At 49.3% G+C, this 70,800-nt stretch overlaps 3 protein-coding genes and 1 pseudogene across 3 annotated transcripts; 1 reads left to right on the top strand and 3 right to left on the bottom strand.

Moving 5' to 3' along the window:
- The first annotated feature begins 22,280 nt into the window (after positions 1–22,280).
- LOC147972147 (uncharacterized) lies at positions 22,281–35,409 on the top strand. Its single transcript, XM_087522958.1, has 3 exons — positions 22,281–22,385; positions 34,486–34,768; positions 34,850–35,409. The coding sequence occupies exons 1-3, from the start codon at positions 22,281–22,283 to the stop codon at positions 35,407–35,409; spliced, it is 948 nt and encodes a 315-aa protein (XP_087379084.1).
- LOC147972148 (uncharacterized) lies at positions 23,334–25,280 on the bottom strand. The gene is made up of 5 exons (XM_087522956.1): positions 25,143–25,280; positions 24,816–25,028; positions 24,636–24,728; positions 24,400–24,504; positions 23,334–23,708 (listed from the first exon to the last, which is right to left on the bottom strand). The coding sequence occupies exons 1-5, from the start codon at positions 25,230–25,232 to the stop codon at positions 23,334–23,336; spliced, it is 876 nt and encodes a 291-aa protein (XP_087379082.1). The 5' UTR covers positions 25,233–25,280.
- LOC147972149 (uncharacterized) lies at positions 28,597–29,830 on the bottom strand. The gene is made up of 3 exons (XM_087522957.1): positions 29,628–29,830; positions 29,457–29,544; positions 28,597–29,370 (listed from the first exon to the last, which is right to left on the bottom strand). Exons 1-3 carry the CDS (start codon positions 29,828–29,830, stop codon positions 28,597–28,599), a joined length of 1,065 nt encoding a protein of 354 aa, XP_087379083.1.
- On the bottom strand, positions 30,559–32,176 carry LOC147972150 (uncharacterized; annotated as a pseudogene).
- Positions 35,410–70,800: the final 35,391 nt, after the last annotated feature.

Raw genomic sequence — 70,800 nt, forward strand, 5'->3', positions numbered from 1 at the left:
GGGAGGATTGCTCTCCACTCGGTAGTATTTTTCAAACTTAGGCGAGTACTGGAATGCACCTAAGCCCCCGAGTGGAAGTATTGCTGTCCACTCGGTAGGATTTTTTCAAACATAGGCGAGTACTGGACTGCAGCTAAGCCCCCGAGTGAGGGAACTTAGACGAGTACTTGACTGCAGCTAAGCCCCCGAGTGGGAGGATTGCTCTCCACTCGGTAGGATTTTTCAAACTTAGGCGAGTACTGGAATGCACCTAACCCCCGAGTGGAAGGATTGCTGTCCACTCGGTAGGATTTTTTCAAACTTAGGCGAGTGCTGGACTGCAGCGAAGCCCCCGAGTGGGAGGATTGCTCTCCACTCGGTAGGATTTCTGAAACTTACGCGAGTATTGGACTACAGCCAAGCCCCCGAGTGGGAGGATTGCTCTCCACTCGGTAGGATTTTTCAAACTTAGGCGAGTACTGGACTGCAGCTAAGCCCCCGAGTGGGAGGATTGCTCTCCAATCGGTAGGATTTTTCAAACTTAGGCGAGTACTGGACTACAGCTAAGCCCCCGAGTGAGGGAACTTAAGCGAGTACTGGACTGCAGCTAAGCCCTCGAGTGGGAGGATTGCTCTCCACTCGGTGGGATTTTTCAAACTTAGGCGAGTACTGGACTGCAGCTAAGCCCCCGAGTGGGAGGATTGCTCTCCACTCGGTAGGATTTTTTCAATCTTAGGCGAGTACTGGACTGAAGCCAAGCCCCCGAGTGGGAGGATTGCTCTCCACTCGGTAGGATTTCTCAAACTTAGGCGAGTACTGGACTGCAGCCAAGCCCCCGAGTGGGAGGATTGCTCTCCGCTCGGTAGGATTTCACAAACTTAGGCGAGTACTGGACTGCAGCCAAGCCCCCGAGTGGGAGGATTGCTCTCCACTCGGTAGGACTTTTAAAACTTAGGCGAGTACTGGACTACAGCTAAGCCCCCGAGTGTGGGAACTTAGGCGAGTACTGGACTGCAGCTAAGCCCCCGAGTGGGAGGATTGCTCTCCACTCGGTGGGATTGTTCAAACTTAGGCGAGTACTGGACTGCAGCTAAGCCCCCGAGTGGGAGGATTTCTCCCCACTCGGTAGGATTTTTTCAAACTTAGGCGAGTCCTGGACTGCAGCAAAGCCCCCGAGTGGGAGGATTGCTCTCCACTCGGTAGGATTTTTTCAAACTTAGGCGAGTGCTGGACTGCAGCTAAGCCCCGGAGTGGGAGGATTGCTCTCCACTCGGTAGGATTTCTCAAACTTAGGCGAGTACTGGACTGCAGCCAAGCCCCCGAGTGGGAGGATTGCTCTCCACTCGGTAGGATTTTTCAAACTTAGGCGAGTGCTTGACTGCAGCTAAGCCCCCGAGTGGGAGGATTGCTCTCCACTCGGTAGGATTTTTCAAACATAGGCGAGTACTGGACTGCAGCTAAGCCCCCGAGAGAGGGAACTTAGGCGAGTACTTGACTGCAGCTAAGCCCCCGAGTGGGAGGATTGCTCTCCACTCGGTAGGATTTTTCAAACATAGGCGAGTACTAGAATGCACCTAAGCCCCCGAGTGGCAGGATTGCTGTCCACTCGGTAGGATTTTTTCAAAGTTAGGCGAGTGCTGGACTGCAGCTAAGCCCCGAGTGGGGGGATTGCTCTCCACTCGGTAGTATTTTTCAAACTTAGGCGAGTACTGGAATGCACCTAAGCCCCCGAGTGGAAGGATTGCTGTCCACTCGGTAGGATTTTTTCAAACTTAGGCGAGTGCTGGACTGTAGCTAAGCCCCAGAGTGAGACGATTGCTCTCCACTCGGTAGGATTTCACAAACTTAGGCGAGTACTGGACTGCAGCCAAGCCCCCGAGTGGGAGAATTGCTCTCCACTCGGTAGGATTTTTCAAACTTACGCGAGTACTGGACTGCAGCTAAGCCCCCGAGTGGGAGGATTGCTCTCCACTCAGTAGGACTTTTAAAACTTAGGCGAGTACTGGACTACAGCTAAGCCCCCGAGTGTGGGAACTTAGGCGAGTACTGGACTGCAGCTGAGCCCCCGAGTGGGAGGATTGCTCTCCACTCAGTGGGATTTTTCAAACTTAGGCGAGTACTGGACTGCAGCTAAGCCCCCGAGTGGGAGGATTGCTCTCCACTCGGTAGGATTTTTTCAAACTTAGGCGAGTACTGGACTGCAGCAAAGCCCCCGAGTGGGAGGATTGCTCTCCACTCGGTACAATTTCTCAAACTTAGGTGAGTACTGGACTGCAGCCAAGCCCTCGATTGGGAGGATTGCTCTCCACTCGGTAGGATTTTTCAAACTTACGCGAGTACTGGACTACAGCTAAGCCCCCGAGTGGGAGAATTGCTCTCCACTCGGAAGGATTTTTCAAACTTAGGCGAGTACTGGACTGCAGCTAAGGCCCGAAGTGAGGGAACTTAGGCGAGTATTGGACTGCAGCTAAGCCCCCGAGTGGGAGGATTGCTCTCCACTCGGTAGGATTCTTTTAAACTTAGGCTAGTACTGGACTGCAGCTAAGCCCTTGAGTGAGGGAACTTAGGCGAGTACTGGACTGCAGCTAAGCCCCGAGTGGGAGGATTGCTCTCCACTCGGTAGGATTTTTTCAAACTTAGGCGAGTACTGGACTGCAGCTAAGCCCCTGAGTGAGGAAACTTAGGCGAGTACTGGACTGTAGCTAAGCCCCCGAGTGCGAGTGAGGGATTCCTGGATTAGGGGGTCTCCGGACAGCCGGACTCTATCCTTTGGCCGAACTGTTGGACTATGAAGATACAAGATTGAAGACTTCGTCTCGTGTCCGGATGGGACTCTACATGGCGTGGAAGGCAAGCTTAGGCAATACGGATATGTATATCTCCTCCTTTATAACCGACCTTGTGTAACCCTAGCCCCCTCTGGTGTCTATATAAACCGGAGGGTTTTAGTCCGTAGGACAACATACAATAATACCATAGGCTAGATTCTAGGGTTTAGCCTCTCTGATCTCGTGCTAGATCTACTCTTGTACTACCCATATAATCAATATTAATCAAGCAGGACGTAGGGTTTTACCTCCATCAAGAGGGCCCGAAGCTGGGTAAAACATCGTGTCCCCTGCCTCCTGTTACCATCCGCCTTAGACGCACAATTCGGGACCCCCTACCCGAGATCCGCCGGTTTGACACCGACATTGGTGCTTTGATTGAGAGTTCCTCTGTGCCGTCGCCAGAAGGAAGGATGTCTCGTCTCGTTTTCAAAGACGGTACTACTGTCGGGGAGCTTTGGCTGTCGGCCAAACTCTCCGGCTAGGGGGTTCATCATGACCGCCTGTTCGGCCACCGCGCTGACGATGACTTCTCAGGTCATCGAAAACAGCGTCCATGTCAAATCGGCACTCGCCGAACAGATGGATCCAATGGAGCTCGCCTCCTTAAACAAGCTCTTGGATCGCATCGCCGCCTTGGGAGTCGCTACAGACTATGATCGGATTGGGCTTAAACCCGACCAAAGGGAGATTAACTCTCCACCGTCACCCATCATATTGAAGTGGTGGAGGAACAATGCGGCGACCTTTCCTCTATCTTGAGGACCAACTATGTCCGGATTCCCGAGCTCTCCGAGCCGGACACCCGTTCGCGGGAGGACAACATCCAATCCCTGAACTTAGCGTCAGGCAGCGGACCAGGATTATCGGGTAACACCCCGGAACCGGAACTTCCAAAATTGGAAACTCCTCGGCCCCTGGATCCCAGATTGGGTAAGGGTTCGGATTCAATTCCACCCACCCACCCAAACATAACGATCTTTCCCACATCAGACAAGAGCCCCAGGAAACAGTACATCACTATTGGGCCAGATTCCTCCTTGCGATGAACAAGGTTAAGGACTGTCGCGAGGAAGACGCAATCTCATTTTTCTGCAATAATTGTACGGACAAGGGAATCCTTAACGCCATAAATCACCATGAGATAACACGCTTCGCTAACTTGGCGTCCATAGTACGAAAGTACTGTGCGATGGAAAGTGCCTGGAAAACCGAAACAAACTTTTGGGATAATCCGGCCCTGAATACAAACCCAGTCCAAAATAAAAGGATGCATTATCACAATACAACCGGGTCAACTACCAAAAAGCAAAAACCCTCTACAGGGCATGGAACCAAACTGGAGGGATGGCTCAACGGACCCTGCAAAATTCATAGAACAACGGATATAATACCAACGCACAGCCTTAGAGCATGTTGGATACTCCGGCAGGTGGCCAAAAGTGGTGAGGATCTTCTTATCCCAAATACCACAGAGCACGATCCCATGGATAACAATACGGTGTTAACAGTGTTCGAGACCTTTGCGTCGAATAATAGGCGCAAGAAAACACTCCGCAGCTTGGCCGAAATCTGCCACGTAGCAGCAATAAATCCATGGAGTGACACGGCTATTACCTTCAATGCCGGTGATGAACCTAAATTCCGAACAGCCCGAGCACCAGCCGCACTGGTCTGCAGTCCAATCGTGGACGGCTTTCGACTCACCAAAGTACTCATGGACGGCGGCAACGGAATAAACCTCATCTATGAGGAAACTCTTCAAAAGATGGAAATAGACTGGAACTGCATTGAGCAAAGTATCACATCCTTTAGAGGAATTATCCCTAGTCGGGAAGCACGTTGTGCTGGGAAAATCACACTAGATATGGTATTCGGCACGCCAGACAATTACAGGTCCGAAGAAAATACATTCCAAGTGGCCCCGTTCAGCAGTGGCTATCACGCTCTTTTAGGACGGGAGGCGTTTACCATCTTCCAAGCCGTACTCCATTACGGGTACATGAAGCTTAAAATGCCCGGGACCAACGGAATCATCACTCTCGCCAGTGATCCGGACACAACACTCCGGGTCGAAAACAAAACAGCCGCATTGGCCCTCGGGGCATTATCCGAAGCCCTCTCGGCCGAGGAATTAACCACGCTACTTTCCATAGTGGACAGGGACGACGTGATACTCGACAAGAGATCCAAGTCCACCTCTTTTAAGCCAGCGGATGAAATAGTCAAATTCCAAGTCCACCCAACGGACCCTACAAAAACAGCCTCCATCGGGGCACAGTTAACCCCCGCTGTGGACGCGGCACTACGAGAGTTCCTGCGCGAGAATTGGGACATATTCTCCTGGAATCACTCAGATATGCCAGGAATCCCATGCAGGCTGGCCGAGCATAGCCTAAATATCCTAAAGGGATTCAAGCCGGTCAAGCAAGCTCTTCGGTGTTTCTCCGAACCTAAGAGACAGGCCATGGGAGAAGAACTAGCCAAGTTATTGGAGGCCGGATTCATCGGAGAAATAAAACATCCGAACTGGCTAGCAAACCTGGTGATGGTACCAAAGAAGGACAAATCCTGGCGCCTTTGTGTCGATTTCAAAGACCTCAATAAAGCTTTCCCAAAGGATCCCTTCCCCCTCCCACGCATCAATCAAATCATTGATGCTACTGCAGGACACGAGTCATTGTGTTTCCTCGAAGCATACTCTGGTTACCACCAAATCAAGATGGCGGAGTCTGACCAAGCCACAACGGCATTCATCACACCATACGGTCCCTTCTATTTCAACACAATGCCTTTTGGGCTCAAAAACGCTGGCGCAACATATCAACGCATGATTCAGACATGTCTGGAGAATCAAATTAGCAAAACAGTAGAGGTATACGTAGACGATGTGGTCGTCAAAACCAAACACGTCGACTCTTTGATAGACGACTTGAGGCTCACATTCGACAACCTCCGAACATATGACATCAAGCTCAATCCAGAAAAATGCGTTTTCGGCGTACTAGCCAGAAAGCTCTTGGGATTCATTGTCTCCAGTAGAGGTATTGAAGCTAATCCGGCCAAAATCCGAGCTTTGTCACAGTTGGCTACCCGAACAGACCTGAAACAAATGCAGAAGTTAACTGGATGCATGGAGGCTTTAAGCCGCTTTATCTCCCGCTTATGAGAAAAGGCTTTACCCCTTTATCGCTTCCTTCGGCGCACCGAACACTTCGAGTGGACAGACGTGGCCACAGCCAGATTGGAAGAAATAAAGGCCATTTTGGCAACCAACCCAATCTTGGCCGTGCCAAACATCAGTGAACCAATGATGTTGTACATTGCGGCAACTCATCAAGTTGTAAGCGCGGTGCTCTTTGTCGAATGGGAAGCGGACGGACACAAATTCCCTCTTCAAAATCCGGTATACTATGTATCCACTGTCCTCACTCCATGCAAATCACGGTACCCGCATTACCAAAAGATAGCATATGCGGTATTCATGGCATCACGGAAACTGCGACACTACTTTCAAGAGTTTTTGATTACAGTAGCCTCAGAAGTGCCACTTAATGATATTATAAACAACTGCGACGCTACGGGCCGGATTGCCAAATGGGCCATTGAGCTCCTCCCATTCGACATAACATACAAACCTCGACGGATATTGGCCGACTTCGTCGCCGAATAGACGGAGGCCGAACTCCCTAAAGAGTACAGCGCATACTCCAATTGGATCATGCACTTAGATGGTTCTAAAATGCTGGCCGGTCTAGGGGCTGGCATCGTCCTGACGTCCCCAACCGGAGATATCGTTCGATATGTACTGCAAATATTGTATACAGACTCCAACAATGCAGCCAAATACGAAGCTCTATTGCATGGTCTTCGGACGGAAGTCTCCATGGGCATTCAACGCCTGGAGGTGCGTGGGGATTCAAACCTCGCAATATCCCAAATAAACGGAGACTTTGACGCCAAGGATCCGAAAATGGCGGCCTATCGAAACGCCGTCCTAAAAATGTCAGCTCGGTTCGAGGGGCTCGAATTTCACCATGTGGCTCGGGAAAACAATCAGGCAGCGGATATCCTCGCCCGCATCGGCGCAAAACGCGATGCGGTCCGCCCCCCCAACATATTTTTGGAAAGGCTGTTCAAGCCAACAATAGAATGGGAAGGGGACACCGGTAACAACAGTCCGGACCCGGCCAAAATACCCGATACCGAACTCTCTGACACAATCGGAGGCTCCGCCACCGAAATAACACCTTCAGACCACGAAATAATGGCCATTATTGCCCCGTGGACAGAACCATTCCTGGCCTACCTAACTAGGCAGGAACTTCTGGAGGACCAAAATGAGGCACGCTGCATAGTGCGGCGATTCAAGGCCTACAAGATCCATGAGGGAGAATTGTACAAAAAAGCACTACCGGAGTCCTTCAAAGGTGCATCTCCGAAGAGGAAGAGCGGAATCTTTTGGCAGAAATTCACGCCGGACTCGGCGGTCATCACGCCGCAGCCCGGGCTCTTGTAAGCAAGGCCTTCCGTATAGGATTCTATTGGCCAACGGCCCGGGCAGATGCACAGGACTTGGTCCAACGTTGCGGCGGTTGCAGCTCTTTGCAAATCAAAGCCACATGGCACCCACCGCCCTCCAAACAATCCCCATTACATGGCCCTTTGCGGTCTGGGGGCTTGACATGGTTGGACCCCTTAAAGGGGGAACCCACAAGAAAAAAATACTTATTGGTCATGGTGGATAAATTCAACAAATGGATAGAGGCCAAACCGGTTAAAACAGCTGAATCTGGACCGGTGATAGATTTCATATCCGGGGTTGTACACCGTTATGGCGTCCCCCACAACATCATCACTGATAATGGCATGAACTTCACGGCCGACGAGGTAAAACTCTAGTGCAGCAAAATGGGCATCAAGCTCGATTATGCCTTAGTCTATCACCCACAAACCAACGGTCAAGTCGAGCGAGCAAACGATCTTAGAATGAGCGGCATTAAACCCAGATTAGTGCATTCCTTAACAGAGTCTAACACGCACTTGGTAGAGGAGCTCGACTCCGTACTCTGGGGGCTGCGGACCACGCTGAATCGTAGTACCGGATATACACCCTTCTTTATGGTGTACGGCGCAGAGGCAGTCTTGCCCTATGGCATAATTCATGACTCACCTAGAGTGCGCATGTATGAAGAAAGAGAAGCCGAGCTCGATCGGCAGGACAGTCTGGACACCTTGGAGGAGGAGTGCGACGTAGCCAAAGCCTGTTCCGCATTTTATCAGCAACAGGCTCGCTGATACCAAAGCAGAGAAGTACGGGCCAAAACTTAGGGATTTTTAATTCCATGCCCCTGGTTTCTTAGTTGTGCTCACTTTTCACCATCCGTTAACTTTTTCCTCACTTTTCCCCATGTCTCGTGTTTTTTCCTTCACATTTTCCTCACTTTTCCCCCGGAAAAATGCCCAAAATGGACGGAAAAAACACGACTGGTGAAAAGTGAGCACAACTAAGAAACCAGGGGCACGAAATAAAAAATCCCAAACTTATAACATTGGCGAACTAGTTCTACGATTGCCGGATAAGAAAAAGAACAAGCTCGAGCCCAAATGGGAAGGTCCCTTCATTATTGACCAAGTTCTGACCGGTGGAGCGTACCGACTGCGGGATGCATCGACTAGTCGACTCGAGCCGAACCCATGGAACGCGGCCAGGCTACGAAGATTCTATGCCTAGCACCGGACTCTATGTTAGTCCCCTCCCTTTGTCCATTTTTCGCATATACATTAGCTATCTTGTTTTCCTTTCTTTCTTTCTTTCTTTTCTTATTCCTCTAGGCCTTCAAGGGTCACCTTGTAGCTCCCTTGCACATTACAGATGCGCTAGCCGCACTTTTCATACCTGGGGGCTTCTTTCACAGAAGCTTAAATTATTTATCCGGGCTTCATGCCCAACACATGTGTTATACTTCCGCATGTACCTTTTTTCACCATTATATGCATCGATATGACTTAAGTTTTGGCCAAGATGGGTTGCCTGGCTCTTGTATTTATGCCCTACGTTCCTGTTAATTCGGCTAGGGCATAAGGGGATCACCTCTATGATTGTTACTGCCGGGTCAGCCAGATGTGTACCTCAGACTGGGTGAAGCCGAAAGCTAGTGTTCTTAAGGGAATATTCGGTCGGTGAACAAAAGATGATTTTTATTTTTCATATCTGCCCCCAGATGTTTTTCCTGCGTTTCCTATCGCAGTCCGGACATGCACTTTAGCGCATGCTTACCCAGGGAAAGGAACCCTTAACGGAACTATTCTCCCTGGAAGATGTTTCTTACTACCCATGTAATATAACATAACTAGTTGGGCACTTGTCTGATAAAGTACTAATGACCCCTACGCCTGGTCTCCACGCATACCTCGGTTCTTATATAACTGAGCGGGTATTCGGATACACTCTGGACTATTGGGCCTGGAGGCTGAAGCGAAAAGTTCCACAACGACAAATGATCTACAATCCGGCTAGAAGTCATTATACATGTCACTATAATTACATAGTCATGCAGACTGACTAAATTCTTCTTCTATACCACCCAACAGGCGGTCTAGCTTACAATCCTGTTGGGAATACTTTGCGGCTAATTCTACTTGCCCATAAACTAAGCTAACGGGGATCTCTTTTCCGTCGGGACCCACAGGTCCGACCTCGGCCATGTGATTTGGGTCTGCTTTGGTATACCGCGTCTTCACCATGGCCCAGGCTTCTCTGGCACCCTGTCGACAGGCTGATATCTTCCATAATCGGAAGCGTCGCCGTGCTCCTTTGAGCTTCTCCGCAAGCTCTGCAACGCCCTCTGGTAGGGAGATGGACGGCCACAAGGCCTGGGCATTACCCTGCATCACCTTCCGAACTTGTTCGTGCAGATGTGACTGCTCGGACAGAAGATCACCCGCAGACCCGAGCATTTCCTCCGCGGGACGACCAGTCAGCATACCTACAGACATAACCCTGTTAGTCGGCTTCTTCGCCGAATACCTTTAAACGGATTCGTTCAAGCACTTACTGAAAATGCCACGCCGAAGCCTCTTATTCTCCTTCTCGGGGTCTGCAAGCTGGCCCCGAACGTCTTTTAGTTCCACACTCAGCTTTATATTGGCGTCTTGGAGATTGTTTTTCTCCCACCTAACCTCAGTCAGCACGCGTTTGCCAGCCACTACCTGCCGCATAACATGCTGGTCCCCCGTATTTTCTCCGGATTCATCTGCAAAATCTATTGTTAGATCTGCAGCCACGCCGCACACTATATGGTAACCATCATTCTTTAAAATGTTACCAGCGGGAGGCTTTTTCTGTTCCTGCAATGCGGCAACAGCGGCCCGTAGTTGGGTCTTGCATTCCTCCAGCTCTGTCCTGCGCCGGCGTCTCCGTCCTGACCGCCTTCCTTTTTGGCCTACCCGGCCTCGGTGCCTCCTGTTGGCGCGTTGCTGCAGGTTCGGCAGGGCGTCCCGAATGCCTTCCCTGTAAAGATGCCATGTGTGTATGGTTGGTGAAGTGCCTAAAAGGGGATCCTAGTTTTGGAGTTGGGATTTTTAGTTTTCCTTACTTGCGATGCAGGGAGCAGTCCGAGATAGTCGGCTGTAATGGCCACCATGGCATCGTCGCAGCTTAACTGATAGAACTGCCGGTCTATCAGCTCCACAAATATAACCGAATCTTCTTCAAGTCCGGAGTCGAGGGCCCGGTTAGGGTCCTCTGGTTGTGGGGAAGGGCTGCTTACCTCCTTTATGGCTTTTCGCAGTTCCTGCCACAAAGTGGCAAGGTGAAGACTTACGACAAAGAGTGCAGGAAAAATGGGAGCAGGGAGATATAACTTACCCAGCTTGGAGGATTGTACATGGAGAATCCGTCCCGTGGCTTGATGCGGGTGAACTCCTCTTCCTCACCCTTGAATAATTTGGACAGAATCTGCGCTAAAGCGACAGCATTGTCCGGACCCTTACGCCCGCAGCGGGTGGCGTCATCCACCCTGTTATAACACCACAAGGGGTGACCTCGGTATTGAAGTGGTTGCACTCCCTGCATCATGCAAATTGACATAACTTCGATCATTTGTCAATCCTGATTAAGCCATTGCTTTGATCCGGTTCATTAGATAGAGGACTTCTTTGTTGTCTTCCACCTGGGGGCTCCGTGGGCGCCAACTTCGGCGCTTCTTCAGTGGAGCATTGTCGAACTCAGGAAGACCCCGCCGAATAGGATCCGGAAGGGGAACGTCCTCCATATAAAACCATTCTGAAGGCCAGTCTTCGGACGACTTCTTTGGGGTACCGGACGGGTATCCGGTATCGGCGATGCACCATATTTCGGCTCCGCCCACTTGATAAAGTGATCTCCCCTGTATGCGAGGGACGAGGCAGAATAGCCTTTTCCATAGCTCGAAGTGAGCCTCACAGCCCAGGAACAACTTGCAGAGAGCAACATAGCCGGCGATCTGTAGAATGGAGGCAGGGGTGAGATTGTGTAATTGGTGGCTGCAGAACTCCAGGAGACCGTGGAGGAATGGATGAATTGGAAATCCGAGTCCCCTTAGTAGATAAGGAACAAGGAAGGTGTCGGTGTCAAAACCGGCGGATCTCGGGTAGGGGGTCCCGAACTTTGCGTCTAGGCCGGATGGTAACAGGAGACAGGGGACACTTTGTTTTACCAAGGTTCGGGCCCTCTCAATGGAGGTAAAACCCTACTCCTGCTTGATTAATATTGATGATATGGGTAGTACAAGAGTAGATCTACCATGAGATCAAGGAGGCTAAACCCTAGAAGCTAGCCTATGGTATGATTGTTGTGTATGGAGTTGATTCTGTCCTACGGACTACAACCCTCCGGTTTATATAGACACCAGATAGGGTTAGGGTTACACAGAGTCGGTTACAATGGTAGGAGATCTTGAATATCGCATCGCCAAGCTTGCCTTCCACGCCAAGGAAAGTCCCATCCGGACATGGGACGAAGTCTTCAATCTTGTATCTTCATAATCCAGGAGTCCGGCTGAAGGTATAGTCCGGCTATCCGAACACCCCCTAATCCAGGACTCCCTCAGTAGCCCCTGAACCAGGCTTCAATGACGACGAGTCCGGCGCGCAAAATTGTCTTCAGCATTGCAAGGCGGGTTCCTCCTCCAAGTCCTTCATAGAAGATTGTAATCACCAAGAGTAGTTTCCGGCTCTATAAAATAAGTTTCCACATATTGCCATAGAGAGAATAATATTAACACAAATCAAATTTGCTGACGTATTCTGCAGTGCACCATCACATTACAGCCATGTCCTTTACTCGAATCGTTTTTACTTTTCCACCTCAGCATGTTTCACGAGGCAGTTTCCTTGGCATGTCTTGTCAGAGCAGAGATCGTGTACCCCCCTTTTACGGGATTCTCATCAATACGGACGTGGGTAACCAAATCGTGCCCGTTAGCCTGCTTTCTCGATTAAAGGCGAGTCCCAAATGGTCACAGGGAGGGCTCCCGGTATTCATCCTCTTATAAAGAGACCAGGGCCTTGCTCCTTTTTCAATCTCAAACGAGTTCGCACGTCGCCTCGAGTTCAAACACCCTAGGTTCCAGATTCCAGGCGCTTTTGACCTTCGACAATGTCCGGTTCCGACCTTCAGGGCCGATGGATGCCCTCCTCCGTCACGGAGGAGGACGTGCTAAAGTTGAGAGAGGCTAAGTTCATGGAAGGAGACTTTAGCCTGGTTAAGGTGACGCAGGTCATGCTGATTCGCCAAATATTGCCCGACAAACGTCGCTCCCTTCGCCTGTGGGAGTTTAATCCGGAGGGACCGCGAGCTCTCCAGAATTTCATGGGCGCAACACCCGTGGAGATGTATAAACCATTCTTCGGATCACAAGAGATCTGTCCGGATTTAACCGAGGACGCAGGTCTAAGCTGCAATCGCCCGGATACTCAAGTAAGCAATCTTGTGTCCGGACCTTCTATCCGTATAATAAACTTGCCCCTAAAAGAGCTGTCCTTTTAAACAGGAGTGGATAGCAAAGGCAAAGCTGATCAGGTGTCCGGCTCCCCTTCCTGAAACCAGGCCGGATCCCGTGCTAGTCAGGATGCTGGAAATAATGCCTTTGGAGGGGGAGGACAAGGAAGCTATGGCCTCCTCGAAGGAGGCTGCTTCGAAGGGAGGAACTGACAATTCCTCTCCTAAGGGGAAGAAAAGAGCCGCCTCTGACGATCCGGAAACCATGGTCTCGAAGCGGGGGGAAAAATCCTCGTCAGAGGGTCCGATGCCGGGGAGTCCCTCGGTCGGACTACGCCCTCAAGGGGATCAGCCCTCCAGCGAGCCGTAAGTAGAGAGAGGTTTTCCTTTTGAGGGATGAGAGAAATCTTTGATTTATATCTGAGAAGATTAACCGAAATTTTACCTTGTAGCTCGGACCTCAGCCCTTCTCAGCAGAGCTCGTCTTCGGGGGATCTTCTTCCAGAGATGATGAAGAGCGGGACGCCTCCCCCTGCCGTGCCGCCTAGCGAGGCGGGCGACCCTGAGGTGTCGTCGCGAAGGGTTTCTCCGAATCCGACAGGGGCGGAAGGTGGCAGTGCGGCCACCCGAAGTTCTCCACGTCCGGCCTTCGAAAGAGGCCATAGGACAAGTCCGGCATCGTCTGGTGCTCGGCTGGGGGAGCTAAAGAATCTGCTGGGGCGAGCTTCTATCTCAGAGGAGCACCGTGCATTGATGGGCACGGTGATTGAAAGGATTTCATCCGCAGAAGATGGATTGCATGAGGCTGTCAAAAGCTTGCTGACGGGTTTTGAGGTATGTTAGATGATGTACACTTTTGTCAGTTGCGCATAAGTAAGATGCGCCCTGTGTAGATAGTAGCCCCTGAGACTCTGCGCGTTGTCAAGAAATGACGGCACGCGGAGGATCATAATCCCAGGTCTAAGATGTCGCCTTTGAATATAGGTGGCGAGGTGTTCGGAATCGAGCCGAACTGATGAATTTGCCGAACTAAAGCAGCAACTTGACGTGGCAGATGCCGACATTGCGCTTGTCAACAAGCGTCTTGATGAGGCTCAAGGTATGTAATTCTTCGGGCGGCGCCAGGTAAGAGGAGCTTCATGCCAGTGTCTTACAGTGTGTGTGCTTGACGCGGATGGTACGACCGCCGTGGAGAATCATAGGGCAGGTCTTGCCCGAGCTAAGGAGCAAGCCAGAAAAAGCGATGCGGCTGCCAGAAGGCCCTTGAAGAGCTGAGAGCCGAACAGGCTGCTCATTGCCGAAGCAAAGAGGAGATGGCCGAGATGGCCAAAAAGTTAAAAAGCGCTACCGACCGTTGCAGACTTCTTGAAAAAGAAGACCAGGCGAAACAGACGGACTTAGAGAAGGTCGTCGCCAATGCCAAGGACGCGCGCTCTGCGATGAGAGCTACGAAGGAGGAGCTGCGTCAGGCCGAACAGATTGTGGCTGGGGAGTTCGGAGCCGAAGAGTTATTTCAGCTTGGTGCAGCAATTCCTTCACGCGGTGCCGCGTATAAATGCAATTAAGAGGTCAGCATGCATAGAGGGCTCTAGGATGGCTCTAGCCCGTGTTAAGACATACTGGGCAGAGATGGAGACCACCGTTGTTGCGTCCCGAGATTTGGACCAAAGCCCAGTACTCTCCGAGCACTATTTTCAGGAAGTTCTTGAAGGCGCTCGTGTAATAGAGACATAGTGCCCGAAAGATGCTATGTTATGATAGCATATGTAATTATAAAGTAATATTTTGATAAACTGTAGTGGCCTTTTTTTATACTTGTGCCTCCAAGTATTGTAAACACCTTCTATGCAGCCGTTTTAAGATATATATATATATATATGTATGTATAGAATCTGAAAGATGGCAGTCGTTGGCTTCAGCCCCCACGCACATAGTGCGGGGGTGCTCGCAGAAGACGCATTTTCACACTTAACCCAACGTCTTGCTCCTACAAAGGAGGTGATAGCGCAGCGGGCCAGGCAAACGGACTATAATGCTTTAACACTTTCACTTAGCCATAGGAGTTTGAAAATGAGACTCTTTAGGTAGCTCCTTGGTGGCAACTGCGCTCGTCCGAATTCGGGGCGCGTATGTGCCTGACTGGGAAGCAGCCCTTCATTTAAAGCGGAGGAGTCCGATAGATTCCGATCAGTCATCGAGTGGCTGACCAGTCTCACGCTACATCATGACAGTCAGTTTTCGGCTTTCTCTACTGAGGTGCTCGCCCTGGCCGAACCGGGGGCACAATCGCAGTAGTTCTCCTGGTGCTACCTTAGTCGATAGAGCGGAACGTAAGGTAGCCGAACTCAGGAGCCAGGCAACCCAACATTTGACCAAAGACATGATTCGGAGCTGATGCATATAATGCCAAAACTCGCGGCGCCGAACACTCCCTAAGGCGTTCGGTCTTTTATGAGTGCGGGCCAAACAACACTCTTTGTTAAAAAAGCCCCTTGTGTCCAGGTATGTGCAAAAATTCTGACGTGGCCACATGCCAAGACGCCAGCCTCCTCCTTGGTTATACTGGAAAGAAAAAACCAGGGGATGTGTAGCAACAAGAGACAGTAAAAAAGGTTTATGCAGGGTCTTAATCTAGAAAGAATCCTTTAGGACGGGTCCCTACTGCACGTCTGCGCCTGTGTCTCCGTTGTGCCGTATCTTGGACGGGCGCCGCACGACGTTCATCTGTAGAAGAGAGGAACTGAGTTGAGAACGGGTCGTGCCAAAAAAAATAAGCAAAGTATAAAGTAAGATATGGAAGTTTGAGCTTTATTGTCTCTTATTGTATATGCGTGGAGTCCCATGTGCGGGGGTATATGGCTTCTAGGCCTGCATCAATGATGATTTTGCACCGAACTCGTCTATCCGCGTTCGTGGTCTTGAAATGACCTATTTTAAAGTTTTTTGGCCGGTGAGGCCATTTTGCTGTGGGGCTCTTAAAGCGGCCGCACTGTCCTCCGCTTGGGGAGGCGCACTTTAGTGCTTTCCCATCAAAGAGATGATGCCTCGTGGACCGAGCATCTTAAGCGTAAGAGATGCATAATGCGGTATTGCGTTAAATCGAGCGAAAGCTTCGCGTCCCAGTAGTGCTTGATAGCGACTTGAGAATGGGACGACGTGGAAGGTCAGCTTTTTGCGGCGGAGGTTATCGGCAGAGCTGAATGTGACTGTGAGCCGGAGAAGACCCGTACAATGGGTGTCCGGACTAGGTATTACCCCTTGAAAGGAGGTTTTGCTGCGACGGATTCTTGTTAGGTTTATCCCCATGTGCTGTATTGTATCCTGATATATCAGGTTTAGTCCGCTGCCGCCGTCCATAAGGACATTTGAAAACTTGAGTCCGCCAATTATTGGATCGAGTATCAAGGCAGTCCATCCTACATTCTAGATATTCCTAGAATAATCTAGCTAATCGAAGGTGATCGGTTTTGACAACCAGTAGCAGGATCCTTTGGGGATGGGCCGCGTGGTGCATACCTTTACAGGCACCGCATGTTTTGTTATGTGAAGTGAATTCACTATTTTTACTTCTTGCGGGAAGTTCTTTTGTTTCCTGGTGCTCTGCTGTTGGGGTTCGTCCTCGTCTGCGCTTGGTGTGTCGAGTCCCTTTTGTTCGGCATTGAGTCTGCCGGATTGTTTGAAGACCCAACAGTCTCTGTGGGTATGGTTCGCAGGCTTCGCAGGAGTACTGTGTATCTGACATATCCTGTCTAGGATTTTACTTAGGTTGGATGGGTTGTCCCTGTTATCCTGGGGGCGATTTTTCCTGATTTTGTCGTGAGCCTTTGAATCCGGCGTTGACTGCCATACTCTTCGGACTTTCGTGCTTAGTCCGGCGACGGTTCTTGTTGCGTCGCGGTCTTCTGTTTCCATCTCTGGTTTCGGATGTACTTGGGTTGCTGGGGCTGCACCTTGCCAACCAGCTGTCCTCCCCTGCACAAAAGCGGGTCATGAGGCTTGTAAGTGCGGCCATTATTCTTGGTTTTTCTTGGCCGAGGTGTCTGGCAAGCCATTCGTCTCGGACGTTATGCCTGAAAGCTGCTAAGGCTTCGGCGTCCGGACAGTCGACTATCTGATTCTTTTTAGTGAGCAATCTATTCCAGGACGGACATAGGTCCCTTGAAAGTTTGCTCGGAAGGCATCCTCGAGCTCTTCCCAGCTTCCAATTGTGTTTTCTGGAAGGCTTTTAAGCCAATGCCGGGCTGGCCCTTTAAGCTTAAGGGGTAGATATTTTATGGCGTGGAGATCATCTCCTCTAGCCATGTGTATGTGGAGGATATAGTCCTTGATCCAGACTCCAGGGTCTGTTGTTCCATCATATGCCTCTATGTTTATGGGTTTGAATCCTTCTGGGAATTCATAGTCCAGGACCTCATCGGTGAAACATAGGGGGTGTGCGGCACCCCTGTATTTGGATATGCCGGATTCTGATGATGGCTTCATAGCGTTGCTTACGAGAGCTTGCTTTCTTGGCCCATAAATGGACCTGACTGGGCCATGATGCGAATCCTTAAGTGGGTCGCATGCCGATTTAGGTGCGGCACCACTTGTCGCTTTATGGGGTCGTCTATCCGACCGTGTGGCTTTTTCATTTTTTGAATGTGAGGGCTGTAAGGCCTCTTCGTCGAATTCAAGCAGTAGCTTTCTTTTCGGATAGCTTCTAGTGCGGCGACTGTCGCCGTACTTACCTGTGGCATTGATTACCTTGCTCCATCTGATTCGGAGTGCATCTTCCGCTGTTTTTAGCTTCCGCTTCTGCTTTTTTAGGCTGTGTGCAGTTGCAATGAGCCTCTCATGGAGATTCTTCTGCTCCGCGAGTGTATTCGGCGTGAGGTCGTCCAGAATGCCATTTTCGCCGAAGGAGGGATGTTCGGTTTCTCTATCCGTGTTGCCCTGTTCGGATGGTTGCTCTAAGGCCTGCCCGTCGTCTACCGGCTCGTCCTGCTCTATGGCTGGGTTTTTGTCGAGGCGGGGCTTGGGCTGGCGTTTACGCTGACGCCTTTCGGGGGGTCGATCTCTCGTCCCCTCCCCTTTTTCCTCATTGTCACCTTCCTTAGGGGTGTCCACCATGTACACATCGTGAGATGAGGTGGCTGTCCAATGCCCTATGGGCGTTGGTTCGTCGGTATCTCCTCCATCGTCATCCATGCTGTCGATGTCTTCGGAGCCGAAGTTGGGCATGTCAGTTAAATCGTCGACAGTGGCTATAAAGTGGGTGGTGGGTGGGTTTTGGATTTCTTCATCATCTGCATCCCAACTTTGCTGACCGTAGTCCGGCAGAGCTCTCCTGACAACGAGAGAGACTTTAGAGAATTCAGGATGTCGCCGAAGGGCGAGTGCTGAAAGATGTCTGCGATGGTGAACTCCATCATTGGCGCCCAACCGGATTCGATTGGCAGGGGCGCGGGGGTTCGGAGTCCGGGGTGGAGTCCAGACACTTGGAGTCACGGGTTGTGCAGAGTGCGGGGCTAGCGTTCGGCTCGATCGCTTTTGGGATCGCAGCCCCTGAGGTGACGTCCAACCGCTCGTCCTCGATTGGCGCAGTGGGCTCCGAATCAATGGTCGGAACCGGTGCATGTGCGGCTTCCAAAGCGCTGTTCCGTGGCAGAGCTATATCATGCCCATCGAGACAGTGCGGCGCTTGACTGTGGCATGAATCCGTCAAAGATCAAGTCCCCGTGGATGTCAGCTATGTAGTTTAGGCTTCCAAGCCTGGCCTGATGGCCGGGGGCGTAGCTTTCGATCTGCTCAAGGTGGCCAAGCAAATTGGCCCGCAGTGCGAAGCCGCCGAAGACTAAGATCTGTCCGGGGAGAAGAGTCTCAACCTGGACTACATCGTTGTTGATGATCGAAGGAGCCATCGGGCCTAAAGGCGACGGCACAGAGGAACTCTCAATGAAAGCACCAATGTCGGTGTCAAAACCAGCGGATCTCTGGTAGGGGTCCCGAACTTTGCGTCTAGGCCGGATGGTAACAGGAGACAGGGGACACTTTGTTTTACCCAGGTTCGGGCCCTCTCGATGGAGGTAAAACCCTACTCCTGCTTGATCAATATTGATGATATGGGTAGTACAAGAGTAGATCTACCACGAGATCAGGGAGGCTAAACCCTAAGGCTAAACCCTAGAAGCTAGCCTATGGTATGATTGTTGTGTATGGAGTTGATTCTGTCCTACGGACTACAACCCTCTGGTTTATATAGACACCGGATAGGTTTAGGGTTACACAGAGTCGGTTACAATGGTAGGAGATCTTGAATATTGCATCGCCAAGCTTGCCTTCCATGCCAAGGAAAGTCCCATCCGGACACGGGACGAAGTCTTCAATCTTGTATCTTCATAATCCAGGAGTCCGGCTGAAGGTATAGTCCGGCTATCCGAACACCCCCTAATCCAGGACTCCCTCAGCAGGCCCGTTCCCCCATGGAGGGACAGGGAAAGCTCTCCACTTGCTCCCCGCCATTGTAGGTGGCAAGCCCGGCTCGAACGGGCACCATATACGACGGAGGGAGAAATCCCTTAGTCTGCAGTTCGACTAATCGACTATGCGGGGCTGAACACCTCTCCCAATCACCGGGCTTAGGGCTACGGGGGCGGGAGGAGGAGCTGCGAGGGTCGGCCATGCTAGAATGGATCTTTCCGAAACGCGCTCTGATGGATTCTCGCTAGGGGGAGGATGGTATGGATCGGATCTAAGAATCCCCATCCCTTCAATAGACAATTTATTTATCTGGCTAGGGGGGCGAATGTAAAAATGCCCTGGCGCCTCATATTCATTCGACGCGTGGGAGATAGCCCTTATTGGTCATAGAAGCTAAGAGGTTCAACATTTATGTAGCCGGACAATGCTTACGAACACTTGAAGATTGGAGAAGAACCCGCCTTGCAATGCCGAATACAACACTGCGCGCCAGACTCATCGTCATTGAAGCCTGGTTCGGGGGCTACTAAGGGAGTCCTGGATTAGGGGGTCTCCGGACAGCCGGACTTTATCCTTTGGCTGGACTGTTGGACTATGAAGATACAAGATTGAAGACTTCGTCTCATGTCCGGATGGGACTCTACTTGGCGTGGAAGGCAAGCTTAGGCAATACGGATATGTATATCTCCTCCTTTGTAACCGACCTGGTGTAACCCTAGCCCCCTCTGGTGTCTATATAAACTGGAGGGTTTTAGTCCGTAGGACAACATACAATCATACCATAGGCTAGCTTCTAGGGTTTAGCCTCTCTAATCTCGTGGTAGATCTACTCTTGTACTACCCATATCATCAATATTAATCAAGCACGACGTAGGGTTTTACCTCCATCAAGAGGGCCCGAACCTGGGTAAAACATCATGTCCCCTGCCTCCTGTTACCATCCGCCTTAGACACACAGTTCGGGACCCCCTACCCGAGATCCGCCGGTTTTCACACCGACAGTGGACAAATTGACACTAATGGTGGGGTCCCGAACTGTGCATCTAGGCCGGATGGTAACAGGAGGCAGGGGACACGATGTTTTACCCAGGTTTGGGCCCTCTTGATGGAGGTAAAACCCTACGTCCTGCTTGATCGATATTGATGATATCACTACTGGGAAAAGGGCTATAGATGAAATTGACACTAATGGCGCACCAGGCAAGTGGTGCGCCACTACTATATACTAATGGCGCACCATGTGCTGGTGCGCCATTAGTGTGGAAGACACTAATGGCGCACCAGACACACGGTGCGCCACTAGTAACAATAATTTTTTCATTTTTCCAAACATACTAATGGCGCATCCTGGCAAAGTGCGCCATTACTACTTCTAACTAGTAATGGCGCACCACAACCACGGTGTGCCACTACTAACAATTATATACATATATATATACATATATATAACAAAACTAGTTATGGCGCACCCTAACTGGTGCGCCATTGATATAACTCTCGATCTGTTCCAAAACACCCTCTCCATCTGTTCCTCCCTCCCTCGCTCCCACATCGGCACCGACCCCACCCCCACCCTCGCCCTCTCCCCCACCTAGCTTCTCTCCACACCCTAGGTCGTGGAGCCGTAGATCAAGCAGGTCAGGCCCGATCCTCCAGCGGCACTTCCCCGATCCACGCCGTCTCCAAGGGCCGCCTCCCCTGGTTCGCCGCCTTCCCTCGTCTTTCCTCCCTCGATCTGCTCCGCCACCCCGGTTCCTTCCGATTCTCGCCGCCGGCTTACTCTTCTCTCCTCTCTCTCTCTCGATCAGCAGCACCATAGGGGAGTCACGGACGGGGCAGAGGAACCTCCTCTCTTGATCTGGAGCTGCGTGCCAGCATTCTTGCAGCGGGGCGGAGGGCTAGGTGGGATTCCGGCGGGCTAACGGCGGCGGCAGAGTCGCAGAACACTCTTCTCTCCTCAAGGTATGAGCCTCTCTCAGATCCCCATGTATATGCTATAGGTGGAACTTTTTTTACTCATGGATTTTTCCAGCCGAGAGAGAGAGAGTTCGGATCGTGGTTGCTTTTTGATTCATGACTGCTTGTTGATCCAATATTTACTCAAATTAATGTTGTCCATTATATGTCTGCAATATATGCTAATGGTGGATAATGTTGTCCAGTACGAGCCTCCTCTGCAGCAGAGCTCTGGCTGTGTTGGTAGTCACACCGTGGCACTGGTGTGGCTGAGTTTCTGCTACGGCTACAACCCCTCTTGGTGAGCTCCTCCTCTCCTCTCTCTGTTCTCTCTATTATCTAGCCCTAGTTCATGTTTTAGATGCTTTGGTAGTCCTGCTAATTCTAGCTGTATGTTCCAGATGAGCATCAATTAATTTTGGTGCTCTCTATGCTAGCTATATCTTGATCTAGGGTTACCAGTTGCTGTGCTCTAAGTCATTTGTGACGGCTCTCTGTGGTGGTCATCTTGCTCACTGAACTTGCTGCATACATGGTCCTGTGGGTGCTGTTGGCTATCTAAGTGTGTGTGTGTGTGTGATTTAACTTGGGTGCTGTTGGCTATCTAAGTGTGTGTGTAATTTAACTTATGCTAGGGTTCTGGGCTATTAATTTAACTTGGCTGCTCTCTGTATTTGTGGCACTCTAATTGGCTTAGCTATTGGATTTTCTAACTAGTTTTAGTTGCTCAAATGCATAGGTACACCTGTGCATTTGTGGTGGCTTTAACTGGGTAAAATCCAATTGGTCTTGGTCATTTGGACAGTGCAAATGTTCTGGTCTTGCACTATTGGTTGTTCTGTTTTTGTTGCTGCTGCTGTTTTTCTGCCTATAAGGGCTGAATTCGTTCTACCATGCTGCTACACATTACTAATGTCTGAATAAATAAGCATGGGAAACATTCAGATGTTAACTTCTTTTCTTTCTACCATGCTGCTAGACTTTACTAATGGCATGTTCAAGCTTCTTGGCAGCATGTTAATAAATAATATGGCATCTGATTGAATAACTTTAAATGCATGCAAGATTGGATAAGCATGGGGGGAAGCAGCCACCGCCGCTCTGCCTCACCGGAGTACGAGTTGGATGCTTTCGAGTTCTTCAGTATCATACTTTCTTCTTCAGTATCAGCCACGGGGCAGGTATATGAAACGAGAGATCTCCCCTTCACCCATCTCATTATGATAACTCTGTTGTTTCACTACAAGAAAGTCATTAATCTGTGACAGTCAGTGTCCTTCACAGACATGGAAAAAACTGTCAAGGATGGCCGGGCGTGACGGTCCAAAAATCCGTCATGTATATCGCGTCATAATTTGCCCACCTGCACATCCTTGACGGATTTTTGTTTCCGTCATGAATTATGACGGTCTATCACCATCACCGATCTAACCCCCGGCCCGCCCAAGGCCCGGTCCTCTGTGACGGACTATTCCGTCACGGATTTACATGACATGTAGAAAGACAAGTCCCATGTTGCATCTCCCGCGATCTGACGTGGCGCCAGCATGGAGCTGACGTGGCGCCAGCGTGGAGCTGTCGTGGCACGGTGTAAGCCGATGGCATTCGGCCCAGTGTGGTCTGGCCCATTTATTTTAGTACAGCCAGGCCTATGGGTCCATTTTACTGCAGCTGGTTGGCCCATTCATTTTGGTCCATAATCATTTACACTCTCGTTGGCCCATTTCCACGTGTTCAATATGCACATCAGCCCATTAAAATTATGCGGCACTTGTGTTTTTTTAGCCAGAAAGTGTGTTTTGAGGCTCACTTTATTCGGCCCATTAGTGTTTACTGTACCCAACCTAGCCCTTCGTTGTTTCTACACAAAATGGGTTTCCAAGCTTAAGAGCTTACATCTCCAAATCCATCACAAATACATAAAAGAAGAACAACATCATAAAGCACAGTAACATTGAGCTTACATTTCCAAATCCACCAACAATAGAGCAGCAAAATGCAACCAGCAACAGTGTGCAGTTTGCACAACAAAATCATTACAAAATAAGAAGGTAGGTTCTAGCAGTATATCACATTCAGATAGCTTCCATGCATCAAGTAGAGACGACGGCTGATCTTGGACAAACAACTTACCCTTGAGCTGATCTTGCTTGCAACTGACTTAGCAAAAAGTCCAGTTTTGTGTCCATCTCAGCTTGCTTCTTCCTGTTCTCCTCGTCTCTCTTCCTGTGCTCCTCGTCTTGCCTAGTCCTTGCTTCTTCGGACTCCTTTAACTTCTTGGTCAAGGTGTCAACAAGTGCCCGAAGCTCGACATTGCCCCTCTTTGCCAACTCTGCTTGACAGTTGCTATCGCTAGATCTCGCATGGACATGCTGGATCCCCATATGCTGAAGAAACCTTGGCTTCTTAGTGTGCTTAGCAAGCACTTCAGCTACAGCCTCGGTCACGGAGTTCGATTCATGTCCATCTTCTGTAGGCTGAGAGGCCTTGTTTTCCATCTCGGTCTAGCAATGCAAGCAACAAACATGGTTATAAGACGGCTTAAGCCCAAGTAGAGAAGACAACATCAGCAAGCTTACATGCATCGTCTTTGTAAGGAAAGCTATCATGCATCCTTTACAACTAGACACTTGTGATAACTGTCAGATTAATCTTTTTTGTGTGTGGAGGTGATTCAAATTATTCATATATACTATCATATTCAACAAAGTGGACTATTTCCTGATTTAACTAGAAGTGAGTAATGTTTAAATAAAATTATTTCTGGAGGTCAGTCTATAATATATATATATATATACACACACACTAAAAATATAAGACACTGAGGATGGCCAAAACTACAATATATAAAGCCAAATAATAGACTAAAAAAATTCTGTAATTTTAGGTGGCTGATTGGTCACATGTCAAAGTGATTATGCGCATTTATTAATCACATTTCATCTAGCCATATACTAAATCAAAACTGATGTTTTTTAATTGCTTCAAAACTTATCAGTTGTATGAAAATAAAAAAGGGTACAATCATACAGGATAGGCTATTACAAGATAGTTAAGTGAACATGTTAACATTTTCAATTAAGTTACACTGAAATTTGATTATCAGTTTCAATCTGGTGGAGTAACTTAAACAATATTAGTTCTAGTAAGGAAAAAGGTAAAATGATGGTTGGTAGTCTTTTGAAGCTGACTTACAATTGCAGCTTGGACAACACCGGTGTAGCTTTTCTTTTTCTTGTTGTAGTGGCACTCCTTGAACAAATCCAATGCAGTGGGTTCTTTATCTTTGTATTTGTCTCCCTGGAAACAACCAATATGAAGGCAAGGGAGCATCATACACAGTTACTACATGGACGCAACAGTTTACATGAACCTATGGTCAAGAATATTTGTCATGACAATGAACATCTAGAGCCACATGTTTGACTTACCAGATTATCATAGTGCACAGGGTAGCTGCGCGAGCCAGTGGTTTGGTGAAACTTAACTTGAGCTCGATTATTTTTGTTCGTTTCACATATCCCCTACATCAAGAGACCAAATACATGTAAGGCACAATTTCTTGATTAGCATGTAGAAGGCGAGAGATTGGTCTCGAGGAAGAAACATACCATCTTTTTGGGATCCTTCCAGCTTTCCACTAGCTCATTCCACTGCTCATCAGTCATCGAGGGGACATGAGACGTTCTGGTCACCAAATGGAGTGGGTGAGGGTCAAAATACTCTTTCTTGAGCCTGTATCGTTGTTGGTGAGTCGCACGTTTCAGCATTTCAGTACAAGCCTTCCTAACTGGCACAGCATCAACGTCCATCTGAAACTTGTTCTAGCCTAGTGAAAAAACATGTGTAAGTATCATGATTGCACATAATTGACACAATAGGAAAAATTGACAGGTTGATAGCAATTTGAGGGAGAAAGGCTTGGACTTTGTACTTACACCAACTTTTCCTACAAAGTTCCTGAAGATCCCATCTCGGACATGTCCATCTGGGTCCTTGTAATCCTTCCAGCGCTTAAACACGAGCATATGGTGTCTAACTGTGATGTTGCATTCAGTTGCGAACTTTGCAGCAAGAAGAGGTGCGGTGGGGGTAGATTGTGTGTGTGTGTGTAAAATTACTAATAGGCCCTTCATCTGGTGCTAGTGGGTGAATGCATATGTGTAATTTTGGGGAACTTTGTTAGGCAATAGCGTCAATTCACGTTGTGTTGTTTTTTTCCTTGGCGCAGCCGCGCATCTGGAGCGGAAACAGTAACGTGTGTGCGCGCGCTTTTTGCCACTGAGCCAAATTTAGAACATTCTAGAGCATATAACACAAGTTTATTATTTGTTGTTGTAATTAATAAGACATATATTTAATTATGCACTATTATTAGGAAATAATTACTAGAATGAGCAAGACATATGCGCCAACTTTTTTACAAACCATAGGGGAAACGATGACATAGTTTAAAAAACCGAACTGGATCGGCGGCCTCACTGGTTCGATTATCGGTTTGGATTATCGGTTTGGTTTTTTAAATTATGAGCAAGGGAACTACCAACTCCAATAAACTTGGTTACAGACGCACCTCGACGTGAAAAAGCCTTTGTATCGTCGAAACGAACAACTTGCTGATTCGGTCATCTCCATCTGAGTTGATCACATGGAGGTGCAGGACGTCGATATGCATTGACTGATGGGTGGCATGAGCTCCAGGGTGGACGGACGGAGAACTCGTGAACGGAGCGCGTGCTCTTGGAAGCTTTCAGGGGAGTCGCGTTCCCTTGAGCCTCGCTAGTGCCGGGGAGTCGATTGGAGGAATCAGACGTCCATGTGACTCTGCAGGACCCGTGGACGTCCTATGAAATTGGAAGCTTGAGCATGGATGCCTGATCAATAAATTTCTGATACGACTTCAGGCCACATTCAGCCATGAGAACACCTCACGCATGCTCATCAGGGTTTCAACCAAACAACCCCTATGTACCGATTGCTACTATTTGGTTTAGGAAAGAGGGTTTCCCCCCGCTTTATATTATAAAGAACCAACACAACATCGAAGCATCCGAAACAAACGCACGCCACACAGACCCAAGCTAAGATACATGAATGTCGGGCACCGATACACAATCCCAACAACACCCGCAACCTCAACAACTTCAACAACAACACCACAATGCCGCCCGATTGCTACTATTTGGCGCAACCTTATCAGTGGATCCTATTTGTATCTTGTGCTATCGGACAGGGAAGGAAGCCTGTGACATATGCTATCGAGGAATGTGCTATTTGGCACATATTGTGCTGAATACAATTCAAATGGTAAGGGGAGTCCACGACAACCAAGTGTCTGGTTATAATAGGTCGGGCCATCTAGCTCCACCTATCTTCGGTTTTGTGAAGCTTCCGTGGATTTTGGTTGGTTCTTTGTTTTATTTCCTTTTTTCCTTTACATTTTCTCATTTTTTTTAAATTCATGAACATTTTCAAATTTGTGAACGTTTTTAATTCATGATGATTTTTAAAATTCGTGATATTTTTTAAATCCATGAACTTTTGAACGTTATGTTTTTTAATCATCAAACATTTTTCCAATTCATGTACTTTTTTTAAATTTGAGAACATTTTTAAATTTCTTAACATATTTTTTAATCGGTGAACGTTCTAACAATTTGCAAACTTTTTACTTCAACATTTTTTGTGTACAGGCAGATGCAATAGAGGAATATCTATTGGCTCGCGGCGCATAGGGAAGCAACGTGGCGGGTTAGTGTCTCCCAACAGAAAAACACATATGCGATGGAACAGACGCCCACGCTAACCTGTCTGGTGGAGCGCGTCGAAGCAGGGAGTGGTCGCGCGATGGATCAGACACAGCGTCTGGTGAGCTGCGCGAGATCTCCTCCTCCTCTCTCTTTTCCTTCCCTTTCATTCTTTCTTTCTTTTCTCTCCCAGGTCCTCACGATCTGGTGCTCTGCCCTCTCTCTGTTTCCGTCGATCCCTCTTTCCCCATGATCTAGTGCCTCTTTTCTTCTTTCCTTCTCATGTGTTAGAGGGGGCAGGTGGGATGAGACCTTGGTGCCAGGGGGGTTTGGACAGTGCCGGACCCTGGGGCCGTCGGCGTCGCACCGGCCGGCACGGCTTAGCAGCTCCCATCTACTCTGGCTGGAGGGAAGTGATCGCAGGGGCGGGAGAGAGCTACATGCGAGAGGGGTGAGCGAGTAGGGCCCTGAACTGCTCGTTGCGCTGCTAGAAACACACAGAGCGCCATTATTGCATGCCAGGTCACTGGTCACCACGCGCTCTCCCTCTCTGTGCATTAGTTCAAGCAACTGAGCGTGTCACAGTGTGCTTCTATGCTCAACTAGGGTATACAAAGAAGCTAGACGTTAATGGCTAAGGATAGCTGCACTGTTTGGATGAAAATCAGTTTCTGCGGAAACTTTGATACCTGATGCACTGGCTTTCCATAGGGTATTTTGTCCAGAGGTTTTGGGTAGATGGTCAAGGTAGTAAGGAGTGTCATTCTGCCAAGTTACACGACCATGACTGTTGGATAGCATGGGGTCGCTTCACAAAGGTCTAAAATGACTAGAATTACGTTTTGGAAGATGTCATCTAAACTAGATACAACAAACTTGATTTTAGGCCATATTATGAACATACATGAGCCATATGAATTTCAGGAATAATTTGTGTACCTGAATAGCCAATGACAGCACACAAATGCTATCCTCACAACAGCCGGTACAGAGATAATATATTGTCAGGCATACAAGAAGGGTTACAACCACAACGATATATTGTCAGGCATACAAGAAGGATTACAACCACAACGACTTCATTAACACACTGACAAACTATAACTCTGATACGGATCACAACAAGGATCAGCGGTCATTGGCCTATCAAGGAAAACAATATATAACTCCAAATACAACTCTGATACGGATCACAACAAGAATCAGTGGTCACTGGTCTATCAAGGCAAACAAAATATAGACCAGATACAACTCTGTTACGGATCACAAGAATCACCGGTCATTGCCGTATCAAGGCAAACAAAATAAAACTACAGATAGTACCATTGTAGATGACAGTATTACAGAGCCAAAAGCACTGTACAGACCAACTTAAGCTTGTAGCACAACCTTTTTTCAGCATCTCCTTCTCAGCCTTGTCAGCAACGCCTGTCGAATATTTCAAAATTAGAAGTGCATTCAAACTGTACATATGCAAGAAGAGACGATGTACTGAACTGAACAAACTTGTAGTGGATAAACACCTCAGTCTCCCATGTACTGTACTGAACAAGCATGTAGTGTGTAAACAGCAACAGGATATTGCAGTAGCAAAGGAAAACATTATGCAACATGAATGAAGATAGTACCTTCTACATTAAAACATCTACTCGTCATCGTTGTCGAAATCCATTGTGGCACCTCTTTCGTCTTCACTGCAATACTCCAAACCTGTGTCATCTTCTTCATCTTCATCGCCACCTTCATACACTTTTGTGGTTTTTTCTTTCATCAAACGGGCAACGACATCAGCTTCAAAAGTAATGCCCTGCTCATCATCTCTATGCAAAGGCTTCTCAGATGTAAGGTCAGAAACTGATGTTCTCCTACCCTCCTCTTCACAAAACTCCTCCTCTTGATATGCAGGACCACTAAAAGGTACACCCTCAGTTTCACTAATATTGAACAGATGCCTATGGTCGAATGTTTGCACAACTTGCCAATTTTTCCCATACTTCGTGTTTGGCAAATAAAAGACCTTACTAGCCTGAGTAGCCAGAATCAAACAATCATCCTTGTACCACAAACTTCGAACATGTATGCTTTTGAAAAAACCATCATTTTTAAGTTCAGTCTTCTTTCCATCAAGTTTAAACCAATCACATTTAAACAAAACAACCGACCTATCTTCCAAGATATAATCTAACTGAATGATCTCTTTCAAGGTTCCATAAAAATCTATGACCTTACGGTCATGTTCACCTTCGGTCATGACTCCACTGTTCTGCGTCCTCTTGTTGCTATCACGAGCAACGGTGCTAAATCTAATCCCATTCACTATGCACGATGAGAATTTCCGGACTCTCCGATCAGGACCACATGCCAAGGCAAAGAGATCTTCATCTACCTCTTCGCCAACCTCATCTCGCAACCTCATCATCTGCAACAGCACACAAACACATACATTAGAATCTGCAGTGAAATTTGACAACCAAAAATTATAACTAAATGTGAATGAAAACTAACATAGTTCCTGAACCATGTCTGAAATTTTTGTTGAAGATCTTTATCACTGCCCGGCAACCGTTTTCTCTTTAACTCATCTCTGAACATACTGTAAAATAAAACAAATTAGTCTCGAGATCACATAGGTACAACACAATGCAACAAGCGCAAGTTTCAGAAGTGACAACGTACTCGATATATTTCTTAGCTTGATCACAATTGTTCAACACATACCACACCATCTGGTCAAATTCTTTTTGCTCATGCACATATTCATATTCATATCCAGAAGTAAAATTAACTCCATGCCCAAAAACATTAACACCATAGGCTTCTTCGTTTGAAAAACCTATATTTCTTGGTTTCTGATTAAATATTGTTTCAACATCATCCATGTACCTGGAGCAAAATGTCAGGCATTCATTTGCAATATATGCCTCAGCAATCGAACCTTCTGGTCGCGCCCTATTCCTCACATAGCGCTTTAAAGTATATAGCCTTCTTTAAACTGGGTACATCCACCCATATTGTACGGGACCTCGAAGCAATGCCTCTTCAGGTAAATGTACGGCAAGGTGCACCATCACATCAAAAAATGCAGGTGGGAAAATTTTCTCAAGCTTGCACAAAATTACAGGGATTTCCTTCTTCATTTCGGCCAAGACATCCCTTTTAAGAGTTTTGCTGCATAGTTCTCTGAAAAACTTGCCTAACTCAGCTATTGCTTGATATATATCACTATCCAAAAATCCTCTCATGCCGACAGGTAAGATTCTTTGCAGAAGAATGTGACAATCATGTGTTTTCAGGCCTTGTACCTTGGTTCCATCAGCACTTGTGCATCTTGAGATGTAGGAAGCAAACCCATCTGGAAACTTTCACTCTCGTAAAAATTGACAAAATGCAACCACTTGTTCTTTGGACAAGGTATATCGGGCCCGAGGCATCACATATGAGTCTCCCTCCTTCCTCAATTGCAACTCCTCTTTAATATTCAAATCTTTGAGATCAATCCTAGCATTAAGTGTGTCCTTTGTCTTACCCTCCAGATTCAGAATTGTCCCAATGAGGTTTTGACAAAAAAAATTCTCAATATGCATGACATCAAGATTGTGTCTCAGCTTCAACTTTGGCCAATACTTCAAATCCCAGAAACAAACCCTCCGGCCCCAAATTGGCACATGATACTTCTTGGTGCCCAAGTTAGAATGCTTCCTTTTCCTACTTTCTTGTTGTATCCCAGGTCTAACCTTCTCCAATTCTTCCTTCAACTCTTTCTCAGAGAATTTACCTGGCTCATCATTGCTTTCATGAAGACCAACAAATTCATTGTTTCTCCGCAAACGATGACCCCTTGGAAGGAAACGATAGTGACCAACATATCCAATTTTACTCCTTAGGCTGTAAGAAAGAGGGTGTTTTTCACAATGAATACATGCAAAATAGCCTCTTGTGGTACGCCCTAAAAGGGTGCTCAGAGCTGGGTAATCATGAATGCACCATAGAACTGCAGCATGAAGATCAAACATTTTTCCACTAAGAGCATCATATGTACGCACACCCTCCTAGAGCTCAAGTAATTCTTCTACAAGTGGTTGTAGAAATACATCAAAGTGCTTGCCAGGTGATTTGGGACCTGGAATCAGCAGAGCCATCATAAAATTTAACTGATCCATGCATGCCCAAGGTGGAAGGTTGTATGGTATAACAAATACAGGCCACATACTATAGGTTGTGTTAAAATTTCCAAAAGGATTGAACCCATCAGTGGTAATGCCAAGCCTAAAGTTTCTGGCATCTTTTGCTAATTCTGGAAATTTTTCATCAAAATCTTTCCACACATCACCGTCTTTTGGATGACTCAGTTCCTTCTCATTGGGCTGCCTCTTTAGCTCATGCCATTGTGCTTCTTCTGCACCTTTTTTGGAAAGAAACATCCTCTTTAGTGTAGGCACCAATGGAAAATGGCTCAACACTTTCTGTGGAATCTTCTTTCTAGCAGGGTCTTTCCACCTTGACAGTCCACAAACTGGGCAGTTGTCATGATTGGCATATTGCTTTCTAAACAGAATGCAATTATTGAAGCACACATGTATAGACTCATACCCAAGGCCTAATTCCTTTAGAAGATTATTTGCTTCCTTATATGATTTTGGGAGCGTATTGGGTTCAGGGAATGCTTCAGCTAATAGCTTCAAAATTTTAGTAAATGCACTATTCGGGATCCTATGGTATGACTTCAAGTGAAGAAGCTTTACCACAAAGGAGAACCTTGAAAACTTGGTACAACCGTGATAAAGCTGCCGTTTTGCCTCCTTCAACACATTCTTCCAAAAAGACTCATTCTCAGAAGGGTTTCCACCATTGGTAGCATCTTGATTTTTAGTTTCACTCTGAGCTTGTTCTACTTCTGTGCGTAGGTCTTCAAACATCTCTTCAAACCGGTCAGTGCCATTGTCTCCATCCTCGGTATCATGCACATCAACAGGATGTTCAATAACATCTACATCAAAGTCTTCTCCATGATATATCCAGCGAGTATACGTACTTTCCATGCCATACGTAAGTATGTGCGAGTTCGCAATGGTCTGATGCTGGTAGTGATGATTAAGGCATTTTCTACATGGGTAGAGTATTTTATCATCCTCGCTGAATTTCTCTTGAATGAAGTTCATAAATTCGTTGACACCTTCGATGTACTCACAGGAAAACAATGTACCATGAATCCAACGTCTATCCATCTACATTGAAGAAAAAGAACCAACTCAATCAAAGGTTTACCCCGGCCATCAAATTAACATGTACAGTATAGCAAACTAGAATATGTTCAGATTTAAAATTATACTATTTCGCACTATAGTAACACAATTCATCAAAATCTTTTTTTCTTTTGCTGTGACAAAGGAACATACACCAGTTGACAATATTTCACTGATTATTCGACATTAATGTACATGGTTCAAGTATCACATCCATGGTGTCATGAAAACAAGGAAAATGGAACTAAAATCCCAAATGCTAACTACACTGAGATAATATTTTCTGAATATGTATCTGGACATCCCCACTGTCTCGTTAGTGCTGGACATAATACTAGGGACTCACCCGAGTGGTGGTAACCAAGAAGGCATTCATGGGAGCCGACACCAAGATTGTAGGGTGACAACCCCACTGTCTCGTTGTACACAAGGAAGTGCACCATCGTAGCCGAAGATCACGACGACAACCATCAGATGGCGGCAACAAGAGCTGATCTCTAGGCGCAGAAAACAGAAAAGATTAATTAATGGCCAAGTAATAAGTATAACCCCAAAAAGAAACCCATAAATTTATGTGTGAATTATTGCATTTTGCATTCTTAATGGTAAGTATGATAAGAGCACACACAAAATCCGGCATTTGTTATGAAAATATGTTGCTTTCCCATAGTACAACGTTTCTGAAGAAGTCAACATGATAGTGTGCATGGAAGATTTTAGTACATTACAACATCATAAACAGAGGATGTGTAATAGTGCAAAAACAAGTTCGATCAATTCTCGCTTAACCTATTGGTAAAATCTATTCTTAGCATCCTGCAGTAGGATGTAGCAACATCTCTACAGCCCCATTGACATAATTCAGTTTAGTGTGAATTTAAGTAAGCATCTAACTTCAGCATATAAAATTGTACCCAGTGTACTGAGCCAGTGAACTAAATGGGCTTAGTTGTTAACTGTATGTGCCACTCCATCAGTGAGAAAATTAAGTTAATTCACTGGTATAGTTCTAAAATTCAATTAGCTTAGTGTGTGGTGGTTTGTCTTAAAACTGGGATGTCAACAGATAACTTAGCTGCTACTTAAGCCATTAGGCTAATGGATCACTTAAATCTTTGTAATCGATCTTCACATACCTCACAGGATTTTAGCTAATGTAGAGTGTTAACTTCTCGGCAGTTCGTTGCAGCCTTTAGGTAGAAATCTGATTGTTTACTTAAACATCTGCTGATGGTTACAATCCATCCCGTTGAAATGAAATCTTGCTCACCAAATTGAGTGAGGAACAACTGGACCCATGCCTCAATTTCGTAAGTATTATAGTGAGCATCTAACTTCAGCATATAAACCTGCCAATGAAGTGTATTGAACAAATGAGCATGATTAGCATATAAACTTGCCACTGAAGTGTATTGAACTAAAGTGCATCCCAAATTCTGAAGGGGGGAATTGCAAATCACAATATTTAGTCAACAAATTCTGAAGGAGAGAGATGATTTCTGCCGGAGACATACCACTTGCTCCTAGCTGGCGTTGATGTGGGGAAAGAATGGGAGATTGTCCGGTGCAGCAAGTGCGGGCAGCGACTGGCTCGTCTGTGTGGCAATGGCGGGCGGCGGCTGGCTCGTCTGTGCGGCAATGGCGGGCGGCGGATGGATCGTTGGCGCGGCAATGGCGGGCGGAGGCTGGCTCGTCGACGCAGCAAGGGCGCCCGCATGGCGAGGAGAGAGATTGAAGGGATCCTGAAGATGGCGCCGAGACGGACCACCCCACCGGATCCGACCACCCTCGCCCGGGCAGTCGTCAGTGGCACTGACGGCGGCGGCGGCGGGGAAAAGGAAGTATCCACTGTTTTTTTACGGGAAGCAACATAATGCAAAATACACTGTCATGTGGGGCATACAATGGAACCCACGTATCCTCACAGTTTTATTTTTTTAAGCAAAACGTATGGTCTGACCGACATGTGGGCCAATGAATGGGCATGTACGCCACATCAGCAGGAGCACAATCCATGACGGTCTGGATGGTGTATATTAAAAAATGCTAGGCCCGTCTAAGCCCACTTGGTCGATTCATGACAGTTTCTGTGATGGTAGCATGTGGTCCGTCATCAAGGGCCTGCTGTTTTCCGGCCCAACCACGACTTACAAATCGGTGACGGTACGGGTGATGGGCCGAGGTAAACCGTCATAATCTGTGACGGATTGTAGGAATGTCAGCAAGAATCTGTCATGGATTAACAAGTTTCTTGTAGTGTTTGCTACATCACTTCTTGTCCCAAATTGCAGAGGCTGCCTGACACTTTTATGAAGATGTTGGGTGAAGATCCACCAGATAATGTGAAGCTCCGACAGGCCGACAGCGGGGTTCGCAGGCTGTGGGACGTGGAGTTGGTGATCGAGGAGGGCCACATGTACCTATGCCGTGGCTGGGAGAAGTTCTACAGTGCCTACGACCTCCGGACCGGGTACTTTCTTCTCTTCAGGTACGATGATGATGCCACAATGCTCATCGTGAAGGTTTTCAACGCGACTATGTGTCGCATGCGCAATGCTGACGACGAAGATGCCAGTGCGTTCTGCCTCTTCTTATTAATCTACATTTGGCTTTGTCTCACATCGATTGTTAATGGTCATTGTTGCATTTGGACAGGCAATAGGAGCAGCAGCAGCGACACTGGCTACAACCAAAGCAGTAGCGATTATGGCTGTAGCAAAAGCAACAGCGATTCTGGCTTTAGCGAAAGCAGCAGCGATTCTGACAACAAGAAGGATGATCCGGACTGGAGTGGGGGAGAAGAGGAGCAGAATGGGGATGAGGAGCTGCAGGATGACGATGGGCATCAGGCTGAGGATGACCTAGCGCTGGTGGTGGCTGAGCAAGGGCAAGAGATGGTGGTGGCTGACCATGGGCAAGAGATGGTGGTGGCTGACCATGGGCAAGAGATGGTCGTGGATGACCATGGGCAAGAGATGGTGGTGGCTGAGGATGACCTAGCGATGGTCGTGCCCGTCCTGCCTGAAGGTGGCCTCGCGATGGTGGTGGTGCCTGACAATGACCACGCACCGGTGGTGGCGCCGGCGATCCCACAGCTGGGCCACATGACCACGCCAATTGTGGTAGAAGACTACATCCCACAGCTGCCTCCACCGCCTTGCCGCTCTTGGCGCATCAGGCTGAGGAAGGAGAAGGAGAAGAACAATGAGAACTGAACTATGTCAGGTATGTCAGATCTCCAAAAATGATATATATATATATATACTTAGTTACCTATGTTATCGCTAATATGCTTAGTTTCCTATAGGTTAGCTCCAAAATAACTTATGTTAGCACAAAATGATCAAGTTTACATAATAAGCTTATAGTCTTCTTCTTATTCTTCTTCTTTTCCAAAATGACATAGGTTAGCTTCATTTTACCTAAGTTGGCTCTAATATGCTAACTTAGAGCTTATATGCTTAGTTTCCTATAGGTTAGCTCCAAAATTACTTATGTTAGCACAAAATGATCAAGTTTACATAATAAGCTTATAGTCTTCTTATTCTTCTTATTCTTCCAAGATGACACGGGTTAGCTTCATTTTACCTAAGTTGGCTCTAATATGCTAACTTAGAGCTTACATGCTTAGTTTCCTATAGGTTAGCTCCAAAATTACTTATGTTAGCACAAAATGATCAAGTTTACATAATAAGCTTATATTCTTCTTATTCTTCTTCTTCTTTTCCAAAATGACATAGGTTAGCTTCATTTTACCTAAGTTGGCTCTAATATGCTAACTTAGAGATTATATGCTTAGTTTCCTATAGGTTAGCTCCAAAATTACTTATGTTAGCACAAAATGATCAAGTTTACATAATAACCTTATAGTCTTCTTCTTATTCTTCTTATTCTTCTTCTAGTATTCTTCTAGTGTTCTTCTTCTTCTTCTAGTATTCTTCTAGTCTTCTTCTTATTCTTCTTCTCTTCTTCTTCTTCTAACTTATTGTTTATCATTTTGCAGATTTGATTTAATTCACAGAAGCTTGCATGGATGGAGTGCTTCTTTTCCATTTGTGTTTTTATTTTGTATCAATGTGAAACTTTTGTGAATTGATGGATAACGGTGTTGGATGAACAACATGAAACTTTTGTAATATGTAACGATGGAACTATGTGTTGGCTATGTATGTGTGTATGATGAAACTTGTGTGTTGGATATGATTGTTATATGGATGCTTGTTGTATATATATGTGTTGGATGTCTCATATGTGAAATAGTGACTTGAGATTAAGAAAAAAACGAAAAAGATTTAAAAAAAATTGTTACTAATGGCGCACTTCCATGTGGTGCGCCATTAGTATACCAGATACTAATGGCGCACCTGTGCTGCGCCATTACTAAAATATACTAGTGGTGTGGTACTAATGGAGCACCTGTAGTGCGCCATTAGTAGGCCTTTTCCTAGTAGTGTATGGGTAGTACAAGAGTAGATCTACCATGAGATCAGAGAGGCTAAACCCTAGAAGCTAGCCTATGGTATAATTGTATGTTATGGTTGTTGTCCTATGGACTAAAACCCTTTGGTTTATATAGACACCGGAGAGGGTTAGGGTTACACAAGGTCGGTTACAAAGGAGGAGATATCCATATCCGTATCGCCTAGCTTGCCTTCCACGCCAAGTAGAGTCCCATCCGGACACGAGACAAAGTCTTCAATCTTGTATCTTCATAGTCTAACAGTCCGGCCAATGGAGATAGTCCGGCTATCCGGAGACCCCCTAATCCAGGACTCCCTCAGTAGCCCCTGAACCAGGCTTCAATGACGATGAGTCCGGCGCGCAGTATTGTCTTCGTCATTGCAAGGCGGGTTCCTTCTCCAAATACATCACAGAAGAATTTGAATACAAGGATAGTGTCCGACCCTGCAAAATAAGTTCCACATTCCACCGTAGAGAGAATAATATTTTTGCAGATCTAATTTGCTGGCTTGTTTTGGCAGCACGACGTTACGTCATGGCCCGGTGATTATTCGAACCGTTTCTTTTAACCAGCCCCGCACATAACGCGAGGCAGTTTTTCGACACGTCTTGTCAAAGCAGAGATCGTGTCCCCTTATTATGGGATTCTCATCAATACGGGTGTGGGTAACCCAACCGCGCCATCAATTGCGGCGCTTGGGGGATAAGCGAGTTTTACCAGGCAAGTGGGGACGCTTAGTTTCGTCCGCCCATATAAAGGGATAAGGATTCACCTTTCTATCCACGCCTTCTTCCTCCCTTACTCATCTGTTTTCGCACACTCGAGCTCTAGCGCCCAAGTCCGCACTTCCCACCTCAACCTTCTCCAATCATGTCCGGAGCGGGAGGCAGGTGGATGGTCTCCTCCGTCACGGAGGGAGACATCAAGAAGCTGCGCGGAGCCGGATACCTAGCCGCGAACATCGCGCATCGGCTGCCCGCTGCGGGGTAGATCGTCCCTACCCCGGAACCTCACGAGAGGGTAGTTTTCCTTCACCACTTCCTCCGCGGACTAGGGTTTCCCCTCCATCCATTCGTCTGTGGTCTCATGTTCTACTACGGGCTGGACTTCCTCCCGCGCGCATCCGAAATCTGTCCCGGACCCGACCCGGACAGTCGTTACCGCTGTGTCCGGATCATCCCCTAACGTCTACAAAATATCTTTGTTTTGTTTATTGGACTTCCTAACCTTTTTTTTTTCAGCCGTCTGTTTTAGATCGAAGGGCTTCCATTAGTCTGCGTATAGACCCACTCACTATATAAACCTGCAACCCTAAATTCTAGGGGCCTTGTCCCATCCATCCTTTCCCTAGCGCCGCCGCCATTCTCTCGGGATCCCTCCCGATTCAAACCCACCAATCACCAGCCCCTCTCGATCCCCTCCATCTTGAGCAACTCTTCCTGAGCTCCTCCCGCAAATCCCCATCGCCCTCGACCCAGCCTCGTCGTCCGGCCGACACCAGCGACCGTAACCTCGCCAGAGATGAGTGCCCCGACAGCCCCGCTCCTTTTTCCCTCCTGCTTCTCAACCTCTTTTCTCACGATCTTCCCCTTCCTTTCTCTATTTTCCTCTCACAGGGAACCATGGAGCCGCCGCTTGGAGCTCCATGACCGCCTCTCCCGCCGTCATGTTCCCGAACCGCCGACTCCCGGCCTCTACCAACCTTCCCGCGGCCGCCCCGGTGTTCCTGGCCTCCTCCCCGCGGAGTTCGCTGCCGCTGCTCTGCTTCCTAATGAGCAGGGGATGAGACGCCCGCTCACCGCCCGCTCCCGTTGGCCGCGACGCCCGAGACCACGTCGACCTCCCCGGCTTGCCTTCTGCTTCGTGCGTCGACACCATGCCAAGCCGCCACCGTCCCCGCGATGTTGCTGCAGCCAAGTCAACGCTGCTGTCCTCTGCATCGACATGGACGCGCAGCTGGAGCTCCGCGCCCCGCCTTCCTTCGCCTCGCCTGTGGCCTCCTCTCTACAGGGTCCGGCCCCAACGCCCCACCCCACGACCACCTAGAGCACCCACGCCCGCCGTCGAAGAAGGTCACGGCCAGGTCGTCCTCGCTGCACCTGCTCCTTTCCCTTGTCTCTGTTTCGCTGAAGCTTCCGCTTTTCCCTAATCTCTCTCTCTCTCTGCACCTTGGAAAGCGCCATGGATTTGGAGCCCCGCACCCGAGCTACGTCCGCCACCGTTGCCCGGAACCGACATTGGACGTCTCGATCCGCTCGTTCCTGCCGGTTCCCGCCGTCCCCGTCGCCGGGACCCCCCTGCCGTCGTCTCCTGCATCACCATGGACGTGTTGTTGTTTCTGTTCTTCAGAAGCGAACAGCAGCAGCTTGCCCGCACCTCTCGCCCGCGCGTTGACCGAGTGTAGGGTTAAAAGGCCTAGTTGCACGTCCCCTGCAGGCCTTCCCTCTCCACCAGTTGGGCCAAGGCCCAATGGTGAGCAGCCGCCAATCCCCCCCTCCCCTGTGCTGTTGGGCCAGCCTCGGTTTCGGCCCAATGTGTTTTTCCCTTGTCTGCGATTTTGCTACTTATCTGAGTGTTGCCAGTTTTGCAGAAACACCCTTGCACTTCATGCATTTAATAACTTCACAACCGTGCATTGGATCTAAATGAATTATATATGAGTAATGCTTAGAATTATGTGTAGGTTAATTATATGCCACTTTCATCCATGTTTAAAATATCTTAAATGATGTTTGTTTAAATTTGCTCCTATGTCATGCTAAAATGCTTTATTTCATAACTAAATAACCGTAGCTCAGTTTTAATTAATCTTTATATGTAAATGGGGTAGAAAAAATCCTAGTTTAACATGGTGTACTTGTTTTGCATGTTTAATAACTCTAAAATTGTGTTTAGGTCAGAACAGTACCAAACCTTAAAATATGCATATGGGGATTTACCGGAATTGTTGTTCGTTGTTTCCGGCCTCATTTAACCTTGACCAGATAGGTAGTTTTTATTTTGCTTCACCCCCTTGCCATGTTTAACAACATTTAATATTGTTGGGTACATAAACGAGATCGAACTAAATAACTTGTCATGGTGTTTCGTCAATATGCACCTTTGCATATTGAGCTCCACTTAATTTGTAGGATTGCTTGTGCACTTTTGCCATGCCATGTATCTTTAAAACCGGACATGCATCATACTTGGTTGTGCATCATGCCATGCTTATGTGGTGGTTGTTTACTATGTTGTGTGCTTCTTTCTGGTGTTGCTTCTTCGGGTTGGTTCCGATAACGTCGCGTTTGTGAGGAACCGTTCAACTATGTCCGTTTGTCTTCTTCATGGACTCGTTCTTCTTCCTTGCGGATCTCAGGCAAGATGACCATACCCTCGAAATCACTTCTATCTTTGCTTGCTAGTTGCTCGCTCTTTTGCTATGCCTATGTTGTGATACCTACCACTTGCTTATCATGCCTCCCATATTGTTAAACGAAGCCCCTAACCCACCTTGTCCTAGCAACCCGTTGTTTGGTTATGTTACCGCTTTGCTCAGCCCCCTCTTATAGCGGTGTTAGTTGCAGGTGAAGATTGGAGTTTGTTCCATGTTGGAACATGGATATTTTGTTGGGATATCACAATATATCTTATTTAATTAATGCATCTATATACTTGGTAAAGGGTGGAACGCTCAGCCTTATGCCTGGTGTTTTGTTCCACTCTTGCCGCCCTAGTTTCCGTCATATCGGTGTTATGTTCCCGGATTTTGCGTTCCTCACGCGGTTGGGTTATAATGGGAGCCCCTTGACAGTTTGCCTTGAATAAAACTCCTCCAGCAAGGCCCAACCTTGGTTTTACCATTCGCCACCTAGCCTTTTTTTCCTTGGGAGTCGCGCATCCCGAGGGTCATCTTTATTTTAACCCCCCGGGCCAGCGCTTGTCTAAGTGTTGGTCCAAACTAGAGCCCCTTGCAGCGCCACCTCGGGGAAACTCGAGGGCTGGTTTTAGTTGTACGGATTGCTTATCCGGTGTTGCCCTGAGAACGAGATATGTGCAGCTCCTATCAGGATGTCGGCGCATTGGGCGGTCTTTCTGGACTTGTTTTACCATTGTCGAGGATGTCTTGTAACCGGGATTCCGAGCCTGATTGGGTCTTCCCGCTAGAAGGAATATCCTTCGTTGACCGTGAGAGCTTGTGATGGGCTAAGTTGGGACACCCCTGCAGGGTTTTGAACTTTCGAAAGCCGTGCCCGCGGTTATGGGCAGATGGGAATTTGTTAATGTCCGATTGTAGAAAACCTGAAGTTGACCTTAATTAAAATGCATCAACCGCGTGTGTAACCATGATGGTCTCTTTCCGGCGGAGTCCGGGAAGTGAACACGGTGTTGGAGTTATGTTTGACGTAGGTTGTTCTAGGATCACTTCTTGATCATAGTTTCTCGACCATGCTTTTGCCTTCCCTTCTCGCTCTCTTTTGCGAATATGTTAGCCACCAAATATGCTAGTCGCTTGCTGGAGCTCCACCTCATACCTTTACCTTACCCATAAGCTTAAATAGTCTTGATCGTGAGGGTGTGAGATTGCTGAGTCCCCGTGACTCACAGATACTTCCAAAACCAGTTTGCAGGTGCTGATGTTACCGTACAGGTGACGCAACCAAGCTCAAGGAGGAGCTCGATGAAGATCTTGTCCTTTGTGTTGTTTCGTTCTAGTTGATCAGTAGTGGAGCCCAGTTGGGACGATCGGGGATCTGTGTAGCTTTTGGGGTAGTCTTCTTTTATTTTGGTTCCGTAGTCGGACCTTGATTGTATCTGGTTGATGTAATGCTTTATTCATGTATTGTGTGAAGTGGCGATTGTAAGCCAACTATGTATCTCTTTCCCTTATGTATTACATGGGTTGTGTCAAGATTACCGCACTTGCGACATTGCTTTCAATGCGGTTATGCATCTAAGTCGTGCTTCGACACGTGGGAGATATAGCCGCATCGAGGGCGTTACAAGTTGGTATCAGAGCCTTCCCCGATTTTAGGAGCCCCCTGCTTGATCGAATAGCTGGCGTTCTTGAGTCTAGAAAAATGTTTTGAGTCATTTAGGATTATATAAATCGGAGAGTTAGGAATTCTTTTTACTCCTCAGTCCCTTCATCGCTCTGGTGAGACATCCTGACGTAGAGTTTTGACTCTTCTCTCCTAAAATTTCACTAATTTTTTTAGGATCATGCGGGTATCTTGGAATTGTTCCGATTGTTTTGTGACGAGAACATTGTTCTTGGTGCCTCCTGTCATTTAGGGGTTGTGGCAGTGTCCCGGGGAGTTGAGCTCCGAGGTGTTGTCGTCACAATTTTATTGTTGCAGTTCTGGAATACCTGAGATTAGTTTCGCCGACATCGAAAATCTCTTTTATGCAGTTGTTGGTGAGATAACCTCGACGCCACCCTGTACTGCGGCGGGAGTTCGGGAGTATTGCCATAACTCGTATAACGGATGTTTTTCGAAGGTTGAGGTAAATGACTTCCGAAGGTTTCTTGGTTATGTGTTGAAGGATGGATACAGCTGGATGTAGGATTTGCTAGTTTTGGGTGAGATATTATGCTTCCCCTATATCCCCAACACCTGATTGCATAACCGGAAAACTTTGGGAGTTTATAAGTGGGATTCAAGTAGCTCCTAGGATATCTTTCCGACAGATGTATGAGATGAGATTGGGGTTCGACGTCTAGTGGTCCACCTATCGACGGTTGGTTTTACAATGGTCTCGTTGTGTCTTAAAGAGTCCTTGGCTATGCCGACTCGGGGACGCTTCATATGTCATGCGCACTGCCTTGTACATGATGGTGCTGTACGATCGAGCCCGTGTAGGCCCCACCACGAAAACTTCGGACGAAATCTCTATCATATGTTTGTTCCGGCTTATTTTGCAAGCCAATCCCTTGTTTTGTTTTTGAGCTGTGGTATTCGAGTTGCTTCGAAGTCAAATGTTGATTCCATCCCTTTTCTAAATGGTGTTCTCATACTCCAATGTGAATACCGATCCTTCATGATAATCGAGATTGTCATGTCAATCCTTTCAACCGGCGTGTTTCTCTTCATGTGGATCCGATCATTTCAACATCAGCAAGGTCAATTACCATTTCTTCTCAACGGTGTTTGATTCATTCGTCCCAAGTTGCCTTTGTTTTCCCACCCTCCCACCTTTTTTCTTCGAGGACTCAGATTTCTAAATCAACTATTCATTTTATTCATGTGAAGCCTCTTCATCCTTTTCTTTCAAGTTTCGATCCGGTGATTTATCGAACAGTTGCTAACGGAGCCTCAAGTTCGTCATTCTTCATTCCTTTCATCTCCGGTGGTTTCAAATCAAGTTTTCGGTGTTGACCATATCCTTTTCCTCGTTTCAAATATCTTCTCATGCCGGTGCACCTCATTTGTCATTCCATTTCTCGCTATTCATTTGTTCAGGAGTGCTGTAGATATCTCAAAAGATTCAAGTTTCTATTCTCTATCCGCCCAAGTTCTTTAGAGGATATTATCTCATTCAAGCCATTTTAATTCAACCGGTGCAACCTCTCATTCAAATCATTCAACGGTGTTTTCTTTTGAGTGGGCCCTAACCCACAGGTCTATTCCCAAGATCTTACCCGAGTCTTCCTATTTTCCCGGAGCTATCCTCAAATTTCTTTTCGAAGTTTGACGTAAGAAAGAATTTTCATCAGTCAGATGTGTTTCTCAAAGATCTCTCAATTTCTTTTCATCATGGGTTCAACCTTTCTAATATTCATCCCGGAGTATCTCAACTACTCATGTTGATGTTTCGCATCGTCATTCTCAACATTTGAAGACCGAAGAAGAGTTTTCCTCCAAATCTTATCCGTTCTTCCAAAGATTCGTGATTCTAGCTTGTTGCCATCCTCTCATAATTATTTTCAATTGTGGGAATTCTTTTCACCCATCAGGAGCAATTTCAGGAGTCTTTTCAGTTTTTTCCTCTGGAGGCCATCATTTCAGGTTTATTCATTCTCAGCTTTCAGCTATTGTTCTCCAAAACTTACCGGTGATTCATCTCTTTTCTTCGTTCATTTTCCAATCCTTACGGTGGTTCGTTCAAGAGTTCTCTTCCTTGGTTATCATATCAATTTATTCGTTCTTCCAAATCCTACCGGTGGTTTGTGTAAGACATTCTCAAGTTTATGTTATCTTAATCCTTTCTTCGAGAATAAGTAGTGTGCCAAATCCATTGTTTGTCATCAACTTAATTGTTGAAGGATACGCATAATGTAATGCTTATTCTTGTTTCATCTTCTCTTTTTCCCGGAGTTCCAACCTTTTTCAATTATTTCACCACGGAGATTCATTTAAATCGGCACAAGGATTCACCTTGTGTTTTCAACTTGCCTTTCCTTCCGTTTGATCATTCTTTTATTTTACCAGAGTTCTTCATGAAGGTTCTACTTGGTGGTTCATCAAGGATTTAATTCCTTCTCGAAGTGTTCATCAACATTCCATTCAGAGGAGCTCAAGCATTCTTCTTCCTGCATTCCAAAGTGCAATTCTTTCTACCTTATCTTTTGGGATGGTGTTATGTCATTGTTGATAATTTCCCTTCATGTTTCATGATTCACAAGTTGTCCGGAATGACATATTTTAAACCCATCACCTTCTTCCTTGGAGTAATATTGGGTTATACTTCACCTAAAGCCTTCCCTAAGGATTGTTGCTATCTATGGTGCTCATAAATGACCCAAGTTCTTTCATTTATCCCCCCAGTGAGATAAGTTTCTCGTCTCCTTGTTCATATCAATCCAATCTCTTGTTTCCATTTATGGCAGAATTTCACCTCAAGTTTTCAGATGTTTTCATAAGCCCACGAGCAGCTTATTGTTTTCGTTGTTGATCTTTCAACAACTCCATTCAAGCCTTATTCGTAAGGATGTTTTCTTTCAAATTCATCTATGAGAAGAGTTATCATTTTCTTCTCCATAATTTAATTCCAATGATCTACCTTCTATTCCTTCATCCGGAGGCATTGTGATGTTTCTCTTTTCTCTCATCATCTCGAATTGTGAGGATCGTGTTCTTTCATGCTTATCCTTTTGACCGGAGTGTCGTGCCTTCTATTCAAGTCCTCCCATCTTATCAAGTTTTCCATCCCTTCTTAACCGGAGTGGTTTCAATATATATCTTGCCCTTCAAACTCAAGGTTTTTTTTCCGCAATGTTCTTTGTCCCACTTTTCTAACGGAGTGTTTTTCGACTTCGTTCACTTTCGTTGTATTCTTTCTTTCAATTTGTTCAACCTCTCAAGGTCCTTTTGGTTTCAGTCGTTGGGAAAAGAAGCAACTTAGTTTTACCTCTCTTCTTTCTCTTCCGTTTTCCCTCCGGTGCCATTCTAGATCTCGGGACGAGATCCTCTCATAGTGGTGGAGTGTTGTGACGCCCCAAGACCGATGTGCCAGGTGTCCTCTAGTTATTCGCTATTGTTGCCTTGTCTTCACTTGCGTGTTGCATCTTACCATGTCATCATGTGCATTGCATCATCATGTTTTCAAACTTGCATCCGTCCGGGTTTCCCCAGTTCCATCCCTTGTCCGTTCTGAACCCAGACACACTCGCATGCGCCCGCGGCACGTCTGAATATTATTTTATAAGTGGCCGGATAATGTTCTCGGAATGGGACGAAAGTTGGCGTGCGGTATTATTTTAGTGTAGATAGACCGCCTGTCAAGTTTCATCGCATTCAAAGTTCGTTTGATATCCCAACCGTTAAACTATAGCGGCATTATAGCCAGTCTAACGTCGGATGTTTTCGGTCTCCAGAAAAAGTCGCCGGGCCTCCCTCTCTTATCTTCTCTCAGCTCGAGACCGTCTACACAGCCCACAACCTACCGCCAGGTCCAACCTAACCTCTCTCGTCAGTCCGCGGACCTCCTCCCGCGCGCGTCCGAAATCTGTCCCGGACCCGACCCGGACAGTCGTTACCACTGTGTCCAGATCATCCCCTAACGTCTACAAAATATCTTTGTTTTGTTTATTGGACTTCCTAACCTTTTTTTTCTCAGCCGTCTGTTTTAGATCGAAGGGCTTCCATTAGTCTGCGTATAGACCCACTCACTATATAGACCTGCAACCCTAAATTCTAGGGGCCTTGTCCCATCCATCCTTTCCCTAGCACCGCCACCACTCTCTCAGGATCCCTCCCGATCCAAACCCACCAATCACCAGCCCCTCTTGATCCCTTCCATCTCGAGCACCTCTGCCCGAGCTCCTCCTGCAGCTTCCCATCGCCCTCAACCCAGCCTCGTCGTCCGGTCGACACCAGCGACCGAAACCTCGCCACAGATGAGTGCCCCGACAGCCCCGCTCCTTCTTCCCTCCTGCTTCTCAACCTCTTTTCTCACGATCTTCCCCTTCCTTTCTCAATTTTCCTCTCACAGGGAACCATGGAGCCGCCGCTTGGAGCTCCATGACCGCCTCTCCCACCATCAAGTTCCCGGACCGCCGACTCCCGGCCTCTGCCAACCTTCCCGCGGCTGCCCCGGTGTTCCCGGCCTCCTCCCCGCAGAGTTCACCGCCGCTGCTCTGCTTGCTGATGAGAAGGGGATGAGGCGCCCGCTCACCCCCTGCTCCCGTTGGCCGTGACGCCCGGGACCACGTCGACCTCCCTGGCTCGCCTTCTGCTTCATGCGTCGACACCACGCCAAGCCGTCACCGTCCCCGCAATGTCGCTGCAGCCAAGTCGACGCCGTTGTCCTCTGCATCAACATGGACGCGCAGCTAGAGCTCCGCGCCCCGCCTTCCTCCGCCTCACCTGTGGCCTCCTCTCTACAGGGTCCGGCCCCAACGCCCCACCCCACGACCACATAGAGCACCCACGCCCGCAGTCGACGAAGGTCACGGCTAGGTCGTCCTCGCTGCACCTGCTCCTTTCCCTTGTCCTTGTTTTGCAGAAGCTTCTGCTTTTTCCTAATCTCTCTCTCTCTGCACGTTGGACAGCGCCATGGATTTGGAGCCCTGCACCCGAGCTACGTCCGCCACCATTGCCCGGAACCAACGCCGGACGTCTCGATCCGCCCGTTCCCGCCGGTTCCCGTCGTCCCCGTCGCCGGGACCCCCCTGCCATCGTCTGCTGCATCACCATGGACGTGCTGTTGTTTCTGTTCTTCAGAAGCAAACAGCAGCCGCTCCCCCGCGCCTCTCACTCACGCGTTGACCGAGCATAGGGTTAACAGGCCTAGTTGCGCGCCCCCTGCAGGCCTTTCCTCTCCACCAGTTGGGCCAAGGCCCAATGGTGAGCAGCTGCCAAACCCCCCTCCCCTGTGCTATTGGGCCAGCCTCGGTTTTGGCCCAATGTGTTTTTTCCCTTGTCTGCGATTTTGCTATTTATCTGAGTGTTGTCAGTTTTGCAGAAACACCCTTGCACTTCATGCATTTAATAACTTCACAACCGTGCATCGGATCTAAATGAATTATATATGAGTAATGCTTAGAATTATGTGTAGGTTAATTATATGCCACTTTCATCCATTTTTAAAATGTCTAAAATGATGTTTGTTTAAATTTGCTCCTATGTCATGCTAAAATGCTTTGTTTCATAACTAAATAACCGTAGCTCGGTTTTAATTAATCTTTATATGTAAATGGGGTAGAAAAATGCCTAGTTTAACATGGTGTACTTGTTTTGCATGTTTAAAAACACTAAAATTGTGTTTAGGGCAGAACAGTACCAAACATTAAAATATGCATATGGGGATTTACCGGAATTGTTGTTCGTTGTTTCCGGCCTCGTTTAACCTTGACTAGATAGGTCGTTTTTATTTTGCTTCACCCTCTTACCATGTTTAACAACATTTAATATTGTTGGGTACATAAGCGAGATCGAACTAAATAACTTGTCGTGGTGTTTCGTCAATATGCACCTTTGCGTATTGAGCTCCACTTAATTTGTAGGATTGCTTGTGCACTTTTGCCATGCCATGTATCTTTAAAATCGGACATGCATCATACTTGGTTGTGCATCATGCCATGCTTATGTGGTGGTTGTTTACTATGTTGTGTGCTTCTTTCCGGTGTTGCTTCTTCGGGTTGGTTCCGATAACGTCACGTTTGTGAGGAACCGTTCGACTACGTCCGTTTGCCTTCTTCATGGACTCGTTCTTCTTCCTTGCGGATCTCAGGCAAGATGACCATACCCTCGAAATCACTTCTATCTTTGCTTGCTAGTTGCTCGCTCTTTTGCTATGCCTATGCTGCGATACCTAGTACTTGCTTATCATGCCTCCCATATTGTTAAACCAAGCCTCTAACCCACCTTGTCCTAGCAAACCGTTGTTTGGCTATGTTACCGCTTTGCTCGGCCCCCTCTTATAGCGTTGTTAGTTCCAGGTGAAGATTGGAGTTTGTTCCATGTTGGAACATGGATATTTTGTTGGGATATCACAATATATCTTATTTAATTAATGCATCTATATACTTGGTAAAGGGTGGAAGGCTCGACCTTATGCCTGGTGTTTTGTTCCACTCTTGCCGCCCTAGTTTCCGTCATATCAGTGTTATGTTCCCGGATTTTGCGTTCCTCACGCGGTTGGGTTATAATGGGAGCCCCTTGACAGTTCGCCTTGAATAAAACTCCTCCAGCAAGGCCCAACCTTGGAATTACCATTCTCCACCTAGCCTTTTTTCCCTTGGGAGTCGCACATCCTGAGGGTCACCTTTATTTTAACCCCCCCGGGCCAGTGCTTTTCTAAGTGTTGCTCCAAACTAGAGCCCCTTTGTAACACCCCGGATGTAATTTTATCTTATATTTATCCCAACTCTTGCCGTTTCCGGCCTAAGTTATTTTATTTTCCTCGGGTTCGCGTTTTTGTCTCCATGTGTTTTTGCAGTTGTCATGCATCTCATATCATGTCATCATGTCCATTGCATTTGCATACGTGTTCGTCTCATGCATCCGAGCATTTTCCCCGTTGTCCGTTTTGCATTCCGGCGCTCCTATCTCCCCCGGTGGTCCTTTCTACCTCTTTCCGTGTGTGGGGGTTAAACATTTCCGGATTGGACCGAGATTTGCCAAGCGGCCTTGGTTTACCACCGGTAGACCGCCTGTCAAGTTTCGTGCCTTTTGGACTTCATTTGATACTCCAACGGTTAACCGAGGGACCGAGAAGGCCTCGTGTGTGTTGCGGCCCAACACCTCTCCAAACTGGCCCAAAACCCAGCTAAACCCTCTCCATCATCTCGGTCGTTCAATCACGATCGCGTGGGCGAAAACCGCACCTCATTTGGAGCTTCCTAGCCCCCTCTACCTCTATATAAAGGGCACCCCCTCAAAATTCACGGATTAAATTCACCCCTAACCCTAGTCTTCCCCTTCTTCCGCGCGCCGGACACGTCCGCCCTGCGCAGGACGCGTCCGACCGCTCCCCGCCGCCACGTGTCGCCTTGTGGTTCACGCGCCGCCCGTGCCCACTTCGCCGGCCCGCAGGGCCCGCGGGAGGCCGTCCCGGCCCGCATCGCCCGCGCCGCCCAGCTCGTCTTCTTCGTCGCCCGGGGCCGCGGCTCCCTCGCCGCGCCGCTCGCGCCGGCTGCCGCCTCCGTCGCGGCGCACCTCGTCGCTCGCACGGACCCCACCGACCCCTCTCTCCGCCGAACCGCCTCCGGTGCCGCTCGGCCTCGCCCGCGTCGCCCGAGTCGCCTGCCGGCCACCGCCGCCATCAGCGCCGCCTCCTCGCCCCGGCAAGCCAGCGCCGCCCCGACCTCCCCTGTCTCTGGCGAACAGAGACTTCCCCGGCGAACCTCGGCGTCCCTGCAACTATAGTGTCCGGCCAGATCTGGATCTACATCCAACCCTAGAGGGTTGACATTTTCCCTCTCCCTAGTATTTTTTTGCAATATTCATCATGTCGTAACTCCGCATCCGTAGCTCAGATTTGCGCATGTAGCATATAAAAATGTTTGTCTCAGAGAGTACATCATTTCATCTCATTGCATCATTTTCATTTGAGCTAATGTTGATGCCCAAAATGCTGTTGGAAGAGGGCTATGTGGTTAAATTGTCAGATCTGTTTCATCAAATAGCTATTTGTCATTTTCGCCATAATTAATGTGTGCATGATATGCTCCTGAGCTCTACATGAGTTTTGTTATATGTCATTCCATCTTTATGGAGATGCTTACCATGTATTTTTGTGATATGTGTGGTGACTAGCACAAGCTTGCAAAGTAGCGTATTCGTTAATGCTGATTTCAGGGACTTAGAATTTCTCCAAGTCCCTGTCCTGATTTTGTCAATATGCCATATGTTCATGTTGTTTCCTAGTGATCCATGCCTCTTTTGAGGATGCTCAGTAATGATAATTTGTTAACATTGTGGTACTCTATCCATCCACGTCTTTGTTTGCAATTATGCGGCACCCTGGCTTTAGTCAATCGAGCTCTACTTTTGCTATTTCGTGAATCCTGGCAGATTGTTGACTTGTTAGCGATTTTGCCGAGTATGTTGTTATTGATCTGTGCATGCTATGTTGTTGTTCTTGCCATGTCTAGCTTCTATGATATGTATTCTTGATGGGTGTATGCTTAGTTTGTCATGCCATGCTCTGTAGTGAGTGCATCGAGCTCGTAAACATGCCTACTCATTAATAGATTTGCATGCTCCAGTTTTTCTCTAAGTGTGTAATCTGATTATGTGTTTGCCATGTTCGCATGCTTGCAATTGTATTTTCTGATCCCTTTTGGCTCAAGGTCACTAAGGGACTTTTGATAAGTGCTTTGAGTAGCTTCATGTCATGCCTTGCTTTGCCATGTTAAGTTCCTGCAGCATATAGTTTTCATGCTCTAAAGTGTGCTACCTGATGTTAAATTCCAGAATTGTGTTAATTTGACCAAGTTTGAAACCTGTTATCATTTGCACTTTTGCCATGCTTGTTTGAACCTGTTAGTGGATGAATTAGCCGTAGCTCAATGTTCATATTTTGTCAAGCATCATGATTGGTTCCCTTCCATTTATTTTGTTGTCATGTTTGAGTGTTGTAGCATATTTATCTTGATGCTTTTAGATGGCTACTTGCTGTTTATCGCAGACCAGTGCCATATTTGTTTTGCTTGCCATTTCCAAACCTTGCATCCGATTCCGGTGATCTTTATATCGATTTCAACCAAAATCACCTCACCTTTCCAGTGGCACTCTTGGATTTCCAAGTTGAGGCCAGGTTCAATCATTCCTTGTCAAATCTTGCATATGCATCACATATCGCATCCCACATAGCATACCATGTTTGCATCATGTTGTTCGAGCTTTGCACGTGGTTGATTGTGTTCCTTTTTCTTGTTTGTCTTGTTTGCGTAGAGCCAGGAGACGAGTTTGCTAACGAGGAGCCCGTTGAGTTTGCTTACGAGGATCAAGTCAACTCTGACAACTTTGCAGGCAAGATGATAATACCCTCGAAATCACTTCTATCTTTGCTTGCTAGATGTTCGCTCTTTTGCTATGCCTATGCTACGATACCTACCACTTGCTTATCATGCCTCCCAAATTGCCATGTCAAACCTCTAACCAACCATGTCCTAGCAAACCGTTGATTGGCTATGTTACCGCTTTGCTCAGCCCCTCTTATAGTGTTGCTAGTTGCAGGTGAAGATTGGAGATCGTTCCATGTTGGAACATTGTTTATTATTGGGATATCACTATATTATCTTGTTATCTTAATGCATCTATATACTTGGTAAAGGGTGGAAGGCTCGGCCTTATGCCTAGTGTTTTGTTCCACTCTTGCCGCCCTAGTTTCCGTCATATCGGTGTTATGTTCTCGGATTTTGCGTTCCTTACGCTGTTGGGTTATAATGGGAACCCCTTGACAGTTCACCTTGAATAAAACTCCTCCAGCAAGGCCCGACCTTGGTTTTACCATTCGCCACCTAGCCTTTTTCCCTTGGGTTTCACGGACTCAAGTGGCATCTTTATTTTAATCCCCCGGGCCAGTGCTTCTCTAAGTGTTGGTCCTACCCAGAGCACCGTGCGGGGCCGTCCCTTAGCAACTTGGGTTATGTTGGCTCCCGTACGCTTAGCCTATCCGGTGTGCCCTGAGAACGCGATATGTGCAGCTCCGATCGGGATTTGTCGGCACAGCGGGTGGTCTTGCTGGACTTGTTTTACCATTGTTGAGGATGTCTTGTACAACCGGGATACCGAGTTTGGTCGGAAAGTCTCGGGAGAAGGAATATCCTTCGTTGACCGTGAGAGCTTGTGATGGGCTAAGTTGGGACTCCCCTGTAGGGATTTGAACTTTCGACAGCCGTGCCCACGGTTATGGGCAGATGGGAATTTGTTAATGTCCGGTTGTAGATAACATGAAACCTAACTTAATTAAAATGAATCAACCATGTGTGTAACCGTGATGGTCTCTTCTTGGCGGAGTCCGGGAAGTGAACACGGTGTTGGAGTAATGTTTGACGTAGGTTGTTATAGGATCACTTCTTGATCATAGTTCTTCGTTCGTGCTTTGCCTTCTCTTCTCGATCTCTTTTGCGAACAGGTTAGCCACCATATATGCTTATCCGGTGTTGTCCTGAGAACGAGATATGTGCAGCTCCTATCGGGATGTTGGCGCATCGGGAGGTCTTGCTGGACTTGTTTTACCATTGTCGAGGATGTCTTTTAACCGGGATTCTGAGTCTGATCGGGTCTTCCTGCTAGAAGGAATATCCTTCGTTGACCATGAGAGCTTGTGATGGGCTAGGTTGGGACACCCCTGCATGGTTTTGAACTTTCGAAAGTCGTGCCCACGGTTATGGGCAGATGGGAATTTGTTAATGTTGGGTTGTAGAAAACCTGAAGTTGACCTTAATTAAAGTGCATCAACCGCGTGTGTAACCGTGATGGTCTCTTTCAGGCAGAGTCCGGGAAGTGAACACGGTGTTCGAGTTGTGTTTGACGTAGGTTGTTCTAGGATCACTTCTTGATCATAGTTTCTCGACCGTGCTTTTGCCTTCTCTTCTCGCTCTCTTTTGCGAATATGTTAGCCACCAAATATGCTAGTCGCTTGCTGCAGCTCCACCTCATACGTTTACCTTACCCATAAGCTTAAATAGTCTTGATCATGAGGGTGTGAGATTGCTGAGTCCCCGTGACTCACAAATACTTCGAAAACCAGTTTGCAGGTGCCGATGATACCGTACAGGTGACGCAACCAAGATCAAGGAGGAGGTCGATGAAGATCTTGTCCTTTGTGTTGTTTCGTTCTAGTTGATCAGTAGTGGAGCCCAGTTGGGACGATCGGGGATCTGTGTAGCTTTTGGGGTAGTCTTCTTTTATTTTGTTTCCCTAGTCAGACCTTCATTGTATCTGGTTGATGTAATGCTTTATTCATGTATTGTGTGATGTGGCGATTGTAAGCCAACTATGTATCTCTTTCCCTTATGTATTACATGGGTTGTGTGAAGATTACCCCACTTGCGAGATTGCTTTCAATGCGGTTATGCCTCTAAGTTGTGCTTCAACACATGGGAGATATAGCCGCATCGAGGGCGTTACAGGCAGTCGGCGTGGTTCTACATCACCGAGCCGCGCGATGCCAAATGGGGGGCAGCCCCCGAGTTTCGATCTGGATTCCCTACACGGCTCACTTCCTGGAAGGAGAAGGGCCTGTCGTGGGGTTCATCGGTGGAGCTGGACGGACTCCAGAAATGTATCCGGAGTATGGCAAGCAAGAAGCTCAAACTTGTCAACATAATCCAAGTTATGCTCATCTGCCGGATCCTCCCGTGTCAACAACGGGATTTTACCTTATGGGAGTTCGACCCGGCCCAGCACCAGACTCTGAGTGAGCTCTTTGATACGACGCACAAGGACGTCTGGAAGGTGTTGTTCAAGGGCGCTGAGGTCCCTCCTTCTCTCGCCGAGGATCGTGGACTAAGCGCAAAGCACTTAGTGCGTTCGGTGAGTTCAATACGTCCCGTAAGACATTTATTTTCCCTAGCTTAATTATGTGCGGGGTCTAATCTCCAGGCCTTTGACAGCACTGGGTGGAGATGTCGGGGCAGATCGACTGTCCGGCCCCTTTGACCGAAGACATTGCGAGCGCTCTCCTGATGGAGATGCTGGCTCCGGCTCCTTACAAGGTGCCGGAGAAGACCAAGAAGGCCAAGGGAACCCTAAAGAGTTCCCGACGACAGGTGTTATTGGACTCATCGTCCGATAACTCTGCGGCACACTCTTCCCCCGAAGACGAGGAGGAAGAAGAAGATGCTCCCCCTCCAGGCGGGGGAGACAAGAAAAGGAAGGCCGCCCCAACTTGGGAGGCCAAAGGGTCCAAGAAGGGGACGACTCTCCTTCCGGACAGTTCCACCACCGCCGACGAGGGCGAAGACGAGTGGTTGCCCCGGGCCAAGCCCCCGGGGAGATCGTAAGTATTCGGATACTAGAGTAACTCATAGCATTCCTTTGTCGCACTGCTTTCCCTAACGCCGAACATGATTATACAGGCCGCCGTGAACCAGCATCGATGTATCATTGGACGGCTTCCTGGGCTTGTCAGACATGGATAGCGATCCAGTCCCGACCGCCACCTCCCCTCATCTTGCTGACGACGCCGAGGTGCTGTCTCAAGAGTCATCGGGTCGAGGGGAGACAGTCCTGGAGGCGCCTCAAGGCGACCTTCCGGACTCCGGGAGCCACGGGGACGGGGCCCCCGAGAGCTCCGAGTTCGGCCCTCAGCCGAACACCGCGCCGGGCCCTCCAGCGGTTCCGGGCTCGGGCTGGCGGCCTCCTTCTAAGAGGGGCAAGACGCCTGTGCCGGTGACCTCTGTCCATCCAGAGGCACCGGACAATCTGCTGGAAGCGCTTCGCAGCGCTTCCATCGACGAGGAGCACCGCACTATCATGAGTGCGGGGATCCAGGAGGTTCAGTCCGCCAAGAGCGGATTGACTGAAGCCTATGCCAGCCTTCTAACAGGCTTCGAGGTAAGTGTTTTAAAATGTAGTAGAAATATTACCGCATAGATAGTAGCCCCTGATGCTTTGTTCGGTGTTCACAAAGAAAAGCCAAACAGAGGATCAAATAATATCGCAGGAGTCTAATATAAGTATGTCAATATGCATAAGCAGGCTTCGCTGCTGGCGTCCGCCGCACTAACTGTGGAGGTCGCCGTACTGAAGCAGGACCTCGAGGGGTCCAGGAAAGAGCTCGGCCTTGCCAAGAGGCAGCTCGAGGAGAAGAGGGGTAAGTAATACCCCGTCTATAGATATGTATATATAAAAAAGGACGCGATTGCAAAATGACAGGATCATTGTATGTTTGCCAGGGGCCATGACCGAGGTGGCGACCCCGAAGATAAAGGAGCGCACCGAGCGAGAGAAGCACGAGGCTCGGGTGGGCGAGGTGCATCAAGAGCTCCAGGATCTCGTGACAAAGCACGAGGCATTGGAGCTTGACTCGAAGACGCGAGAGTCTGAGCTTGCCGCGGCCCTTGAGAGCGCAAAGATTGCCAAGGCCGAGGCCCAGAAGGCCCTCCAGGAGATCGACGCAATGAAGAAGATAGCGGCGGGTAAGGCATTCTATATGCAGAGCAAGCATGTAAAAGTAAATTACCGATTACATACCCGAATTCGAAGCTCTCCAGGAGCATTCGCAGATTTGCCCCGCAACATGTCGGATGCCGCGCAGTTTGACCAGGCCGAGGAGGGAAGCTCAACGGAGAAGCTGTTCTGGTCTCAGTATACTGGGACTAAACACCCAATGCCTCTGAGCGACCAGCTAAAGTAGATGGTCGAGCTGCACAAGGCGGCCGAACAGGCCATGAAGGGCCTTATAGTCCGGCTGTGGCCTGGCGACGTCCTTCTGGACAGCTACTTCGGCCTCGTGAGGCGGCTTTTGGATGCCTGCCCATGGCTGGAGGTCATCAAGCGGTCTGTCTGCATCGAAGGTGCACGCCGGGCTTTCGCCCATGTGAAGGTGTAGTGGTCCAAGCTAGACGTTGTGAAGCTGATCAAGGAAGGGCCGCCGTAGGGCAAGGAGCATCGCACCCCCAAAATTTATTATGAGGGTGTCCTGAAGGCTGCCCGTCTTGTAGCAGACTTGCTCGTGTGATCATGTATGATGAAAACTTGTTTCATATGCGCTATGGAACGCTTGTGTGAATTTAAAATATTACCTTCTGTTTGGCCATTTATCCAATCTGAGAGATGGCTAGTCCTCGGCTTCTGCCCCCATGCCACGAGTGCTGGGGTGCTCGGGATAAACCTGAGCACTCTTGTTCCCATATTTGGGTCCTTCGAGGGAGGTGCTCAGCACAACGAACATGGCAACTGGACTAATAATGCTTTATCACTCTCACTTATCCATAGAATTCTATAATTTTAAATTTCGGCGAAGCCCCTGGTATTCGGAAGGCCGAATTCGGTGCGCGATACATGCCTGTAAGCCGGACAAGGCCGACCCCTCGCCCTAAGCGGCATAAGTCTTTAGGGACTCGAAAAAACCTCGCCGACCACCGACCAGTCTCTGGCCTTATCATGACAGTCAGTTTTCGCTTTCTCTACTGAGGTGCTAAGCCCGGCAGAACCGGGGCACAATCGCAGTAGTTCTCCTAGCGCTACCTTAGCTGATAGAGCAGTACGTAAGGTACCAAAACATAGGAGCCGGTCAAACACAACATTTGACCAAAGACATGATTCGGAGCTGATGCATATAATGCTATAAGTTCGGGGTGCCGCACTTGTGAAAGTGTTCGGACTTTTCACACCGTATTGTGGGGTACGTAGGCCCCTAGTGTATTGGTCGTACCATAGTGTACGGTTGCATGGCGTCATTAATGAACACACACACACACATATATATATAACAAGAATATAATAATAGTCGTAATGTCATGCATTGTTTATTAAAAAATTGCGTTAAAGCAGAGTGATACAGATAGTGCGATAGGCAAAGAGTAGGACTATGTCCCTTCCAAGGGCAAGCTGAGGAATGATATTAAATTGAATATTTCACTCGTTACTGTAATCAACCTGGGAATTCTGTGGTATGACGTAGCTGTCTGCCTCCTTGGTTGGTGCATCATGTATTTGGTAATAGTGCTGCCAGACCGCGTTTCCAGAGATTAAGGTCCTGAAAGAAAAAAGAAAAATAACTGAACGGGAAGCCCCTAGTGCAGTTTAGGCCGCGTCTTGGGGCGTGCCGTAGTTGTGCCCCCCTCCCCACCTGTGCCCATGGTATTTTTAATGCGTAATTATGTATGCGTGACACGAGTTTCGCCGCTGGGCTGGGATTGGGGTGGCCTCCGTATTGCTACGCGAGCTCAGATCGCGCCAGGCGGTCTATTTGCTGATTGCCCCGAGCGCGCTTGAAGGTGTCCGAGCTGTGAAGCGCCGAAATGGTTGATTTCCTTGAGAGGATGCTTTGCATTTCTGCTGCGAGGGCTGCGGTGTGCTCCTCTGTTCGGAGAGAGCGCTCTGTGTTTCCATTGACCTAATAACTCTGCGAGGTCCTGGCATCTTGAGCTTGAGGTATGCATAATGCGGTACCGCATTGAATCTAGCAAATGCGGTTCGCCCGAGCAGCGCGTGATAACCACTGCGGAACGGGACTATATCGAAGATTAACTCTTCGCTTCGGAAGTTATACGGGGATCCGAAGACCACTTCTAGTGTAATTGAGCTTGTGCAATGGGCCTCCACACCTGGAATGACGCCCTTAAAGGTCGTTTTTGTGGGTTTGATCCTTGAGGGTTCTATACCCATTTTGCACACAGTGTCCTGATAAAGCAGGTTCAGGCTGCTGCCACCATCCATAAGGACTCGAGTGAGGTGAAATCCGTCAATGATTGGGTCTAGGACAAGTGCGGCGAATCCGCCATGACGGATACTAGTGGGGTGGTCCCTACGATCGCAGGTGATCGGACAGGAGGACCAAGGGTTGAACTTTGGGGCGACTGGCTCCAACACATATACGTCCCTGAGCGCACGCTTCCGCTCCCTCTTGGGGATGTGGGTTGTGTATATCATGTTCACCGTCCGCACTTGCGGGGGAAACCTCTTCTGTCCTCCATTGTGGGGCTGCCGGGGCTCCTCCTCGCCATTGCTATGCGGCCCCTTGTCCTTGTTTTCGGCAATTAACTTGCCGGCCTGCTTGAACACCCAACAATCCCTGTTGGTGTGATTGGCTGGCTTGTCTGGGGTGCCGTGTATTTGACACGAGCGATCGAGTATACGGTCCAAGCTGGACGGACCCGGCGTACTTTGTTTGAATGGCTTTTTCCGCTGACCAGGTTTAGAGCCTTTGAATCCGGCATTGACTGCCGTATCCTCAGTATTTTCGCTGTTAATGTGGCGCTTATGCTTGTTGCGACGTGACCTGCTATTTCCGTCCTTGGTATCTGAGGTACCATGGTTCTTTGATATGTTATTACTGCGAGCCAGCCAGCTGTCTTCTCCCGCACAAAAGCGGGTCATGAGCGTCGTGAGAGCTGCCATAGATTTTGGCTTTTCCTGACCAATGTGCCGGGCTAGCCACTCGTCTCGGATGTTGTGCTTGAAAGCCGCTAAGGCCTCTGCATCCGGACAGTCGACGATTTGATTTTTCTTTGTAAGGAACCGATTCCAGAATTGCCTGGCCGACTCTTCTGGCTGCTGAATTATGTGGCTCAAATCATCGGCGTCTGGTGGTCGCACATAAGTGCCCTGAAAGTTGTCGAGGAATGCGGCTTCCAGATCTTCCCAATAGCTAATGGAGTCCGATGGCAAGCTGTTAAGTCAATGCCGCGCTGGTCCTTTGAGCTTTAGTGGGAGGTATTTGATGGCGTGTAAGTCATCGCCACGGGCCATGTGGATGTGGAGGAGGAAGTCCTCAATCCATACTGCGGGGCCTGTTGTGCCGTCGTATGATTCAATATTTACAGGTTTGAAACCTTCTGGGAATTGATGTTCCATTACTTCGTCTGTGAAGCATAAGGGGTGTGCGACGCCTCTGTATTGGGCTATATCGCAACGCAGCTCGCATGGGTCTTGCCCGCTGTGTTCGGCCTGGCCGGATTTGCTTTTACTGTATCCGACGTGACGTTTGTCGTCTCGCAGAGTGGTGCGCCCTCGTGATCAGTAGATCGATCTTGAATGATTGGCCTTGTCCTCCAGTATGTCTCGCGGGTCTGGCGTATCTCCCCATGCCTTTTTATTTGAATGGCGTTGGGGTGGAGGCTGAGCTTTTGGCTGGAATGCCTCTCTATCGCGGCCACGAGGTGGCCAATCAGCCATATCATATGCTTCTTCCTCCAGTCGGGGTAGTAACCTGTGCCTTGGGTAACTCTTGGAGGGGCGCTCGAGTTTATATTCCTCGGCCGCGAGGACTTCAGTCCATTTGTCAGCTAGCAGATCTTGATCAGCTTGAAGCTGATGCTGCTTTTTCTTCAGGCTATTTGTCGTGGCTATAAGCCGGCGCTTGAAGCGTTCTTGTTCGACGGGATCCTCTGGTACGGCGAATTCATCGTCGCCGAGGCTTGCCTCGTCTTTGGAGGGGGGCATGTGATTGTCATCCTCCTCATCTCTGTCTGCCGCTCTCTCAGGAGAGCTGGCTCCTCCATCCTCCTGCTCTAAATCTTGCTAGAGGGGTTTGTTATTGTCTTCGGCACTATCGGGAGTGTTATTATCTCCTTTGCTGGTATCACCACTTTTGCTTTGGTGGGACTTAGAGCGGTGCTGCTGACGTCGGCGTTTGGGTTGCTTCTTGGAGGGGTCATCCTCCGCTATCCCATCGCCATTGCCTTCTTTGGGTGTATCCACCATGTATATGTCATATGACGAGGTGGCTTTCCAGTGCCCTATAGGTGCTGGTTCATGTTCGTCTCCTACATCGTCGTCCATACCGTCGATGTCTTTGGAGTCAAAATAGAGCATGTCGGTTAAATCATCAATAGTGGCTACCAAGTGGGTGGTGGGTGGGTGTCGAATTTCTTCGTCGTCTGCATCCCAATCCTCTTGGCCATAGTCCGGCCAGGGCTCTCCAGATAAAGAGAGAGACTTTAGTGAATTAAGAATGTCGACAAAGGGCGAGTGCTGAAAGATATCCGCGGCGGTGAATTCCATGATCGGCACCCAATCGGATTCGATTGGCAGGGGCGCGGGTGGTTCGGAGTCAGAAAAAGAGTCCGACACCTTGGAGTCACGGGCTGCACAGAGGGTTATGCTGGTGTTCGGCTTGATCGCCGTTGAGACTGCAGCCCCTGAGGCGGTGTCGAACCACCCATCCTCGACTAGCGCAGTTGGCTCCGAGCTGAGGGTCGGAGCTGATGCGGGCACAGCCTCTGGGGTACTGTTCGGCGGCAGAGCTAGGTCATACCCATCGCGACAGTGCGGTGCACCCGGCTGTAGCTCGTATCCGTCGAAGATCAAGTCTCCACGGATGTTGGCTGTGTAGTTCAAACTTCCAAATCTGACCTGACGGCCAGCGGCGTAGCTTTCAATCTGCTCCTGATGGCCAAGCGAATTAGCCCGTAGTGCAAAGCCGCCGAATACGAAGATCTGTCCGGGGAGAAAAGTCTCACCCTGGACCGCATCGCTATCGATGATAGTAGGAGCCATCAAGCCTAACGGCGATGACACAGAGGAACTCTCAATGACAGCACCAATGTCGGTGTCAACACCGGCGGATCTAAGGTAGGGGGTCCCGAACTGTGTGTCTAGGCCGGATGGTAACAGGAGGCAGGGGACACGATGTTTTACCCAGGTTTGGGCCCTCTTGATGGAGGTAAAACCCTACGTCCTGCTTGATTGATATTGATGATATGGGTAGTACAAGAGTAGATCTACCACGAGATCAGAGAGGCTAAACCCTTGAAGCTAGCCTATGGTATGATTGTATGTTATGGTTGTTGTCCTACAGACTAAAACCCTTCGGTTTATATAGACACCGGAGAGGGTTAGGGTTACACAAGGTCGGTTACAAAGGAGGAGATATCCATATATGTATTCCCTAGCTTGCCATCCACGCCAAGTAGAGTCCCATCCGGACACGAGAAGAAGAATCCAATCTTGTATCTTCATAGCCTAACAGTCCGGCCAATGGAGATAGTCCAGCTATCCAGAGACCCCCTAATCCAGGACTCCCTCAGACACCGACAGGGAGGATTGCTCTCCACTCGGTAGGATTTTCGTTCGAACTTAGGCGAAACGAATTCACGACTAAGACCACCCACTGGGGGATTTCAGAGGTAAATAAGAACAACAACGATCGTACGAGAGTGTCGATGGGAATGACAACTATGGGATCACAAGAATCCCTACTGTGGTAAGCGGGGCGCGGGGTCGTCAGAAGAGCGGATCAAACAGATAGCACACGGTTCGTTTATCCAGGTTCGGGCCGCGAGGATGCGTAAAACCCTACTCCTGCTTTGGTGGATTGTATATCTGTGTTCTTGAGCTAGCTATGGGGCGTGAGGAGCTCCAAAAAGCCGAATCCTTCCTCTGGTCGCCTCGGGCCTCCTTTTATAGAAAAAGGGGTTGCCACAGTGGCACATAGGAGGTGGAAAGGGTACATGATGCGAGGTTATCCCTCGCATTACATGACAAGGCGCATTTAATGTGTCTTGCTTAGGTGTCCTTGTTTTATCGGGGACGGGGGAGAAACCTGTCTCGTCCATCGCCGCTCCTTCTTGTGTCGACACGCACCCTAGCCAGCGATGCCTGCGATGCCACGTAGGTAGGCAGGCAGCTGAGGTGGCGCAGTGGTGGGTCTTCACGAAGATCTGCATGCCGCCACGCATGTGCCTGCCCAGCTGGTTGGGTCGGCAGCTGCATGCATGCGGTGGTGGAGGTTTAGTTGGCATGGGCCTGATGGTGGCCCTGCGGGTGTCCTCGGTAAGGGCCTTGCCGGGGCCCCGGCAAGGGTCTTGCCGAGGTGCCTGCTGTCATCCCCGGCAAGGCGCTTGCCGGGGGCCTTGTGGTCTTCCTCGGCTGGGATCCCGCCAAGGGTTGTCGTCTCCTTAGTGCGTATCTGATCTTGAATGTCTTCACAAAGATCTGCATGCCGCCACAGGGATGTCTCCCGAATCCTTGCCCTTTGGGGGCAGTGGACTCAAGGGTGATTTGCTCCGTATGCGCGGGACGAGTCGCCGCGGCAAGGGATTTGCCGGGGCTGCTAGAATTGTCTCCCGGCAAGGATCTTGCCGGGGGAGTCCGCTTCGTCCCCTTTGCTCTTCGTGGTCTTGGCCTTGGCAACGTTCTAGTTCTCTTGAGCTTCGGTCTTACCCTGGCTCACCTCCCTTGCCTTGCTTGGTGTGGTGGTATCCGCGGCTCAGACTGCCCGTGCATAGTTATAGGGGTACAAAAAATGTACCCCCCTTTTTGTACACCGACAGGAGCCCCCGGGCCTGGGCCACACATAAGCGCAACGCGTTGTTGGGCTAGGCCCAAAAATGGTGCGCGGGCAGGCGGGGCGGTTTTTACCGCGGTAAGATTCTTTGCGCGATGTGCTTCCCACGATTCCCACACGTGGCGTGGCATGGGGAGGCGCGTGTGACGTGGGCGGCATGCGTGGGGTTGGTTCTCGCAGGCATGCGTCACATCGTAGTAAAGGGGCGGTTCGCGCCTTCCCCATAACGGAGGGAGGCGTGGAGGCGCGGCCCATTTACTGAATGGGGCTGAGGCGCGATCTTCAAGGTGTCCACTCCCCATGATCACGGGGTGGGGAGTGGTCGTCTCACCCGTCCCCCCGGTTCTGCACGTCCGCCACATGTCTCCCATGCGCCTAGGGTGGCAAACGGTGGAGGCGGGAAACAGGACCGTCGCTGGTTGGGGCGGCGGGTCGGTCCTGGCTCCCTGCGCCTTCCGTATCTTGATTGTCTGAGCGGGGCGGCCGAGCCCCAACCCCGATCCTTTATAAAGAGCGGGAGGGGGGGATGGCGTCCCGCATTCTTTCATCTTCTTCTTCCTTCAGCTTCTGCTCCACCCTTCCATCCGTCATGGAGAGAGGGAATCTCAGTCCTTCAACAGTGGCGGCGAGGGTCGCTGCTCAACATAGCGTCCCTCCTTCTCCTGCGCCTGCGGTGGCAGAGCCAGCTGCAAGGGGAAGGGGGAGGGGGCGAGGCCGTGGGCGAGGCCGGGGCGCTCGGGGAAGAGGAGGACGGGGCAGCGTGCCGGCCTCGCCTCCGCCAGCCGCTCCTCCTCCAATGGAGGGCCATGTTGGGGATGACCCTTGTGAGTTCTTCGTCAGGCAGCGTCGGCCGCCGCGCCGTCGCCTTCGTCTCCCGACTCCATTTGCGCGGGAGATGGAGCTGGATCCGCCGGAACCGTTGCGGCTGCACATGTGGGGCTGCGGGATCAGTGGCACGCGGGTCCACGTCGACTTCCCCGCCCCTCACGTGATTTATCTTCATCGGGGATGGAAGACGTTTGCTCATATCCACCGCTTGACAGAGAGGCTCACTCTCCATTTTAAGCTGATGGAGGGCGGCCTTCTCTCCGTCAAGGTCTTCGGGTGCTTTGGGACCCGTGCAAGGTGCTGCGTGGAGAGCTCTTCTGATAGTGAAGACTCCTCCTCGGGCGGGAGTGACGAGGAGGACAGCGGCAGCGACGACGAGGGTACTAGGCGGTAGGATGACGGGTCTGACTAGGTGTTGGGTGCCGCTCCGTGCGGCACCGGCGAACCCATCATCCATGTCGCCGGCTCCTTGAACTTCTCGGGGTCGTCTCCTTGGGCGGTTGGCGTTGGGAGGCTGCGGAAGAGGAAGAGGGCGGGCGGCAAGGCCATCAAGTCAGAGTACGCGGGCACCGACGCCTTCGACGCGTGCTAACGTCCTGTCGCCTCGTCTTCGAGCTCTGCTTCCGGCGCCGCCATCACCATCCAGCCTTTCGACGACCACCAAGATGTTCTCTTGGTGTCTTCTTCCACCCATAGTTCGCCTAGGCGCTCCTTTTGTCCTTTTTGCCTCCTTGACCTGCCTCCTGAGGAGAGGGACAAGAAAGGGATTACGGGCACCTTATCTCTTTTTAGTTTGTAAGCCTTCGGGCCTTTGTTGAATTTAAAACTTGTAATCCCATCATTCATGTTTTTCATTCCCTATGGACTGTACCTGAGTGGAATGTTTTTTTAATGAAAAAGGGATGCTTGCCGGGTCATTTGTTTGCGGGTGGAACCCACGACAAGGAGTAAATCCTTGATATCTTCAAGATAAACATTTCCTTGCCTGGCAACAGGCCTTGCCGTCTCCCCACTTCGCTCGACCTTCCTCACGCCTTTGGCGGAGGCAGGGATGAGGCGGGTTCAGGCTCCTTGTTTCATCCTTTCGCTGCCACGACTACGACCAAACTTGGCCCCAGGAACGAGCCCTACGGCCTAGAGTTATGGGAGCACGGTAGCTTAAGGGAAAACGAGGTTTCACATACCTCAGTCCATAATGGAATGCATGATAAGGGATGAAGAACTTATCTGAAGCTGCAGTCCCCGGCAACCCTGGTTCACCGTGGGTGAATCTTTGCTCTTGCAGCCCACGGCAATACTGGCTTGCCGGGGGCTAGATGCTGGTTTGTTCCTCATTTTTTTCTCCCCATGTGGTTCGGCACGGATATCTGTGTGTCCTGTGAACCAAAGAAGACAAAAGAAAGACAAAGAGACGCACACTCGACCTCTAAGCTAGGGGTTAGTCGCCGCTAAGCACTATCAACCCTAACCAAGGACGAGACTCGACCTAGCATGCATGCTATAACTTAGGGCGCCAGCGCTTCATTTATTTATCCTCTGGGTCTGCGCCTGGCTTTGTACAAAGGGTTACATGCGTCATCGGCAAGGCTCGTACAAAAGGTGGCTTGCCGGGGGGCCCAGCAAGTCACGCCTCATGGGTAAAACTTGCGAAGATGCTCAATGTTCCAGGAGTTACTCACCGGAATGGCATCTTCGGTCTCCAAGCAGACTGCGCCGGGCCTGGTGACTCGTATTACCCGATAAGGGCCTTCCCACTTTGGCGTCAACTTGTTGGAATTCTTGGCCGATTGAACGTGCCGAAGAACAAGGTCGCCTTTCTCAAAGCTTCGGGCATGAACCTTGCGGCTATGGTAGCGGCGCAAGGCTTGCTGGTAACGCGCTGCTCACACAGCCGCCCGAAGACGATCTTCCTCAAGGAGCGTTGCGTCATCTTGCCGCAATTGCTCTTGCTCAAGCTCGTCATAAGCGAGTACTCGAGGTAACCCGTATATGAGTTCCGTGGGGAGAACTGCTTCTGCCCCGTATACCAGGGCAAAGGGTGTCTGGCCGGTGGCTCGATTTGGTGTCGTTCTGATTGACCAAAGAACCGCCGGCAATTCATCAATCCAGCGCCTTCCACTCTTGTGCAGTCTGTCAAAGGTCTTTGTCCTCAGGCCTCGCAGTACTTCAGCATTTGCCCTCTCATCTTGAACATTGCTTCGTGGGTGAACAACGGAAGCGAAACAGACCTTGTTGTCGAGGTCTTGAATATATTGCATGAAGGTGTGGCTTGTGAACTGCGTGCCGTTGTTGGTGATAACCCTATTAGGTACACCAAAACGGCACACCAGTCCTTTGAAGAACTTGACGGCTGAATGTGCTGTGACCATCCTCACTGCTTCCACTTCTGGCCACTTTGTGAACTTGTCGATTGCAACGTACAAGTACTCAAAGCCCCCGACAGCGCGGGGGAAAGGGCCTAGTATGTCGAGCCCCCAGACCAAGAAAGGCCAGGAGAGAGGAATGGTTTGAAGGGCTTGAGTTGGCTGATGAAGCTTCTTTGAATGGAACTGACATGCTTCACACCTGGTGACTAGTGTCGTCGCATCCTGGAGGGCGGTGGGCCAGAAGAAGCCTTGCCGAAATGCTTTGCCGGCAAGGGCCCTTGACCCGATGTGGGATCCACATATGCCTCCATGTAACTCCGCCAACAGCCCCAGTCCTTCCTCTCGAGGGATACACTTCAATTTCACGCCGTTCGGCCTCTTTCTGTACAGGACGTCATCGATGAACTGGTACATAGTAGAGCGACGGGCTACTTTTTCTGCTTCTTCCTGCTCCTCAGGAAGTTCCCTTGTTTGGAGGAATCGGACGGTATGCTGTGCCCATGCTGGAGCCTGGGGCTCGACGGCGAGGACTAAAGGCATTTCCTCCGCTATCGGAGCGGCTGTCTCCATGGCAAGAGCTTGATCCTCTGTCGAAGCTAACGGCCCCGTGGTGGGCTCAGTGTCTCCGGCAACATCCTTGCCGGCGGCTTCGGGGAGCTCGGCGGGAAAGTACTTGACGGGCCCCGATTTTCTCCTCTTGTTCTGCTCTGTTGATGGATCAACGGATGGCTGAGTTAGCCGAAGCACAAAGGTACCTGGTTCCACAGGTAGCTTGAGGGCAGCGCGTTTTGACAGGTAATTGGCGATATCATTCTTCGCTCGGGGAACATATTATGCCTGTATACCATCAAAACGCTCTTCCAGCTTTCTCACTTCATCGACGTAGGCCTTCATCAACGGGCTCTGGTAATCCTTGTTGACTTGCTTGACGACAAGTTGCGAGTCGCCTCTGACGATGAGTTTCTTGATTCCGAGGTCCACCGCGATCCTAATGCCGGCAAGCAGCCCTTCGTACTCAGTCGTATTGTTTGTTGACACCTCCCTGGGGAAGTGCATCTGGATCACGTACTTGAGGTGCTCTCCGGTGGGCGCGATAAGCAGTACGCCAGCCCCGGTGCCCTGTAAGGAGAAAGCTCCATCAAAGTACATGATCCAGTCGCAACTTGCCTCCTTGCCGGGGAGAGCAGTCTCTTGGGTTTCTTCGTCAGGCTCGCGGTCCATTCTGCAACGAACTCCGCCAGGACTCGGCTTTGAATCGTCGAGGTACTCTCAAACTTGAGGCCAAAGCTGGACAGTTCCAGTGCCCACTCTACGATCCTTCCCGTTGCGTCTGGATTGTGCAATATCCGTTGCAGAGGGAGGCGAGTGACGACAGTGATTTCGTGCGCCTGGAAGTAGTGATGCGGCTTCCTCGAAGCCATAAGAAGGCCGAAGAGCAGTTTTTGCACACCGGAGTACCTCGATCTAGCCCCCTACAGGAGGGAACTAACAAAGTAGACCGGGTGCTGCATCATTTTCTTCTTCGGTGGCACTTCAATTGGCTGTGTCGTCTCGGCATCGGTGGCATCGGGCTCCGTCGCTGCTATTACCTCATCATCAATTTCTCTCTGCGCCACTAGTGCGGCGCTGACCACCTGGTTCGTTGCCGCTAGGTACAGCAGCAACGGTTCCTGTGGCCTAGGCGCAACTAGTATTGGCGCGGAGGAGAGGTACCTCTTCAAATCTTGCAATGCTGCTTCGGCTTCTGGCGTCCACTCCATCGGGCCCGCCTTTTTCAAAATTTTGAAAAAGGGAAGGGCGCGCTCGGCGGACTTGGAAATGAACCTACTCATGGCGGCAACGCAACCAGCAAGCTGACGCAAATCCTTGACTCGCTTGGGCACTTCAATCTGCTCTATAGCTTTGATCTTGTCCGGACTGGCCTCTATCCCACGCTGTGACACAAAGAACCCGAGAAGCTTGCCAGACGGGACGCCGAAGACGCACTTCTCAGGGTTTAGCTTGAGATTGATCTTGCGTAGGTTTGCAAATGTTTCTTGTAAATCTAATATGAGGGTTGCCCTGTTCTTGGTTTTGACCACTATATCATCCATATAAGCTTCCATATTTCTATGGAGCTGGGGTTCAAAACCAATCTGGACCGCCCTTGCAAACGTTGAACCAGCACTCTTCAACCCGAAAGGCATCCGTATAAAGCAATACGTACCACATGGGGTGATGAATGTCGTTTTCTCTTCATCTTCCCTTGTCATGAAGATCTGGTGATGAATGTCGTTTTCTCTTCATCTTCCCTTGTCATGAAGAGTAGGCATCGAGGAATGACAATAGATCACAACCAGCTGTGGAGTCAACAATCTGGTCAATGCACGGCAACGGGAATGGGTCTTTGGGACAAGCCTTATTAATATCTGTGTAATCAATACACAGCCTCCACTTCCCATTTGCCTTGCGCACTACCACCGGATTGGCCAACCATGTTGGATGGAGCACTCCTCTTACCAAACCCGCTGCTTCTAGTTTCCGGATCTCCTCTGTGATGAACTCTTGTCGTTCCAAAGCTTGCTTTCTGACCTTCTGCCTGACGGGCCGCGCATGAGGACAGACGACAAGGTGGTGCTCAATCACCTCCCTGGGAACACCGGGGATGTCGGATGCTTGCCATGCAAACACATCGACATTCGCCCGCAGGAAGGTGACGAGCGCATCTTCCTATTTGTCGTCAAGGGTGGAGCTTATGGTAAAAGTTCCTCCCGTGTCGTCCTCCTTGACAGAAACCTTCTTGGTTCCCGGAGGTGTGGCCCTGGACTTCTTGTTTCTGTCGGCGGAGCTCTCTGGCACGTCCTCGACGGGAGCGCTACACTCCGAAGAGGTGCGCTTGTCGGAGTGGGTGCCTGAGGTCTCACCGGTCTTCTTCTTTTGCCTTCCCAGGGCTCCAGCGGCAGGAGCAAGCGCCTTAGAAGTGGCAGCTGCTGCAACTGCTTGTTGGTAGAGTTGGTCAGCGCAAATTAGCGCATCCTTCTTGTCTGATGGGTCGGTGAAGATCGTCACAGGCCCTGGCATCTCCAGGGTGTTGTAGGCGTAATGTGATGCCGCCATGAACTTGGCCAGCGCTGGGCGGCCAAGGATCCTGTTGTAAGGCAGGGGGATCTTGGCAACGTCGAACACAATCCTTTCTGTCGTGTAGTTCAGATCACTCCAAAAAGTCATGGGCAACGTGACCTTTCCCTTTGGTTGACTTCTTCCCGGGTTGACCCCCTGAAACGTGCCCGTCTCTTCGAGGTCCTCATCAGGAATCGGCAATTTCTCGATCACGGCAGGCGAGATTAAGTTCAGACCGGCCCCGCCATCGACTAGCATCTTTGTCACCTTGAGGTTGCGTATTGTTGGTGAAACCAACAATGGCAAGCACCCGACTGTAGTAGTGCGATCAGGGTGATCCTCAGTGTCAGAAATGATAGGTGTGCTGGACCACTTCAGCGGCCTTTGGGCATCAAACGACGGTTCCGCCACTGTAATCTCACGTGCCCACTGTTTAAGCTGGCGGTGAGAGGTATGCAGCGAGGCGGCGCCATCGACACACATGGCCTCTGTAGCTTTCTGAAATTCTTGGTCACCAGACTCATCGTCCTCTTCGTGATCATCGTCTTCTGGCTTTTTGTCACGGCCCCGGGCGGGCCTCTCCCGTTGTTTATCTTTTTCGCGACGGCCCGCCTGGCTGTCACGCTTCTTGCCAGACCCCTCAGCACCGTCCTGGCCTTTCTCCTTGTCCCGCCTCTCATATTCAGCCCTCTACTTCTCAACAAGGAGCTCAACCTGTCGGCAGTTCTGGAGATCATGGCCATTGGTGCGATGGATCTTGCAGTATTGCTTGTCGGAGTTTCCTGGCTTCTCGGCAGCCGCCAAGGCCCGGCAGGTGACACATCCGGCAATTTCCTTGCCGGGGTCATTTGCCTTGGTTTTCTTGGCGGAGCCGGCGTCGTCAGATCCCTCGACGGCAAGCACAGGTTTACCTCTGCGCTTCCTGTTGCGGCGTCGGCCTTTCTTCACCGGGGCGGCAGTATCCTCATCTGAGGAGTCGGTTTCCACGCCGGCATCTTCGCCGGGGTACTTCCTTACCTCTTCAGCTTGGACACATCTATCAGCAAGAACATAGAGTTCTGCCACATCTTTCACCTTGTTCATTGCCAGTTCTTCGCGCATCTTGCGGTTACGCACGTTCTGATGGAACGCGCTGATGATGGCGGCAGGGTGAACATCAGGGATATTGTACTGTACCCGGCTGAACCTCTGTATATACTTGCGCAGACTCTTGCCTCCCTTCTAGGGAATGACATGTAGGTCGCTTGCTTGGCCATGGGCTTGGTGACCTCCAGTAACGGCGCCCACAAACTCATGGCACAAATCCGACCAGGAGGAAATAGAGTCTACCAGCAAGTGCATCAACCACGACATGGCGTTGGGTTTAAGAGCCAGTGGAAAGTAATTCGCAAGAATCTTATCGTCGCGGGCTCTGGCGGTCGCATCGCGATGGTGTAGATGCTCAGGAACTTAGATGAGTGAGTCTTGCCATTGTACTTTTCGCCAGCGTCAGGTTTGAAGGCGTGGTGAGTGGGCCACTGGAACTGCCGCAGCTCACGGGTAAAAGCCGGACAGCCTACCTCGTAGGGTAGGCCTCCAGGGCTCTCCGGGGTTGGGTGGTTCACAGCAGGCCCTGCTCGCTTGTCTGACTGGTGGCGCGCTCCGCGCCAGCGCTCGATAGTGGTTCGAGCGTCTTCATGGGCTCGTTCCCGAAGAACTTGGTGCTGGTCACAGTGGGTCCGCGGGTCGGACGAGGCTATGGAGATGTCGTCGCCCGCGACGTCGCGACGAGCCGGCGTCCGCGGTACCGGATGGGGAAGAGCTGAATGCACCATGGTCGCAGCGCCGCCGGCTTTTCCGCCACTGGTCCGCGGGACTCCATCGGAGCGTCGACCCGAGGGCCCCACCGGAATTGGTTCGTCTTTGTTGGCCACCGCAACAAGGCTTTGGATAGTGGCTCTCCATTCGTCGAGTTTCCCTGTAGTGGGAGGAAAGTCGAGGAGCAACTGCGCGCGCGCCAGGGCCTCTGCTGGCGTCGGTGGCAGCGAAACTTGCACGGATCACGATGCGCTTCGACTTCTGACCATGTCAGAAGGAGCTCTATCACGACCCCGCGGTCGCATGCCGTTTTCACCAGCGCCTCGGTGAGTGGGCAGGTCTTCTATGTCCCGGGAGTGGCTCTCGGGGCTCTTCCCGCGGCGACGCCCGGGATCTTCAGCGTGATTACGCCGTTCGTCGCGCGCTGCCTGGGAGGAGCGCGCTGTTGGCGCTGGCGTGGGAGTCTTGGAGGCCCTTGCATCGCCTTAGGGCGGGGCGGCAATGACCCTGGAAGGCCCCGCTCCACCCGCGAAGGGCTTGGCTCTGCCTTTGGATTTGGCGACGTGTGGCCCGTTACCAGGCGCACAAACATCGCCGCCTCCAAAACTCCGGCTGCTGGGATGGTGTTGGTGTTCGCGAGCAGCGCCCCGGGTCCTTTCTGCGACCGGTCTGCTGCTCGCCCGCGTCGGGACGGGTTGTCCTGCTTCCGACTGGCCAACCGC

This window comes from Triticum urartu, chromosome 5A, assembly GCF_056163025.1.
Source record: "Triticum urartu cultivar PI428250 chromosome 5A, HENAU_Tu73, whole genome shotgun sequence".
NCBI classification, from domain to species: domain Eukaryota; kingdom Viridiplantae; phylum Streptophyta; class Magnoliopsida; order Poales; family Poaceae; genus Triticum; species Triticum urartu.

What these genes read in the sequence shown, in the direction of transcription:
- LOC147972147 (XM_087522958.1), top strand. Translation starts at nt 22,281, where the DNA reads ATGGGGGGAAGCAGCCACCGCCGCTCTGCCTCACCGGAGTACGAGTTG. An exon ending in CAGTATCAGCCACGGGGCAG is followed by an intron (nt 22,386 to 34,485) that starts GTATATGAAACG and finishes CCCAAATTGCAG; the next exon opens with AGGCTGCCTGACACTTTTAT. An exon ending in TGCTGACGACGAAGATGCCA is followed by an intron (nt 34,769 to 34,849) that starts GTGCGTTCTGCC and finishes GCATTTGGACAG; the next exon opens with GCAATAGGAGCAGCAGCAGC.
- LOC147972148 (XM_087522956.1), bottom strand. Translation starts at nt 25,232, where the DNA reads ATGCTCGTGTTTAAGCGCTGGAAGGATTACAAGGACCCAGATGGACAT. An exon ending in ACTTTGTAGGAAAAGTTGGT is followed by an intron (nt 25,029 to 25,142) that starts GTAAGTACAAAG and finishes TCACTAGGCTAG; the next exon opens with AACAAGTTTCAGATGGACGT. An exon ending in GTGTTGTCCAAGCTGCAATT is followed by an intron (nt 23,709 to 24,399) that starts GTAAGTCAGCTT and finishes TTGCATTGCTAG; the next exon opens with ACCGAGATGGAAAACAAGGC.
- LOC147972149 (XM_087522957.1), bottom strand. Translation starts at nt 29,830, where the DNA reads ATGGATGATGTTGAAACAATATTTAATCAGAAACCAAGAAATATAGGT. An exon ending in CAAGCTAAGAAATATATCGA is followed by an intron (nt 29,545 to 29,627) that starts GTACGTTGTCAC and finishes TTTATTTTACAG; the next exon opens with TATGTTCAGAGATGAGTTAA. An exon ending in AGACATGGTTCAGGAACTAT is followed by an intron (nt 29,371 to 29,456) that starts GTTAGTTTTCAT and finishes GTGCTGTTGCAG; the next exon opens with ATGATGAGGTTGCGAGATGA.